Source organism: Euphorbia lathyris, chromosome 3 (genome assembly GCF_963576675.1).
Source record: "Euphorbia lathyris chromosome 3, ddEupLath1.1, whole genome shotgun sequence".
Lineage (NCBI taxonomy): Eukaryota > Viridiplantae > Streptophyta > Magnoliopsida > Malpighiales > Euphorbiaceae > Euphorbia > Euphorbia lathyris.
Window position 1 is genome coordinate 17793531 of NC_088912.1, and position 72089 is coordinate 17865619.

Consider the following 72089-nt stretch of genomic DNA (forward strand, 5'->3'; position numbering starts at 1 on the left):
TTTTTTATAAAAAACGTAAATTATAATGTTTCCGACTCGTAATCATCCATTTTCGGGATTATTGGGTTGTTACGCATCAAATATCCCTAACGTTTTGGGTCAGGTGCAATTTTACCCCTAACATCTAAAATGGTGCAATTTTACCCCTAATGTTTATAGCCAATAGCAATTTTATCCCCTAACGTTGATAAATTGGATCAATTTCAGACACTATTATAAAATACAGTCATTTTTTTCTTTATTTTGCACCAATTGCATATCAATTTTGTAATTTTGCACCAATTTTACCTCCAACGTTGATAAATTGGATCAATATCAGACACTATTATTCATGACCGAGAAGACAGTTTGATGAATTATTTCTCAAATTGATCCAATTTATCAACGTTAGGGGTAAAATTGCTCTTGGCTTCCAATATTAGGGATAAAATTGTACCATTGTAGACATTAAGGATAAAATTGCTCCTGGCCCAAAACATTAGAGGTATTTTTGCACTTTAACCCTTATTTTTGGATTTAATTTTTTTTTTTAATGGGATGAAGGGGGGGGGGGGGGGGCAAATGCCCCCTTTGACCCCTACATCCGCCCCTGTCCAAACCCTTCATTTCATAGTCAGAACCAAAGCTATAATATAATAAAAGTAAGTGTAAATTGTGCGACTCCCAATCACATTATGCAGGCTTATCATCTTCCTGAGCCTGTGCTTAAGGATCTTGATAAAATTAATCGTAGGTTCCTGTGGGGGGAAGCTGAGGAGGGAAGAAAGATCCACCTTGTTCCTTGGAATGAGGTTTGTCAACCAAAAGATAAGGGAGGTATGGGCATTAGGAAATCCAAAGATAATAATAAAGTCTTATTAATGAAGCTCCTGTGGCGAATGTGGCAGCTTCCTTCAGCTCTGTGGGTTCAGCTTTTATGTGGTAAATATCGGAAGGATAAGGTGTTTGGGGGTCCTAAGGACAGAGTGGTTAATTGTTCCTTTCTTTGGAAAGGCATTAGTGCGGTTTTTGCTGAATTCTGTTCAGGGATTGGGTGGAATGTGGGTAATGGTAGGTCCATCAGTTTCTGGAAGGATATTTGGATAGGTAAGAAGCCTTTATTGGAGGTTTGTACTTCTTTGCCTCCGTTGGACATTCAGGACTGGAGGATTGCAGATGTAGTAGATTCTGAGGGTGAGTAGATTTGGGCAAAATTTGATTCCGACCTCAGTCTGGAATCGCTCCTTACTATTAGAGGTGTTCAGATTAGTAGTCAAATTGAGGATAAAGATAGTTACTGTTGGTCTTTGACTAACAACGAGGCCTATTCTTGTAAATCTGCTTTTCAGGCTTTCTATCAGGATTTGGATTCTTCGTCCCCTGGGGTGTGGAAGACGATTTGGGCCTTAAAAGTTCCGCACCGTATTAGGAGTTTCCTTTGGCTTGGGGCTAGGAATAGGTTGCTTACTAATTCGGATAGGAAAAAGAGGCATCTTGTGGAGTCTGGAGCTTGTTGCAGATGCAGAGGGTATGAAGAGACTTTGTGCCATGCTCTCAGGGACTGTGAGAAAAGTAAAGAGGTTTGGAGGAATATTCTTCCTAGGGAGGTGTTCTCTTCTTTTTTAACCCACTCAGAGAATGATTGGTTTGTAGATGGGATTAAAAGGACTCTTCTGCCTAATCTGAATCAGGGTGTTCTTTTATTTGTGGTGGTTTGCCATCAGCTTTGGAGATGGAGGAATGAAGAGATTGTTAAAGGAAAAGTGGTTTCTCAGCCAAACGACTTAGATTTCTTCTCCAAAAAGATTAGTACTTTGGTTGAGAGCTTTGTTGAAGATCCCTTGGCTAGGGTGTCTCAAAGGAAGGAGGTCAAGCTTTTAGGCTGAAGTAGGCCAGGTGTAGGTATGGTTAAGCTCAACACTGATGGTTCTTGCCTTAGAGACGGCAGTTAAGCTCAACACTGATGGTTCTTGCCTTAGAGACGGCAGAATTGCCGTTGGAGGAGTTCTTAGAGATGATGGTGGCAGGTGGGTTGCTGGTTTCTCTCAGAATTTGGGTATGGGTTCGTCCTTTTCTGCAGAGCTTTGAGGGATTTTCTCCGGCCTGAAGTTAGCAAAGAATCTGGGAGTGAAGAAGCTTCTAGTAGAGTCAGATAACCTAGAAGCGATTAAAATGATTTCTGTGGGCAACGCTATTTGCCTAAATAGCCTTAACTTAATCAAAGGCATTAGAAGGATTGGCTCATCCTTTGATTCTATTAGCTTTGCTCATATTTATAGGGAGCAAAACCACGTTGCGGACCGTCTGGCGGTGGAAGGGCATTCTGGAATGTTGAGTCTTTCTATCCTTTCTTTTTCTCCGGTTTTCATCTCTTCTATGAACTTGGAGGATGTGGTGGGGATCAGTTTTTCTAGGCTGATCCCGGATTTAGCGTTTTTGTTTGTTTGTTTTTCTTTCCTATTTTACCCAAAAAAAAAAATAAGTGTAAAGTTCGAGGGTGACGAGTATAATTACCCATCAAAATTTTGTCCAATAGACAATTTTCTAGAAATAATTTTTCTCCATAATACCAAAAAAGAAATATGTTGTTGGATGGTTGGAATTGACTAATAATAATAGTCATAGAATATTAGGTCTTTTCTTTTGACTTGTGGGGCTAATTGTCAATAGACTAATGCTACAAGTTATGTCCTTGTACTATGTATATAATATTTTGATGATGGGCAGAATTATAAATCCTTTTAATTGATGATAAATTCAAATAAAAAATGTTTTGACAGATAGACCCTATAATTTAGGATTAAAATTTGTTAACATTTGAACCATGTGTATCCTAATTTGTGTCGTTGGACCTTATGGTATGATTTAGTAATGGCTTAATATCTCATTTGCCCTCCAAATTTGTAAAAAAATTTGATTGATCCTCTAAACTTTCAAAGTGTCCCGATATCTTATTAACTTACTTAAAATATAATCAATTAATCGCTCGATTGTAAGAAAAAAGAATAAAAATTGCATTTGGAAGATGCATCGCATGCATTTTGAAAAAGTAAAATGACCAATGTCGGAGTATGAAGTTCTAATATAAGAGGGAACAAGTTTTACAATTAAACAAGTAAAAATTTCAATTTTAATATGTTTTAACCTATTATGCGATTATGTAATAGTATTCAAAGGCGTGTGCAACACACCTTCCACATGCAGTTTACTTTTTTGCAATCGATTGATTAATTACATTTTAAGCAAGTTGATAAGCTATCGAGATATTTTAAACAAATTGAAAGTGTTATCAAAACACTTTGAAAATTCAAAAGGTCAATCAAATTTGTCAGAGAAATTGAAGAAACTAATGATGTATTAAGAGTTTAGTAATGGGTTAATACACATATTTGCCCCTGTGTTTTCTCGAAAAAACAGATTTGTCCTTAAATCAAATAAACCCACAAAACTATCCCTGAATTTTTCACAAACCTACAATTATACCTTAATCTAACAAAGCTGTTAAACGACGTTCACATCAAACCTGCTTGTCTCCAGAAAAACTTCAGAAAAGGACAACCAATCACAAACAGAAAAAAATATGCACATTCAATTTCGATTAAAAGCAAGTTAGAAGAACAGATTGGTCAAATTTCATTTTCATAAAAGCTCAATCAACCTAATAAAACGACGTCTAAACCTCCTAATTAATCCAAAAGCAATAGCAATAGAAAACAATAAGAAACCAAATGAATTTTGATTGTCGTCATCCAATTTTTTTGGAGACAAAAATGTTTGAGGTCATCGCCGTTTAGCAGCTCTGTTAGATTAGGGTATAATTGCAGGTTTATGAAAAATTCAGAGATAGTTTTGTGGGTTTATTTGATTTAAGGGCAAATCTGTTTTTCCGCAAAACACGGGCAAATATGTGTATTAACTCGTTTAGTAATATTTGCACATGAGGTATTATAATTTATAACATTTGACTCCTGTGGCCCATATCAGAAACATAAAATCTGTCATCTTTCTATCTATTCGAGAGACAAATAACACAAATTAAGATCAAATATTACCAAATCATAGCATAAGAGTCAAGTGTCACAGATTAAGATATCACATAGGCTAAATGTTACCGAATCATATCATATATGCTATGCCAATATTTTGGATACTATAGTTCTAATACTTTAATCCAATAATTTACTATACTAATGAATATGAAGTATTTCTAATTTAGTAGTATTTTACTATCCACTTGTTGATAATGTAGCAAAACTTCAACAACTGTTTTTGTCATCATTACTGAGGGCTGAGATTGGACAATAACCACTTGAACGACCAGCTTTTTTATATGACTGTAAACTAATGTACTTAAATATTAATAATTTTAGGGTTATAAATGATAGATTGAATTAATAATTTATTAATTTTAGATTGATCTGAATGACAATTTGATTGTTTTATATTAATTAGTGTTTATTATTTATCCTTGAGGTTAAAACAGCATTGTTTTGGGGTTTGGAAAAAAAAAAAAAAATCCCAGTCAAAATTTACACACCAACAAAGCATTCTTGTATTCGCCCTTGGCCATAGAGATAGGAGCTCACATATTTAGAGCTGTAAATGAATAGAACCGAAACATTCATAAGCGGCTTGTCATTCGACTCAATAAAAGTTGGTCTAATGCTTCCTTAGCCCCCTTAACTTGTCTAAATTGGTCATTTTACCCCCTCAATTCATCGAATGTCCTATTTACCCCATTAACTCCATAAAAGTGGTATTTCTCACCCCCTCAACTTGTCCATTTATCCCCTCAACTCATAGAATGTTCTATTTACCCATTTAACTCCATAAAAGTTGTATTTTTCACCCCCTTACAATCCGTTATCGAAGCCTAGATTGATAACTTTTTTTAAACGTTAAACCTATATTTATGCTATTTTGTAAATGGAACCTAAATTGATACTTCTCTAAAAATCATAGGCCTATTTTGATACATTATCTCTACATATAATGTATTTAACTTGTTTATATTAATGTTCTTGTTATTTGTATTTTTTATTCGTTCTTTCTCTTTTCAACTTTTTTGACTAATATAAATGGATAAGAAATACTATTTTTATGGAGTTAAAATGGTAAATATGATCATAAATGGTGAAAAATACCACTTTTATGGAGTTATGAGGGTAAATAGGATATTCGATAAGTTGAGAAGGGATAAAATGACAAATTTGGACAAGTTAAGAGGGTGAGAAATACCATTTTTATGGAGTTAAGGGGTAAATAGGACATTCGATGAGTTGGAGGGGTAAAATGACCAATTTGGACAAGTTAAGGGGCTGAAGAAGCATTAAGCCATAAAAGTTTATTCAACTCAAAAGCTCACGAAGTTATGGATTCATGAATAAGCTCATTAAAAAGCTCAATTTTAATGTTAATTAACAGGTATGTAAACAAGCAAGCTCAGTTCAATTATTTTTTAATAATAATATTTTTATTTTTCTATAAAGGAAGAAATGTAAAACTATGTAGTTTTATTCACGAGCTTTTTTGCTCGTGAGCTTGCTTATGAGCATAATTGATGAATTGTTCATAAGCAAAGTTCGTGAACAAAATTAACGAGATGTTTGCGAGCAAAGTTCGTGAACAAAATTAATGAGCTGTTTGCGAGCAAAGCTCGTGAACAAAATTAACGAGCTATTTGTGAGCAAAGCTCGTGAACAAAATAAACGAGTTGCTCGCGAGCAGTTCACGAACAGTTAATTTCCTTAACGAGCCGAGCTCAAAGCTCAATTCGAGCTCGTTATTTTTCTGCCAAACCGAGCATGAGCAGACAAAACTTAGCTCGATTCGATTTGATTACACCCTTATACATATTACACTATTTACGAAGATCCCAACAGTCACAGTGGAATCGAATCCAAATGAAGATGCTTCAAGAGTTTTAAATTGAGCACTCGTAGGCTACGAGATCAATTTGTTCATTGATCCATTTTCTTCCGTCTAAAAGAAGTTAATAAGTTCATAGAGAATGAATGCATTTGGAGAAATGGTGCTTTAATGGTGGATGGCAGTCTTATTGCTAATAGTGAGTGATTGCTCCACTATCAGTGAAGTTCATGCATTGCATTGATTCAACATCTACAATACATTTATTATGTCTCCCAATAATGCCTGCACTTATCTTAAATTTCAGACTCAAATCTAACACTAATTTCTCATCCATGGCAATTCATAAATGATGAAGCCGAAACAAAAACCGAAGGCTTCTCCACACAAAAACTGATGATAACACAACCTATAGTCCTTTCTTTCTCCATTTCTCTACCTCTAGATAGCTAGCTAGCTATCCTTTCATAGTGAGGAGAAAGGAGCATTCCACGGTCGAAGATAGGCAAGTAAGTGCTTTTAACAGGTAAAAATACAACGCCCCTCAACTTGGGTTACTAACATAATAGTCTCTAAACTTCAAAACCGGATCATTAACTTTGACATATACTAACATAGAAAGATCAAAATGATAGTTGACTAATGTAAATACCGGTTAATTACGTTAAATACCAGTAAATCACACACCTTAGAGGCCATCATGTTAGTAACCTCAAAATTTGAGAGGCCATCATGTTTGTGATTCACTAATGTTAGTATATTTCAAACTGTAAGGACTTTTATGTCCGGATTTGAAGCTTAGAGATCATCATGTTAGTGACACCAAAGTTGAGGGACCATGAATGTATTTTACCTGTGTTTTAACTGTAAAATCCTTCTTCTATTGCACCCCGCTCCACTTTGCCCAATCAATAAATTGCATACCGCCATATATATTGTTGGCGAATCGTACGCCAATGGTGAATGCCATAGCAACAGGGGGATTTTTCTTCGCCAAAGGCGATGCTTCGACTAGGCTTTCGAGTCCGTTGATGATTTGGTAACGAGTGTTGGATGATACTGCAAGGAAAACACCTGATCGACAAAGCAAACTGTAAGCGGAAGAAAAGGCATGGTGCGAAAGAAAGAAAACAAGAACCAAGTAGCATATGGTGATCTTTCAAAGGACCTTTCTTTCTCCAGTGTAATTATACTGTAATAATGCAATGTCACGTTTAGAAAAATCTGACCTACAATGCTTCTAACATTATAACCCCTAAACTTCATTTCTTGACATAAAAATCCATGAACTTTACATTCTGTAAAGTTAAAGTCCAAATCAGCAAAAATCCCGTAAGAATAAAACTAACAAAATGGACTGAACAAGTGTTAATTATAATGAAAAAAATTTATTGTCATATATCTATTTCACCCTCTATCATTTCGTTTAATTTTTATTGGCTTTTTGTTGATTTGGACTTTAATGTTACAAAACGTAAAGTTGAATGATTTTCATTTCAAGAAAGGAAGTTTAGGAGCCATGAATGTAATTTACTCAAAATCTTTATCCTAATATTTCATTTCAAGCCTGAACTAAATACGGACCCCCAAATTGCATGATGGCAATAATAACCATTGGAAATGAATGCAGAACAAAATTATAAATCAAAGCTGGGAGGTTTATACTGGACATAGGCATACCCCAAAGAACTGCACTTTGTACAAGAGGTGGCACTGGAATATCCTCTTCTGATTTCTTTATGCTCCTGAAGATGAGGGAAGAAAAATGTAATTATCAATGACCTACTTTCAACAAATTTCTAACATGACAAACAGCCTACAATAAAAAGAGTTCATTACAATAGAACTGTTTCAGTATCTAGCTATTAATTTCTCGATCTTTTCCATCGTTCTTACTGAAAATCATTGGACTTTTCAATTTGGCAGTCCAATGGTTTTCAGTAAGAACGGCACTGAGTATCTCACAAGTTCAGATGTAACAATCAACCAAAAAAAGAAAGAAAGAGCTATATCTAAATGGAATGGAATTGTACCGCTTGGCAGTCATGATCAGATTAGCAATTCCTTGGCCAATTAGTCCACACCCAAATCCAACTGAACCATACAATACACCCTGCATCCAATATGGTAAAATCAATTACATCAGAATTAGAAGTAACATAATACTAGAACTACCATCACAACCACAGCAGCTTAGGCTGAAAAGGTCAGGCAATAAGTATGAATCTTGCATATGGTTCAAAAGAATAACCACGATGGACTGATGCTTTCAGGATTCAGACGTGGAGCTGGATAACTATTATTAAACAAATAGAATATGCAGTACCTTATAGAAGTATGTGGCAACACGCTGCTTCACAGAGAACTTACATCCTGGCCTTTCAGCTTCAAAAACACTGCATGCAAATGAGTGATTCTTAGTTAAGCATGAAATGCAAAATAAAGTTCTCAGACAAGTCTTTTAGAAGAGAGAACAAATACATAAGGCACAGATAAGACATTGTTGGCACACTTGATCCTGCAACTTGAGTTTTGACACTGCATGCTCAAACCCTAAATAGAGAACTACTTGAATGTCAACATTCAAGTGAATTACGAGCGAGGCTGCCAGTGCTAGATGAACACCAATACCTGTTTACTTTCACTGGTAAAGGGCATCCCATTATTGGTCAAGGTGCATCTGGTTATGATGAAGAATACAAACTATAGGGAGAACCATGATATGATCCAAAAGATAGTGGCCTGGCTAGACTACAAAAGATAATCTCTAACTCTAAGTAACCATGAAAATAAGCAATCTTGTAATTCTTTTGAGGTTTAAATAATGAACACGTTCAGCTTCAGTTGATATAGAATTGAAAACTATTAGACATACTTGATGCAGTTAATCAAAATAATTGGTAAAAGAGGCATAATGTGACATGAAGGTAATAAGGTACCAATTTACCAATACAATTTTGCTAACTATTGCTGGATATTGAGGACTTCCCATCTCAAATAATATTGTTTTGAAAAATTAAATAAATAGTTTTTAGTGTAGCCAATTAATGAAGAAAACAATTTTTCTTTATTTCTACATTTATAATATATAATCAATGAATAATGTTGTTCTGCCACAGCCCTAGATCAGTTCTTAATAGAGGAAGAGCTAGACACAGTCCACAATATGTTTTAAGACCAGTTACGTTACGTTTTCTTTATCCCTACAATCTAAACTTAGTTGTTTCTGATCATCACATTTTATCATTTATATTTTTATTTGATTTCAATAATTTTGATTCTGCACAAGCATAATCAATCAGTAATCACAACACAAGGAAAAATACATGCTAATGAAACTCAAGGTATCCCCTATCTAAAGAAAAATACCACACGACACAAAAGCAATAAACCATCTGAGGAGAAGTATTACGTCAGATAATAGATAGTCGCTGGCACAAGATGACTACCTGCTGGGAAGAGCTGCACAAGCCTGTTGTATATTTCCAAATAAACCTTTTGATATAGATGGCTTTCCGATACGGGCATAGGGAGCTAACATACCAACCAAAGCAATGTCAACCACAATGCCGACTAAAAGATCAGCTGCATACAACTCAAACTCTGACCAAAAGTCCTTGCCCCTTTTCTGAACTTCAGCAAATGTTGCACAGCAAGAATCAATAACAATCTGCCATATCAACGAGCGAATTCGTAAGAAGCAATTCAGCTTCATTTGTAAAACAGAATTCTCCAATACAATCAAAACTTGTTAGAAACACTAGTGTCAGTATGGTTCTCCTTTCTGGAGCTCTCTCCCTTGATGTTTTACTCAACACAGTACATAAAAGGGTTTGTTTAGGATTGAGAAACAATTGACTATAGCTATTTTGGAAGGAAAATCAGCCAATATCTACCGGCAACAACAAAGAACTAATAACAACAGCAAACAATTTACAACAGCTGAACCAAACAGCCCCTAAGAAAGCAACTATGCAGTTTCCTTATATCAACAAACTATATTTCAACTTCAAATTCAAAAGCATGAAAACACATTAAAATGGAAGGAAATGACACAACCATTAGGATAGCTAATGGGATTAGGATTGAAAATCACATTAAATAAATTACCCTCAACAAACCTCTGTTCCAACTTTAAAAAGGAAAGAAGGATCAGCCAGCATTCGGTTGCGCAACATGGTACAATACTTCATTAAGAACCCAAGTGGCCAACCCGATCCCTGCAATTCAAATGTAGAAGAGAAAAAAGTTACAAACTACATACTAATTGCAAACAAAATGAATGGAAAAGATTACTAATCAAAACATCAAATTGCATTCCAATACTTAAATTCAATATACTATCAAAAGGTTCTGGGTTTTCACACTTATAAACCTGCAAATCCAGGTATCGATGGACAAACATTTCACGTATCCCGGTGGTTTTGGCAGCCTCTACCATATCCTCCGGAAGTTGAACTCCCCGCATTTCCGCTTCCTTCATCACTTCATCAAATTTCATTAAAGGTCCAAATTCCTTTTCTTCTCCGCTATCACCCTCATCTCCACCACCTCCTCCGCCTCGACCTCCACCAACTCCAGAATCACCACCATCACCGCCGCCATCAATTCTCAAGTCCAAATCACCATCCTGCCCCTCTCCGTTCGTTCTAACGCAGTGTAGTCTTGAAACAGAGTGGTTTTGAGGGTATTGGATGACAAAGTTTACCCGATTTGAAGCTTGAAACGAAGAAGAAAACTTAAACATACATTGGTCGATAGCAACGACAGTTGTAGCTTCACTGGAGAAGCAATTAGAAGGAGCGAGACTGAAAACAAGTGAAGAAGAAAGCGGCATTGTTGTTTATAATTAAAATTGATTGATTTCGGACTAAAATGAAAGAGAAAGAAGAAGAAATTTTGGAGAAGATGAGAAATCAGAGAGGAGAAATCTATGACTTATGTGTATTTTCGGCAGCTATGAAAGCTTCTGAGAAGAGAAAGAGAGAAGATGGTGGCTGGCTAGGTTTTCGAAAATGGAGCGAAAGAATTCAACAAAATCAAACAAAAAAACCGAATCAAAATATTCGTCGCCTGAGAGATTCGAACTCTCGCGGGGAAACCCCATGTACTTAGCAGGCACACGCCTTAACCACTCGGCCAAAGCGACGTTCATGTACATGCTTTAAGTTTATACTATTCACCCGCAATATGTCCCTGAACTTGTTTGAGACTTTGCTTCGCTAAACTTTCAAAGTGCCCCGATAGCCCTTCAACTTGCATAAAATGTTCAGTTACCCTTCTAAACTTACGTAAAATATAATCAATTGATTACTCGGTTGTAAAAAAGTAAGTTAAATACGGAAGATGCATTTCACGCAGCTTAGAATGGTATTACATAATTCAAAAATAGATTAAAAAAGAAGTTATTACTTGCTCAACTAAAACTTATTTTCTCTAATATTAAAATCGCATATCCCGATCTTGGTCGTTTTATTTTTTTAAGACTCATGCAATATATTTTCCGCATTTAACTTACTTTTTTGCAACTGAGTGATCAATTGATTACATTTTGCGCAAGTTCAATGGCTAACTGGATATTTTATGCAAGTTAAAGGGACTATGGACGCTTTAAAAATTCAGGGGGTCAATCAAACTTTTTGCACAAGTTTAGGGAACAAATGATATATTAAGCCTACTATTTAATATAATTATATGTATAATAATAATATAAATCAAAATCTATTTTTACCCTTAATATGATATTGCATTATAACAAATTTAGACTATAGGTATTCCTGAATGTAATTTTTGATGAATTAAGAAAATTGAGATAGACTGATATTTGGACATTTAATTAGTAAATGTACTACAAATTGAAAATTCTCTCTCTAAAATCATAAATCCAAATAACAATAATTGAAAATATGAAACTAATTAATGCGTGACAACCCGAGAACCTCGAAAATAGATGATTACCAGTCGGAGACATTAAAATTTACATTTTTTATCAAAGAAATTATGAAAATAATACATATTTTTTGTGACAATTTTGTATTTTTTTATCACAAAAAATTAGATAATTTTGCATTTTTCATCACAAAAAATTTGACGATTTTTCATAATGTTTTTTTTATGCCTAGGCGGATGAATCTCCGGCCTGGCCTATGGTCACATGGGATGAATATTCATCCCACCTGACCATAGGCCAAGCGGGAGATCCATCCGCCTAGGCATAAAACATGTGGATCCTCTCAAAAAAAAAAAAATTCAATTTTGAAATTTTTTGTGAAAAGGGCAAAATTGTCCAAATGGGGGCAGTGATAAATAATTTAGGAGCGGTAAATAGCAACACCCGTGGTTTTTCTGAGATTTTTTAAGCTTCCAATCTAACAAACAGAAAAGTTTCTCTGAGAATACACAAGTGAATTTTCTGAAATATTGCCATTCACAATCTTACAAAACAATTCACATATAAACAAGAGGCACAGCAAAAAGATGAAGACAAAGAAGAGAAGCTAAGCTTGAATTTGGTAAATACATTATCTTTTCCCTGTGATAAATACATATAGAGATGTATTGCAGATAGCTCCACTCGAAATCTGTGAGCCGCCTATGAGTCCAGATTTCGACAGGAGCATACTGCATTTTTCGACTTCCTGTTAAACCCCATCACCCCAGAATCTGAATTTCCCCCTTTCAGACTCTGCAATAAAACTTAGGAAAGAAGGATACTTTTTCATAATGGAATGACTCCAATAAATCCTCCCATTTATTTGGCTTGAACCCAGTTTTGCTTTAGACTATAGTGTGAGATCCTTGCTGTACTGCCTATAAAATTTATGCACACTTTTTGTACTCAATGCGTCTTTAGTTCCATTCGGTTAGCTCTTAGATCAAAGAGAATGACTTTCTGTGTCTTGAATGCCGGGAAAGGCGTGGTTGCTCAACTGATGATGCTCTTGGAGTGTCTATGGTAACCGGTTGGGCATTGGAGGATCGTGGAAGAAGCTTGCACCCGATTTTACGGTCAACCAGGCGAGGGGAACTCAGGGTGCTATGAGATTTACTCACCTTCTTCATTTCTTGCTTTATTTTAGTGAACTCTTCTTCGAGCTCTCTGACTCTAGACCTCATATTCTCCATATCTACCTTTAGAACGTGGTTCTCGCGTACAACCGTTACCCATCCATCTCTCTGTACAATCTGCCCTGCCATGTCGTTTGGGACAGTCGTTGGACCTGCAGGGGCAGAGGCAGGGACAGTTTCAGCATCCAAGACATGGAGACAGCCAGCAAGCGCAGTTCTCAACTGCATCTGCTCAAAAAACAGCACTTGAAGAACTACTCTAAGTGGCAACCTTTCGTTTTGGGAAGCATGGGCACAGGCATCGATCGAGAGCTTTTGGTAATCAATAACGTTGCATAGTTCCTCTTTCTCTCGCTCGGAGAGCCAAGGGTGTGCCTGCACGGCTGTTAGTAGTCACAAACCTGTAAAAAGCAATAAGAAATCTTTATTACAAGACAAGGTCCAGTAAACAAACCTTCAAATATACATCTATTCCTCTGTATAGCCCATCGTGATATGGTCTTGAAGATTCAGGAAGGGACTCTGCGAGAGAACGTATCTTCCTCGGCTTCAGATTTACATCAGAAGCTACCTCTGCAATATAATTATCCACTAATTTTGCAACCTTTCTTAATGGCTCAGAGGGTGATGCTTCTGGGTCCAATGATGATGGTGAGAATGATGTTATCCTTGATTCTGAAGTTGCATAGTGACGGATGATCCGCTCGGTACAGTCGGTATCATACAGAGTATCTGAATCTGAGTATGTAGGAATGAGAAGACCATCAAGGGTTGCCTTTTCCAACTGCAACCCTATTCTTCTCTCTAATGAGTCCTTGCAAGCTTGGCTAACACCCAATATCGACGCGACACGGAGAAGTCCAAGCAGAAAACGGCAGAAAGATTTCCCTTTCTTTTCGGGGAGGAGCTTTTCGATAGTTTCTAATAGAACACATTGATCGACAGCAGCAGCAGCAGCAGGCGTCAAGCTGAAACTGGCAACAGTTCTAGTTTTGCTGCTTTGTCCACTCTTCCACCGGCTGAGTCCCGGTAGGTACTTCCTGCCATAATGCATGATTGCACCAGCAAGATTTTCAGGCCTTATACCTCTTGATTCCATTGTATGAAACAGTTTCTCAAACAAACCAACACTGAGATAAGAGATGTCCTCAAACCACCAGTCGGATTCCGCGCTTCGGATTCTCGCTCCGGTGTTTATTCCGTTCCACAGGATGCTACCGCCCGGGCTCTGTAAGCTACCATACATCATCATAGGCCATCCGAACAGACTCGGATCTGTGCAGACCATCATAGATAAAGTATTCAAACATTTGCTTACTATCTGGAGTTTTTCAGCCTGTGGCATAACAGAATCACAACTCTGCAGAGCCAATATGCAGTCCTTCCAGTTCCGAAGAACATTCTTATGGAAAAAACTTTCTGATTTCGAAAGCAAGTTACTTTCGCCGTACTCTTCTGTCATTTCGAGGTAGTCTGCTGCACAACATACATGTACTATGTTTCTTGGTGTCAGATCGGCCCGCATGCTGTAGCAGAATTTTACTGCAATCAAGAAAGTGTCAGGGCTGGCGGGGAATTCTTGAAGAGCTGTCGTGAAATTCTTTCCGACAGATTCTTCACATATCCTTGCTATCTTCCCACATTTTGATACTAATGGAAACTGTATAGGGAAATGTTGTTACAAGCAGTTCAATTTCAATTCAAAAACAGTGTATCAATCAAATACTGAGACAAGTTCTACAATTTAAAAAAGAAAATTAAGTCGAGTACAAAAGAAAGACAGAATCAGGCGATGGAAGTTGATTGCAAGATATCATGTTCTTTTTAGGATAAACTACATTCATGGCCCCTGGACTACAAGCTATTAATATTTGTGGTTATTTGCTAAAGACATGAAGATTTTTTATTTTTTTTAAAAAAAATTGTGGTTATTTGCTAAAGTCGATTTCTTCATGGAAAATGTCTGATGGTAGTGAAAACATGTATCAATTTCCTGATCCCTACGTTGAGCCATTGCAGATGTTCTCAATAGTTAATCCCAACTATAAACACTAATATTCGTTCTAGCAGATAAGTAATAGAAGAAAGAAGATAGCTATCAAAGGCGCAAAGCGCACTAAGGCACAAGGGGGTTATGGAGCCTAGGTGCAAGGTGCAAGGCGCAAGCACGCAGTTGAGCGACACAGGCCGCACAAAGAAAAATTATATAAAATCATAAATAGTAAGAATCAACATTTCTAAAAGGCAACAACAATCAAATACTAAAGCATTTCCAATTATCTATAATCTTCACCATGACATGCATGAAATAAATTCCAAATTAACTACTAACTCTTCCATAATCATAGTTCATAATAAAAATCCTAAGACTAAAGTTCCACCAAATCCTAAATTAATTAAATAATAGTCTAATAACAACTTTTCATCAAGACTAAAGTCTCCATTTGCAATATTTCAACACTCTCAAAATGGAGCAATGTTTTTTTTGTGTTGTTCTTTGCAATAATTTTTAATCGTCCAAATCTTCTTTCCTTATTTATTTCTTTTTATTCTGATTCACTTTCAGCCGTAGATCATATGAATAGGAAACGGCTGAGGTTAAAACATCCTACTTTTAACCTGGAACCCTAAAAAACAATGTGTAGCTTCTAAATTTACGACTAGATGCCCCTCTGGCAAGGCGCTAGGCCCACTCCTGTTGAACAGAGTCCACCTTTTAGCTTCTCAGGCAACATACCTAGAGCCTGGCGCCTATGTTTCCATATAAATGGAACTTTAACGCATATGTTCCATTAAAAACGAATCTCACTCAAACTTTACGAAGCAAGACTACCAACAATAAAGGGAGCATAGTGAACCACACCTCAAAAAAAAAGCAGATGTTAGTAAACTCCACAGGCATATGCGATTCTTGAATATAAGATTTAAATCAGTTTCATGGACAATTTACATGTGAAAAGAAAAGAAAAAAGAATAATGAAATCTCAAACCATAGAAATTGGAATATTTACTCACCTTGTGGAGGTGGAAGTTTATGCCATCCACAGTGATAGTTATATCACTTGGCAATCCTGCATTGCAGAACCTGCAAAATTCACAATATTAGACATGCTCCTTTCTAATTCTTCAACAAGGAATTAACACTTTTCATCCATGGATCACCACCACCTAGCAGTGATGAATCTATGATTCATTGACACGAGTTCTCCAATGCCAATGGATACCTAATTAAAAAAAATTCAGGTGTCTTTACCATACAAAAATTAAAGCCCTATACACAGGTTCAATTAGGACAAATATAGACTCCAATTGAACAAAATAAGCTAATACCCTCACAAAAACCCAGAAGAAAGACACATAACAAAGAGATTAGAGAAATAAAAGTAGAACCCATACCAGTCATTGCCTTCTCTATAAAACCCAGTAACTTTCCCTGCAGGGGCCATAACCAGGCCAACAAGAAAGGAATACTAGTGCTTTATCCTTGACAAGGCAAAAACTCAAGTGGCATCATGAGAACAAAAAGAGTAAAATACCCACCACAACCCATTACTTCGCCATCAAAGAAAAGGGGAAGAAAGAGAATCCGAAACATTAAGAAGCAGAAAATGTTTAACAATGAAGGGTCTAAGGGAGTCAAAGACGGACAATAGTGGGCCTTCTTTACAGCTAAGAAAAACACAACAAACACAAGAGCAAGTAGTTAGTGTGTGCCCCCATCAAAACCCGAATTTCATCCCCAAACTGAAACCCCAAACGAGAAAACCACCAACCGCAAGCAACATTAGGACCGTAGAATAAATATAAAAAGAGAACCCCAAAAAGCAAACAGTTAAAAGAAGAAAGGAGTGCACAGAAGACGACACGGAGGAGACAAAAGTGGAAATTGAAAGCTGTGATGGGATTTTTCAATTTTTGAACAATTTGTTGGATGATCATTTTGAAGTGAAAGGAGGAGGGTATAATTTGAAAGGTAATGGCCGGCTGATTAACAAGGAGTAGAAATGGTAGGAAGCAGAAAGACAATTGAAATGATGAGAGAGATCGAAACAGGTAAAAAAGGAATTACGTTTGTCTCGCGCTTTTTGTCGAACACTTTGCCTGCAATCATCACTCGAAACGCGTGCGTTTAGGACAATTTGGTTGGAGTGCTCCTTGGGCAATGTGTTCCATTTTCGGACCCACGAATTGCCACAATCTTTGTGTTTCCTTTCCAGTTTAAAAATTAAAATAAGTCCCCGCTTGGTTGGTTCCGGTTCCGGTTACGATTAGGATGATATCGGATACATCACCCTAGGTGTTTGTTACTAGGGATATAGGAGGTAGGATAGGGATAAAAACACGAGATAAGTTATCTCGTGTTTGTTTGGGAGATAGAAGAGTGAGGCGGATGAGAGATAAACCTTTTATCCCTCAAATCATATACCTAGAAGGGGGTGGTATAAGAAGATGAGATAAGCTCATACGATTTTAATAGGATGGAAAAGTCCATCTTATCCTTCAAATTAATGTTATGTAGTTTAAATAAGGTTAAAATAGTAAAATGTATTATTTTATCTTCATCTCTATCCCACGTACCAAACATTGAATAATAATTCTCGACTATCATATTTTTATCCGTATCCCAACCATTTATCATTATCCCTATCTCAACCTTTATCCTTATTCCTATCCCAATAGAATACCAAACGTCCAGTAAAAGGTTTACGATGGATATTCTATCTAAAAAATTACTGTGACGATGAAAGTATTTAATATTCGCTATTTATTTGAATAAGTAAACTTTCAACTTGAAGATTAATGGAGGTGGACATTAAATAGAGAAAAAATAAAGATAATTGAGGTATCAAAATGAAATTTTTATTTTTATTTTTAGTATGTTTTAATTTTTTTATAATTTGAATGATTTATAATGTTTAATTTTAGAATGTTTGTGGTTTTAAAAAAATAGAATGTTAAATTTGTGGATGGTTTATTAAATATAAATTTTCTTATATTTTTAATTTATTTATTTTAGTGTTGATATTTAACGAGTAAGGGCATCCGTAATTTAAATGGAACGGATATGAGATTCAAGAAGTGTGCTTATTAGGTTAATGGGACGGGTATGAGTAATTTAAAAAATAAACGGGTAAGAATTTGAGATTGGATTACATGCGAGTACCCTACTCACTGTTATCTCTAACTGCAAGAGCTACTATTTTTAATTCCAAACAGTACCTAAAAATTATTTGATAAAATTTGAAACAACTGATTATAGCAAAATAATATATATTAGTTATGAGTAATTGCAAACAATAAACGACTGACAGCAACAATTGAACTAAATAAATTTTAATAAAGATAACTCCTAACTCAGTTGGCAATGCATGCTGAGTTTGTGAACAGGATCCCGAGTTAAAATATTTAATAATAAAATTTATATAACTTAAATAATAAAAGTAATTATATTAAAGTAAGTTTTTCCAAGTTGGGCTCGGGGAGAGTAATTTTGGTTAGAAAATTAGAAAAAAGAAATCGATTTATTTTGAAAATAGTGTTGTTCATCAGCAATTCATTTAAAAAATAAGCGTAACAATATTGTTCTATTTCATTTTATGCATCGTAATGTTATTTATGGTAATCAAATCACCATTTAATACAATTGAGTTGATTGATATATTCAAACAATAAGATTTTCTTAATTACTCATTGTATTTCCACAACTTTCTAAGTCTTATCCATGTACAAGTTAGAGGAAGTTTGATTTGTGTAGGGGTAACTGGATGGATTTTAGAAAGGAAAACAATAAGAAATGGGTGGAATGACGTGAATTCTCTTGTCTGTTTGTTTCGGTTCTAGAAATGAAATGATATACATTTGGTTCAAAAGAGATAATAAACCAGAGTTGTGGATTTTTTAACAATAATTTTTATACATACATATTTTGCATTAATTTTTTTTTTGGTAGAAACATATTTTGCATTAATAAATTAATCACATGTAAATATAGGAACTAAAATCAATTATTTCAACCATTAAAATCAAAAGATTGTAAAACGGAGAAAATTAAAATAAAATGAATCAAAGAAAATACATAAACTTTATATTTAAAAAAAACAATCATTTTAAAAGAATTAAAAATAAATACTAAAACTTAAATAATATGATAAAATAAAAAATTTAATCAAAATTATTTTTCAGGATACAAAAAGTAAAAATAAATAAGTATAAGAATTAAAAGTGAAATTATTTTAAGAATAAAAAATATAAATAAATAAGTATGAAGATCAAAATAAATAAATATAAATAAATAAATAAATAAGTATGAAGATCAAAGTGAAATTATCTTCCTAGACTGATCTCGGGTTAGGTTTTTGTTTATTTGTTTTTTTTTCTTTCCTTCTTACCAAAAAAAAAGAGTATGAAGATCAAAATAAAGATTTAAAAGTAAAATTCGGTGAAAAATATGTTTTGAGGAAAAAATTAAAAATATATAAGTAAAATGATCAAAATAAAATAATTCAAGAATAAAAATGTAAAAGTAATAAGTATACGGATAAAAAAATTAAAAAGTAAATAGAGATTAGAGTAGATTTTTATGAGGATGGTAGAGAAATGCAATGTAGTAAATAGGGTTGTAAATGAGTCGAGCCACTCATGATCGGTTCGGTGGTCGGCTCGATAAAAGTTTAGCTCGACTCGAGTTGATTTATAAACGAGTCGTTCGTGAGCATAATTTACTGACTCGATTAGTAAACGAGCGGAGTTTGAACAAGCCAAAGCTTGACTCGAAAGCTCGCGATCAAACTCGATTAGAACATTTATGAACAAATTTTCGTTTTGTATAAAACTATATAGTTTTGTGTTAGTTCACAAATATTTAAACTTAATATTATTTCATTTGTTATTAGATGAATTCGTTCACAAACATAATAAATGAGTAGTAGACGAACTATTTTTAAGGATTTTGTTTATTTATTCACGAACTTTGCTTGTGAGCTTGTTTATGTACACAATTAAAGAGCTATCTGCAAACAAACTTCATAAATATAATTAACGATTTACTCACATACAAGTTCAAAAAGGATTTTGGGCTCGAAGCTCGGCTCGAAGCTCATTTATTTTCTAATGAGCTGAACCGAGCTTGAGCAAGCTAAAGCTCGACTCGGACTCGAGCTCGAGCTCATTAATTTTATAACGAGCTGAGTTGGACAGACTAAAGCTCGACTCGACTCGATTACAACCTGAGTAGTAAATGAGGGAAAGGAATAAAAAAACTTAACCCAAAAAAAAAAAAATTAAAAATTAATAAAACAAACACTAATAAAATTAATAAAATTTCTTCTTTCCCTCCTGTTTTGTGAAACCTTCAAACAAATGTCCACCAATTAATCATTATTATGGACACTATATTCGATATATTTACCACTATTATTTTTACGATCGGTGCACTTGCCATAATACGTTTCTCTAACAAAGCACATGACATAATAAAAAAAAAAAAAACTTATATTTTATATTTATTTTTTTGACAACCAATGAAGCATATATTAAAAGGGTGTTTGTTTCAGTTTTTCGGAGGAGCGTTTAGCGTTTCACTCCAAACCGCAGAAAATATAGCGTTTGGTTAGGTTTATATAACCGCAACGTTTAACATTTTCTCTAGAAACTGCAGCGTTCTGGAGCGTTTCACGAAAAGCTCCTATTTGAAGCTTTTCATAAACAATTGTTTGTAGTTATATGTTATTGGCAAAATTATCCTTCTTATTTTCATAAAATATGTTTATTCTTTAACGTTATTTATATTTTTACAACATAATTACCGGAAGGACAAGGTTTTGCGGCGTTCAATAAATTTTTTATTTTTTATATGAATTATTTTTATTAATTTGCGTAACACATTTTTATTTTATAATAAGATAAAGTGCAAAAATACCCCTAACATTTATAGCTAGGAGCAATTTTACCCTTAACGTCTAAAATTGTGCAATTATACCCCTAATATTAGTAGACAAAAATAATTTTACCCCTAATATTGACAAGTTGGGTAATAATTTATCAAACTGTCTTTTTGGTTATGAATATTATCATCTGCACTTCACATGTGCACTATTTTATCATCGTTAGTAACAGATCACAAACATATGATTAGACATGAATATTTTTTTTAAGAAAATATAAAAATATATTGTTTTTGTACAAGTCGGACAAAAAATTGATATATTTCGCCAAATTTATAAATGTTAATTTTCAATTTTATTATTAAATCACAAAAAAAGATATAAAATCTCTTTTTTAGAACTACTGATACGTGCAATTGGTGTAAAATAAGAAATAAAATATCTATGTTTTCTAATAATATCTGAAATCGACCTAACTTGATAGTGTTAAGGGTAAAATTGCTTTTAGCTGCCAGTATTATGGGTAAAATTGCACCATTTTAGACGTTAAGAGTAAAATTATTCCTAGTTGTAAACGTTATGGGCATTTTCCATATTTTCCCTTTTATGATTTCATTGTTGATTAACTTAAAACATATCCATTTTAGACATTTTAAATCCGAACAACAACAGTTCAATATAATTTTACCAAACACTAATAATTAAACAGCTAATAACAAACAGCTAACAGCTTACTGCAACTGCAAACAGCTAACAGCAACCGCAACAGCTATTAGCTAACAGCTGAACCAAACAGACCCTAAGAATCAAGAAGAAGCATATTACAAATAAAATCAGGGGTACAGAAAACCACTCACTCTGATGTAAAGGTAAAATACTATTTCTAGCTAGCTAACAAATGAGCAACAGAATTTGCGGAATGATAGACAAATCGAATAGTTAATTCAATTGCTTGAAACTTCCATGTGAAATTTTAAAAATGTGTTTTTTTAGCTGTCATGTGTATATGTCTAGTAAATTCTTTTCAATATAGTTATCATGTTACTATTCTAATGACTTTTTCTGTTTGAATTGTTCGGAATGAGTTTATTAAAATAAAAAGAAAAGTTCAATAATTTTATTAAAACAAGATAAAATTCAATAACTTTTATAAAATTGGCAGTCAAAAGTTCTTAACAAAACTATATAATTTTATCTCTAACGTTGACAATAAAAAAAAATTTATCCTTTTTTTTAGGGAAAAGAAGGAAAAAACAAAACACCACAACAAGTTAGGCCGGTATTAGCCTAGGAAAGCTAACTCTCACATTATCTTCCGAAAGCAAAGACAAAAGGAAATCAGGGGGAGATGAGAAAATCGAAACGCCTAAAGCCCTCTCATGGCCTTCTGTAGCAAGTCGATCTGTCACCCGATTCTGCTCTCTGTAAACATGGCAAAAGTTGATACTATCGAAAGAGGAGCAAATCCTTCTAATTACCTTGACTAAATTTTGGCTCCCTAAGCACAGAACCCTTTTATCAGAAATTAAATTGACTGCTTCGAGATTGTCTGGCTCCACGAGCAGCTTCCTAATCCTCAAATCCTCTGTCATCTTAAGCGCAGAAAAGATACCCCAGAGCTCAGCAATAAATGAAGAGCTCAGCTTCCTAAATAATTTTATCCTTTACATTTACAAGAATAAAATACCTATTTTTTTTTAATTATATCTAAAATTGATTCAACTTGTAATATAAAAATAAAATTTCTTTTTTAAACATTAAAAATAAAATTACTCAACGTATTTTTCCACCTTGTACCTATCACAATTTAACCTAATAAATCTTTTATTACCTATATGTATCAATCAAATAAGTGGTTAGAAATTACTTTAGGACCATTACAAATCATGAGGTTAGAATTCAATTAAGAAATCACATGCATGTTTTACTTCATAATTAAGGTAGGTGAAGAGAATAATTAGTAAAAAGAGGCATTGGGATTAGGAGTGAGTGGTTGTTTAATAATTGATAGACATTTTACCTAAACTAATTAAACATAACCATATAGGACATAATAATTTTAACATTACATGAAATTAATAATGTTGCTTCAACCTACTTCCTTCAATTTAAAATATAAACCATGACAACAACATTAAACTTATACCAACTATTTTTTCTTAATTTTTTTTATTACAAAAACTTGACATATTTAGCTTTAATTAATTATAATCATACATGTTAAATTATTATTTCTTCAAAAAATTAGTTGTTAGTAGAAAACTTTATTAGACATGTACAGAGACGGCTCCAACATTTTAGAGATCATAAGCTTTAATTTGTATACTTTATTTTTCTGTAAATTAAAAGTTAATTAAAAATAACCCATAAATAAAATCCGATTTTACAAATTAACTACAAAAAAAAGTTGACTGAAAAATTGATTCACAAATCTTTAGCTCCAAATCGCACAAACCACAATCCTTGTTTGCAAGTTTTTAACCGCGTGATTATGTTTGTAAATTGGGTAAACCAAGTTTTTTTTATATGCTTTATTCTTGGTGTAAGAGAGTTGAGAAATAAATTTTGGAAGGCTCGTCTTTTGATATTTTTATTGAGAAGCAATTATTGAAATAAAAAAAATGGTGAGTGCTATTATTGTCGATTTTTTATTCTATTTTAATTGACTACTTTCTAATTTTCTATATATGATTACTATTAAATTCAACTGGGAATAGTAATTATTGATATACATAAACAATTGTGATCTAAATATTATAATTAAAATATAGGGAGAAGTACGAAAAAAAAATGCTTGTAGTTTGCCCAATTTGCAAACAGATGCATGTGGTATAAAAGTTCACAAAAGGTCTATGGTATGTTTTATTTACAAAACAAAGTATTACAATTACACATTTAAGTTCTAATTATAAACAAAGATATTTTTATCTTAACAAAAATTATACTTACATATCAACAAAACATAACCCCCGAAAAAAACAACTTTCTAAATCGAAACAATAAATAGTATGGTGGAATTTTACGTTTTTTTACTAATATGGCCGTTTATGAATTAAATTGATATTTAAGTTCATTTTACACAGTTGCAATTTGATTTTGGGATCTGTGTTTTGTTAATAAATAAATATAATTGAAAAAAAAATAAAAATGCTATTATTATCATCGATTACTTAAAAGTTTAATTCTAAATACCTTGTTTTGTAAAAAAAAGCATACCACATACCTCCATTTATAAACTTTTAAACCACGAACCTCTATTTTCAAATAAGGTAAACCACAAGCATTTTTTTCGTACTTTACCCTAAAATATATTTAGTATTGCATGCCTTTTATATCGGATGTTTCCATTGAAATATATTTCGGATTAAAGGCGTCCTAAAACCAGAGGCCTTGAGGGACGGGCTCTGAACATACGTTACTTATTTCGTATGCATTTCAAAGTCTATTGTTCTATCTTTAAAAAAAATCCATTATTCTAATTATAGAAACGAATAAAACAAGTCACACTCTTTTTTGAATTTAATATTCGTAGCTAATTATATTATAAACTATAAATTTATTATGCATGATATTTTATCAAAAAATTAATTTATCAAATTAAAATTTTAGAGGATTATAATATATTTGGTTCAAATGTTGTTATTATCAATGATAATTGACAAATGTTAGTTGATTTGTTTTTTCTAAAATAGTTATAAATAATTATCTCTTAATCTTAAGCAGGTACTCTATATTTATTATTTGAAGTAAATAAAAAAACTAAAAAAAAAACAAATTGTCAATTAATCAGTAAAAGTGAGAAGATTATAGGGTAGGAGATTGTTATTTTTTCCCAAACTCCATACATAATAAAAAGAATGATTCATTTCAGTAAATATATATATATAAAATTAATTATAATAATAATAATGGTATTTTAGGCACTATAAGTATTAGCTAAGATTGCATTTCAGTAAATGTATTTTTCCCAACTCAATCCATCATTATTACAAAACTACAAATTAATGACAACCATGCACCTTAATTAATTAATTAATTGGAAATGAATAAAATTGATTCTCTCAATTGTATATGCATATATTATAGGGGAAAAAGAATCTTCAAGTTTTTTTTTTATTTGTCTCAGATTTTTTCAATTTAATAGATTGAGCCTTCTATTAATATAATTAAACACATTGAGTTTCTGTATTCTTTTCAAATTAATAAGTTATGAATATATTCAGTTTTTTTTAAAATATTACTTATATATCTTTATCTGAAATTATATTTTTTATAGTTCCTATAATTTATCTATGGCTATGTTAAATATATAAAATTATTTTTGAACCATTAAAAATATAAATTCAAATTAAATAAATATCATTCTATATTAACAATGTTCAAAGTAACTTTGTGGTCCCAATAACTTAATATGCACAATTATTGATCCATATGTTTATTATTAATGTGTCAAATTAAACAATTGGGATTTAATCAAATAAAAAAATGTCAAAGTGATTTTTTCCATATTATATATATAAGGCTATTGATATTATTAGGGATAGTGTATAAAAATATTCTTTACATTAGCAGTAAAGAATAATTACATCTACAGTTTTTATAAATTGGTCAATTTTACCCGTAGTTTGAAAGTTTGTTCAATTTTCACTGTTATTAATAAAAACATTTCATATAATCATCAATCTTGTTATTTTCACTTCACATATGTGTCACATTATCACTTATGATTATGAGTAACAAATTAAAGAGACGTGTACAATAATAAAAATAAAAAATAAAATTTAAAAAAATTATCCTGTGTTTTGTATTATATCAAAGACAAATATACTCACGGCATATTTATTTTTACCTTTTTTTTATTTGTTACTAACAAGTGATAGTATATGCATATGTAGTGGATATAACGAGATTCATAACTGCATACACTATAGTTAAGAGTAAAATTAGTCGATTGCAAACATTAAAAATAGAGAGAAGTACTAAAATACCTTGAGGGTTTTTAAGGAAGAGTCAATTTAGTCCACATATATAAAACAATACAATTTCAGACCAAATGTTTGTGGAATGATACAATTAAAGTTCTGACTAGCAGAAATTAACACATCAGATGTCACAAAAGGTCCCACAAAAAAAGATATCACAAAATGTTTGCTGAAAGATGAAAGTGTCATGGGAATTAAAATATATGGTGTCTATTTTAGTTACACTGTAATGTAATATTTTATTTCTTAAAAATTGTATTGACCATTACATTTTATCACATGTTATTATTTTGGGTTAATTTAAATAAATGTTTTGTGGTTTTATGTTTTTGCCTATTGATATTTGTGAGTTTTTCGATTATAAACCGAACCATGTGGTTTGTAATATTTTCATTTTTTATTGACTTTGTCAAAATTTAACCAATAATGACCTTAAAATGAAATTTTTTAAGAATTAAAGTTTTTTAGAATCATATTTATTGTGGAATCACATTTTATATTTTTCAAAATCATCATTTTTGGATTTTTCTTTCTACAAACATTAACTTTCTCTCATAAAAAACAACACCTAAATGACTTGAAACTTAAAAAGTTGAAAAATTAAAGTTGCTTAAAATATCGTTTAATTCTTGAAAAATTTCATTCGATTTGGCAAATTCAATTAAAAATGAAAATTTTACAAACTACAGTAAAACCTCTATATAGGAATACACTTGGGATCGGACTATTTGTATAACAATTGAGAGGTTATTACTAAATAGAGTTTTATAATAAAAAAAGGCAAAAAGCATCCTGAGGCCCCTGATCTTTCATTGTTTGGTGCATTAAGCCCTCGATCTTTTATTTAGACACATTGAGCCCTTGATCTTTCACCATTTGGTGCATTAAGGCCTCGATCTTTCATTTAGACACATTGAGCCTTTGATCTTTCATATATGGGTGTATTAGGTCCTTCCATAAATCAATTAATATATAGGTTTATTAAGGGCATGTTTGGCGTGACAACAAATGATGTTCTAAAAATAACAAATTCTAAAATAAAAAATATATTATACAAATTAATAAAAATAATTTAAATAAAAAATAAAAAATTTATTGAACACAATAAAACCTTGTTTTTCGATAATTATGTTCTAAAAATAAAAATAATATTAAAATTGAAGCACATTTTGTGAAAATAAGAAGGGTAATTTTATCAATAACAAGTAACTACAAACAACTGTTCATGAAAAGAGCTTTTCGTGAAAAGCTCCAAAATATTGCAGTGTCCAGAGAAAATGCGAAACGTTGCAGTTATATAAACCTAACCAAACATGCCCTTAATAAACCTATATATTAATTGATTTATGGAAGGACCTAATACACCCATATATGAAAGATCAAGGACTCAATGTGTCTAAATGAAAGATCGAGGGCTTAATGCACCAAATGGACCAAATGGTAAAAGATCAGGGGCTCAATATGTCTAAATAAAAGATCGAGGGCTTAATGCACCAAACAATGAAAGATCAGGGGCCTCAGGATGCTTTTTGCCATAAAAAAATCATCACATAAAATTTTAAATTTTTGTTATAGGCATGCATGGTTTATATATAATGTATAATAATAGACATTAATGAAACAATTTAAATATTTAGAATTTCAATTTAGAGTTTAGGTTTTCAATATATAGATAATTGGAAGAGTTTTTTTTTTGGAGAAAATGTAAATATCAATGAGAATTCTAAATATTTATAATTTAAGTTGTAGTTTGTATTTCTAACTCATAGACAATTTCAATAGTTTTTTTAAATATTTTATAATTTAGTTTGCTTTCTTTATATATATATATATATAGATATATATAGAGGAGAGATCAGGTGTGACACATCTCTTATGGTGGGACAAGCCTTATTGTGTGACAATGACCAATTTTGTAACTAAAGGTGGCAAATTTGTAAATAAAAGGAAAGAGAAAATTGTTTTATTTTTTTTCTTTAAAATGCATTTTCCCGACTTTTCTAACCTCGTTTTTCAAAAAATTTTATACCGTTGGACTCGTCTTAATTGAACGGTCATTTTAAGATCCACGAAGCTCAAGTAAAAAAAATTCCGGTGAACGGAATCCGGGTGGGCATTTTCCGGCAAGCAAAAAATTGTCCAGAAAATTCTTAAAAAAATCCAGAACATGTAAAACATTATTCTAAGAAACTTTAATTCTTGGGTCGAAGCGAGATTTCTTACGTTTTAGTCTCAATTAAACTTTTTCCTTAATTTTATCCATTTTACATGCTTCAACAACTTGTTGGGTAAAAACTGTAAGGAATCTCTCTTTGAGCCAAGAATTAAAGTTTCTTAAAATAATGTTTTACATGTTTTGGAATTTTTTGATAATTTTCTGGACACGTTTTTTGTCCTACTTACGTTGTTCCAAATCAATGTAACATTTGTTCCAACAGAAAATTGTTTTATTTCTTTTCTTTAAAATACATTTTTCTGATATTTCTAATCTTGTTTTTCAAAAAAATTTATACTATTAGACTCGTCTAAATTAGACAGTTATTTTAAGATCCCTGAAGCTCAAGTAAAAAAAATTCCGGTGAACGGAATCCGAGTGGGCGTTTTCTGGCAAGAAAAAAAGTGCCCAAAAAATTCTAAAAAAATCCAAAAAATGTAAAACATTATTCTAAGAAACTTTAATTCTTGGGTCGAAGTGGGATTTCTTACGGTTTAGTGCCAATAAAACTTGTTCCTTAATTTTATCCATTTTACATGTTTCAACAATTTATTGGGTCAAAACTGTAAGGAATTTCGCTTTGAGCCAAGAATTAAAGTTTCTTAAAATGATGTTTTACATGTTTTCGAATTTTTTGATAATTTTCTGGGCACATTTTTTGTCCTACTTACATTGTTCCAAATCAGTGTACCATTTCTTCCAAATCAGTGTACCATTTGTTCCAACATAATACTTGCATTGTTCCAACAGAAAAATGTTTTATTTCTTTTCTTTAAAATACATTTTCCCGATATTTCTAACCTTATTTTTTGAAATTTTTTATACTATTAGACTCGTCTAAATTAGACGGTCATTTTAAGATCCCTGAAGCTCAAGTAAAAAAAATTCCGGTGAACGGAATCCGGGTGGACGTTTTCTGGCGAGAAACAAAGTGCCCAAAAAATTCTCAAAAAAATCCAGAAAATGTAAAACATTATTCTAAGAAACTTTAATTCTTGAGTCGAAGCGGGATTTCTTACGGTATAGTCCCAACAAATTGTTGAAGCATGTAAAATGGATAAAATTAAGGAAAAAGTTTTATTGGGACTAAACCGTAAGAAATCTTATTTCGACCCAAGAACTAAAGTTTCTTAGAATAATGTTTTATATTTTCTGAAAGTTTTTGAGAATTTTCTGGATATTTTTTTCTCGCCGGAAAACGTCCACCCGGATTTCGTCCACCGGAAATTTTTTTACTTGAACTTCAGGGATCTTAAAATGATCGTCTAATAGTATAAAAATTTTCGAAAAACGATGTTAGAGATGTCGGGAAAATGTATTTTAAAGAAAAGAAATAAAACAATTTTTTCTATCATCTCTTTCATTTTATTTACCAATTTGTCACCTTGTCCTTTTTAATTATCATCAAAACTACGTAGTTTTGTTATGTCACACAATAAGCTCATTGCCACAACTTAAGCCATTGTCACGCTGGATCTCACCTATATATATATATATATATATATATATATATATATATAGGCATAGTTTCTAAAGGTGAGACTTGAAAAGTGTATAACAAATAATGTTTGGGAGGTTATTCCTATTTATAACTGGCTCAAGTTGGAACCGAGTTTTTTTATAACAAAATAAAGGTTATTCCTATATAGAGTATTTCTATATATAGGTTTTACTGTATAAGGTTGGATAAAAAAAACAGAGATACCGATCTGCAAAAACGTGAAACCACAATGCATTTATTTAAAATTAACCCTATTATTTTTATATGAATTTCATTTCTTTATTATCAAGCATGAGTAGAAAATAAAAATTTGTCACTATAATTGGCTCCTAGTACACTTAAAAGCCTATGATGTAACCCAATTTATCATTTCTTTATGCAGTTTGAACTGGAAAGTAGACTTTTGATATGATTTCTATTAATAAGTTTTGCTCAACAAGCAAGCTAAGTTAAAATATCCGATTGATTCAAAAAAAAAGTTAAAATATCCGATAAATTACACTCATCCCTTTTTATCTTTGAATTTACTTTGTTTATGATTTTTAAACTTAATAGGCTTAATACATCATTTGCAGCCTGAACTTGTATAAAAAGCTTGATTGCCCCCTCAACTTTCAAAGTATCGCGATAACTCTCTCAACTTGCATAAAATATTCAGTTAGCCCCCTGAACTTGCGCAAAATGTAATCAATCGATCACTCGGTTGAAAAAAAAGTAAGTTAAATGCGGAAGATGTATTGCATGAGTCTTAAAAAAAGTAAAACGACCAAAATCGGAGTATACGGTTCTAATATTAGAAAAGACAAATTGTATAGTTGAGCAATCAATAACTTCATTTTTAATCTATTTTGAATTATGTAATAACATTCTAAGATGCATGGAATACATCTTCCGCATTTAACTTACTTTTTCGCGACCGAGTTATCAATTTATTATATTTTACGCAAGTTCAGGGGGCTAACTGAATATTTAATGTAAGTTGAGGGGGCTATCGGGATACTTTGAAAGTTCAAGGGGCCAATCAAGCTTTTTGGACAAGTTCAGGGGCGAATGATGCATTAAGCCAACTTAATATAAAAATTTCTCAATTCCACCATTTTCTAATAGGAATAAGGTATAAATTTAGCTGATTTTTGTAGAAGGAAAAATTAGCGTTTACATACTAAATAGTGCAATCTTAACTCAACATTTACTAGATAGTATAATTTAAAATCTCGTTAGCGAAAAATAGTTTCTTTTCATGTGCATTGCATATTCTAGTCACACTCCAACGTTCTAGCTACTTAATAAGGTTTGAAATTGTACAATATGATAAATATTAGGCTTAAAATTATATTGTTTTGCATGTAAATGCTAAATTTGCTCAGCTCAAAACATTTCTAATCATCTACTCTATTTTACCTATTCCAACTCTATTTTTTCTATTCTATCTTCGAATATACAGTTATTACTATAAAACTTCTTCAATCATCTATTTCATTTTTCAACTCCAAAAAGAATATTCTTTTTAATAAATATTATATTAATTTTTTCACGTACCATTTATATTTTTTATTATTAATCAAAATATGTTCAACGTGTTTTATAACTTAATATTTCTATTTCATTTTTAATCATTTAAATAATAATTTATTAAAAGTTGATAATAAATTTGTTGGCAGATTCTGCACTGATGAATTTCTACCGAAGAGAAACTCTAGTTTTAAGGTATTATCATGGTTTCTTGTTGCTCTTTGTGTGCAGTCGAGGTTAAGACTCTTTATCATTTTTTGTGTGAATCATACATTTACTAGGAGACTTTGGTAAGCTCCTTCGTCGATGTTTGAGAAATTTATTGAATGTAATAACTCGTTTAGAAATTTCTTTCATGGTTGCCTCATTAATAATTTCAGCACCCAAATTGGCGCACTTTTGATTGCTGGAATTGTTCACGTTCTTGGATTATTTTATGCTTCAAGAACTTAGCAATTTTTGAAGATATCACGTCTTAGGTTGCTAACACCCTTTGTCCCTTATGAGTTTCTATCTGAGAGGTTAGTCGATGCATTACGGGTTCGATGAAAATTTTAGTTTCTGAAGCTCGACTTCTCCGTCATCTTGACATTCCAATTAGGCATGTAGAGCTCCAATCATTGTTAGGGTGCGACAGAATCCTCCTCCTCTAGGTTGGATTAAGGTTAACGCAGATGGTTCTGCGTTAAGCTCCTCCGGGGCTAGATGTGCGAGTGGTATTTTTTGCACTCATAGGGTTTTCCCAAAGGTTGCTTTGCATTCTCGGTTGGCATTTTTATCCTTATTTCACTAAGATCATGGAAACAATTTTTGCTCTTCAATTAGCTTGGAAAAAGGGTTGGCTTCAACTTTAGATTGAGTGTGACTCTACCTATGTTGTGAATTTGATTAAGCAGCGTTCAACTATGGTCATATAGGCTCAAATGCATGATTGGTTAACATGTTTAGAGCATATTGATTCTATGCATGTTCTAGCGTCACACATTTACAAAGAAGGTAATCGAGCAACTAATGATCTTAATGATCTTACAAGATTTCGGGTGACAGTTAATAGTATCATTTCATGGAGTTATACTCCTTCATTTTGTAACTCTTTTGTTTTTTTTATAAGTATTGCTCTTTATAGAAGCTTGGATTTTGTTAGTTTGTTTCTCCTTTGTATTTTTTCTCTTTTGTTTTTAAATTAAATTTAGGTTCGCTTGGGTCCGTGTGGGGTACTAACCTAGTTAGGATTTCTCACATATGTTCTTCTTGCGTTTACCCAATTTCATTCAAAAACAAAAAAGTCATTAATTAACAACTCATTTTATTATTATTATTATTTAACAAAGTACTTTGAAGTATAAATTTTTAAAACTTGAACAAAAAAAAAATTATTGTACATAGTATTTATTTATTTCATTTTTGTATCTAAAACAACATATACATTAATATAACAAGGCAAGTGAGTTTTAATAAGAAACAAAACTCTTAATAATTAAAAATCAAACACATTACAATAACACAACCAAGGAAGCATATTATAAAAACTAAAACATTTCCATAACACTAATTAAAGTACATTCAAAAAATGAATTGAAAATTGGAGCTTCGAATGTATGGAAGATGAGAGTTTTAGGGGATGTGTGTCACGTCCGTGTCTATATTTCTAGAATTTATACCTTGATAGTAGTATATATTATAATTATTGGGTTTGTGCTTTTTATTAGGTGCTATAGGAAAAGTTTGGAGTTAATTTAATGGTTTTATGTGTAACCTTGTGATGCATTTTTCGACCAGATATAGGCCGAATCTGTCATGGAGTCTTAAATGAAAGTTCTTTATTTTGGTCTTACATTTCTAGGGGTTTTTGAATCGCCTTAATCGGACTCTGTATGAAGAAGTTAGGCTGAAAACGACATATGTTGGTCATTTTAGCTTTAAACCAGAATTTGGTTTTTGTTTTAATTTTTCTCCTTATTTGAGGGACACTGCTACTGGTTTATATAATAGGTCAGTGATAATGTCTAACGTCTTATCTAATCTTATTTTAGATCAGGTCTGACAGGGAGCTTGAGGAAAGAGAGAGAAATGAGGTGTAAGATAATGATCGTTTAGGTAAAAAAAAAATAAATATAAATTATAAAACTAACAAATCCTCTATATGATTTGATCGAATACTTACATTATCTATAGAGTGTTGTAATAGCTTGTATGATTATTGGAACTTTTTTCCGTTCAGTAAGATTAATTCTTCATTAAGTGATTAATCATTTAAAACATACAAACAATTCATCTGAAAAAAATTCTTTGCCAATTTTTTTTAGCTCCCTAAACTTCTGATTCAATTAGTTCGTCATATTTCTTAGTTTTCGAGTGATAATGCGACATAGAAGCTTATAGTTCAACTCAAACAGGTGTTGTATTCTTGAAGATGATTGTTGATTGCGATACAATTTGTCTTAAAAAGAATGATTTCATCAGGTCTCAAAATCCCCTTCTTCTGTTCATTCAATTCATCCGAAAAGTTTATTATATTTAGTTTACTATAATTTTATTATTTCTATTTTTTAATTTAATAAAATTATTATTCTGTTTTTATTATAGATTTTTTTGTGTGTGAATTGATATGCTAAAAGTAATGCTACTATTCATTGAAAGAAGAATCAAGTTTTAAAGATGATGAGATTAGAAGTTTTTGGCTTAATACATACGGAGCCCCCTGTACTTGACATTTTTTTTTCATTTTACCCCCTAAACTCAAGGGACAACCTATTGACCACCTAAACTCCCCAAAAGCCACCCAATTTACCCCCTCATCGCAGACGTGGCGCTGACATGGCAAATGTTTGGTTCTCAAACGCCAAAAGCGCGTGAGTCCTGGGATCCTATGCATTTCAACGGTAACATCTCCTTATTATCTTCTTCTTCTTCGCCATTTTCGTTTCTTATTCTTCCCCATCTTCTGCTCATCGATTTATCTTCTTCTTCTTCGCCATTTTCAGTTCTTCTTCTCCTCCATCTTCTGCTAATTGATTTCGTCTTCTTCGCTGCAAGTCCGAACGGTTCTGTCACGGCGATTCCACACGGCTAAAACACATTCTTGCTAAACGGCTCGTTCTTCTCTCCATCCGTGATTTCTTCTGGTTCGTTCTTCTCTCCATCTGTGGTTTCTTCTCGCTAAACGGTTTCATTTCTTCTGGGTTGTTCATCTGAAGTTTGGTTCCTTTGAAGTTGTGTGTCGAAATTGATTTTTCCTGGAAAAGGAAGGAAATTGAGTTGATGATGGGTCACGAGATATGTTTCTGTGGTGAACGTGTTGTACTGAAAGTGTCATGGAGACCTCGTAATCCAGGAAGACGTTTTTATGGATGTCGAAATTATGGGGTATGTGTTTTAGCTTCTTGATTACCTACAATTCATTGATAATTGGCTTGAGTTAAATGTAAATGTGGAATTGCAGGGACCCAAATATTGTGGATTTTTCAATTGGTATGATAGAGAAGAAGTGCATTGCCAAAGTAGAAAAGTAATCACAGGTCTGCTGAATAGGGTTAAACAAGAGGAAGATGGGAATGGCAGCATGCAATTGAACAAGATATCAGGCAATAGAAGTCAATGGAAGAGAATGGTAGTCATTTACATTGTAGGGTTTTTAACAGGGGTGTGGTTTATGAGTAGTTGAGTTGTTATGAATGCAACACTGAAGTGTAATTGAGACCATTGTTAAGTTGTCAAATGATTGAATTGCTTGAAATGTTAAGCTTGTAATTGTGAAGTTTGTAATGCTCATTTAACACTGTTATTTCATGTTTCAGACCTGTAATTGTTCTCTTTAGACAATTGAAATATAACCTAAAAGCTTATATCAGTAGACAATTGAAATATAAACTGAGAGCTTCTATCAGTACAAACAATTGAACTTCAAACCTGAAATTTGACATATACCTTGAAACTTGTTCATTACAGGCAATTTGACAAACAAAATGCCAAATGAAATTGGCCAAAAAGGGCAGAGTACAAAGCTGCTGCCAATCCTAACTGACTGACTCGATGTTTACAAGCCAAAATGGCCAAAATATCAACATGTCCAAAATAACAAAATGCCTATAATATCAAACATGTCCAAGATATCAATTGGCCACAAAATAAATCCAAAAAGGCCAAAAACACAAAGCTAAAATATTCAAGGCATCCATCTAACAGTTGTAGGTGCATTTGGTTGTGAATTTGCTTGCTGAGCGGCTGATCTTGTAAGACGAGGACCTCTTGCATTTGGTTGTGAAGCTGCTATTTGTTGTGAAACTGATCTTGTAACTCTAACTGGAGCTGTATTTCCGGGTGCTTTCGGTATAGGCTGAGCTTCACTTGTGGGTGCTTTAGGTACAGGCCGAGCTGCACTTGTTTGTGCTGAGTTTCTAGCCCTTGATACCCTTGCCTTTGACTGTGTTATTTTATCCAGTTTTGCTTGCTGTAATTGTGTGGCAGTCATGGCTTGTTTGCCTTTCCATTTCAATTTATCAGGTTGGAATCCAAGGTTGCATGTAACTTCAGATGAGTTCTTCAATATGCTTGGTCCAGTTGAAAGAACGGTCCTTTCACCAGCTAAATTCTACATACACCATACAAACATGTCAAGCAAACATCAGAAACTAAATTCCACACACACAGTACAAATCATTTACTATAAAAACCGAATAAAAACACAACGTACCTGAGCACAAGTCCACCCAGTTCGTTCAGATATGAACACACCTACCCCTGAAAATCTGGGCCTCTTGTATTGAGTCTGGGTAACAGGAGTAACAGGACTACCAGGCCTCTTTCTTCCATACACTACCAAGCTTTCTGAATCAAATAGTGTAGATCGTATCACTGACGAGGTTGAGCCCTGCATTCCACTTCCACAAGCAGATTGCATTCCAGTAGGGCCAGCACCCTGCATTCCACTTCCACAACCAGATTGCGTGCCACTAGCACCAACCTCTTTTGCTCTACTACAACCAGCTTCGGTATCTTTTGTTCCACTACACCCAGCTCCGACATCTTTTGTTCCACTCGAGCCAGCACCCTGCATTCCACCAAAATATTATTAAAGTTGTACAAAAAGACCAAACAATAAGACACTTTATTAAAGCTGTAATAAATGTACCTCTCTACCAGCTTTCTTTAATGCAGGACAACCCTTTCTGTTGTGCCCTTGGTTCTTGCAGTTTGTACAAGTCATTGTTGCTCCCCTCCTGCTTAGTTTGCCAATTTTCTTGATTTCATCTCTATCCTTCCTCCTATTCTTTTTAGGTCTTCCAGGCATTTTTCTGATCTCAGGTGGATGAATTGGAGGATTTGTGCTACTTGGCCACATTTTCATGTTCAACACAGGTTGAATGAAATGCCCATATGTCAAACCATATTTCTCCTTCCTATACCAATGACTAACAAAATTAATAGGATCCAAATTTTGTTTATGCAGGGCAGCAACTGCATGAGCACATGGTATTCCCTTCAAACCCCAAGCCCTGCATGTACAAGTCTCTTTCCTCAAGTCAACTACATGCATGTATTCCCCTTCTACTACTTCAAAACCTGCATCCCCATTCCACTCAATCCTACACCTCATAGAAGCACATGTATTGCGGGTTAGACACTTTAAAGCCATAGGAGATATGTCACTAATCCATTTATTCTCACAAAACGCCCTCATCTCAATGTGCTTGTGCATGCACTTGATCCTAATCTCTTCAAGCATTGATATGATAGTCTTGTGCCTAGCAGCTAGAATCCATCCATTAAACGTTTCACACATGTTGTTGTCCACCACATAGATCTTGTTATCCATACTAAAGTACACCCTACACCATCTCTCTAAATCATAATTCATCAAATCACTAACAATCTTTTTCCCACCCAAAGTGTTCAACTCCTGCAGACTATCCTTTAACTGCGCCTCAAATATGGACTTGCACACCTTCCAAAAACATTGGCTCCTCTCAACCCCCCTCCATTGCTTTCCCCAATTAGCCAAAACATGTCTAGCACACATCCTATGACAGACAGCAGGTAAGACTTCTTGAATAGCTGGAATCAAGCCTTGTATCAACATGTTAACACATTTTCAAGTCATTAAAGACCGCAATCACTAAAGACCACAAAAACAGGGCATTAAAGACCACAAAAAAGACCACAAAACAGGACATTAAAGACCATAATCACAAAAAGCTAAATAAACATTTCAACATTTTAATACAAAACAGGACATTAAAGATCACAATTTACCAAAAAACACAAAACAGGACATTTGTGATATACATACCTTTTGCATATCTGTGACTAAGGAGAATCCTGCTCCCTCTCCAAGTTCCAGGTCTTCTTGTACCAGCTTCAAGAACCACTTCCAAGTGTCTTTTGTCTCATGGTCTATCACTGCCCAAGCTATTGGATACATTTGTGAATTTCCATCTTTTGCTATTGTAGTCAGGAGCTGCCCTTTACATACGCCCTTTAAAACACAACCATCCATTCCTATGAGCTTTCTGCAACCTGCTTTGAATCCCTCTTTCATTGCCTTGAAACATATGTAAATTCCTCTAAAAATCTGCTTAGGAGGTAAATCTTTGGTGTCATAGTGGATGACACAGGTTGACCCAGGATTGGACCTTAGGATTTCATCCTTGTAATCATGTAGCCTTCTAAATTCCTCATTGTAATCACCCATAAACCTCTTCATAACTAGATGCTTGGCCCTGCACAGAATTGTCTTGCCCATATAAAGATCAAACTTTTCCTTCACAATTTCCTGTAATCTCCACAATCTTATGTTTGGTGTGTCCTGTATTGTCCCTTTGAAATGTTCAGCAATGAACTTAGAATCACATAATCTGTTCCTATTAGTCTTCTCGCAGTGATGTGTAGGTATGTAAGTCTTCATAATGAAATTGTTACTTTTACGATCCAAGCTAGCCAAAATCTGCTATTTACACCTTACTCCACGACATCTAGCCCTAACTCTATCCCAATCATTAGGTTTCTTCTTCAGTTTTGCACCCCGATTCACAGCATATTTCTACAAAGCTTCTCTAAATTAGTATACACTTTTGAATACCATGCCAAGCTGAAACATTGGTACTTCACTATCTGGGTCATAGTGAACTCTTTTGCATCTCCTCCTATGGGGTCCATCTTCATCTTCAGTGTCAGAGGCAAAACTGTCTACATCTGAGGAGCCAATGTACTCCTCATCACCACCAAGTAGTCCATCCCTAGGTTGTTGTTCTACTTCATCTTCTAGCCTTTTATCTATGCCTAAAGCTCCAAGTTGAACTTCAAAAGGTGGCACTGGCCTTTTCCTATTGGATCTATCTCTCTGTTGACTTACACGACTCTGCCTCACTTCAACTAGTTCTTCTGCACACTGAATTCCTTCAGATTTATAGTTGATGACCTCAACATCAACTTTGCCTACATATGAATCAGGCTCTAACTCAGTCTATGATTCCACTTCCCCATCTGCATATTCTTCGTCTGAAGATTCACCACTGTCTTCAACTTCTTCCCCTTCATTCGCTCCTTCTCTTTGTAGATCAGGTTGCACATTAACTCCCACAACTTCTTCTCCCTCATTCACTTCTTGTTCTTCATTCACTTTTTGCCCTTCTTCCCCTTCTTGTACTTCATTCACTTCTTCAACTTCTTCTCTTTGTAGATCTGGTTGCACATTAACTCCTACAACTTCGTCTCCTTCATTCACTTCTTCTCCTTCAATCAATCCTTCAACTACTTCTCTTACATTAACTCCTTATTTCTGTATATCTGTTTGCACATCCTCCTCATTTATGTCTTCTTCGTCCACCTTATTTAAAGGCTCCATGTGTGTAGGGACAGTGTTACTACTCATCCCAGCTATTACTTCCACTTTCACATTAGGATCCAGGGTCCCACAAGGCTGTGCATCTTCAGTTTTGTCCACATAAACTTCAGTAATATCCGTATTGCCCTTGTAGGTAAACATTTCCATTAGGGCCCTATCATTACCAAGTATCTTTAACTCACCACTCCTACCATCTTTGTAGTACAAAGACCCACATCTCTTGTATCCTAAATCCCACACAAACCAGAACAGATCAAGCACTGCTAACCTATCCATGTCAACCTGATTATACTCTTCAACAACACCACCCACATATTTGAAACCACTCTCACCTAGCACTGTCCTACCACCATGATGTAAAAATACACTTACATCCCCCATTTTGATAGCTGACAAATACAAAAAAAAAAGCAAAACTATAAGATTCTTTTACATAAAAAGACAAATCAATTGATAAAAAAGTACCCATCACAACAAAAGCAACTTAAAGTAGCCATATCAGTTGACAACTGAACCCACATGCATATATTCTTTTCTCCCTTTATCATTTGCCCTTAAAGTTCATAAAATATCACAATAAAAACCTACTGATAAAAGCTAATATCATCCAAGCAAAGTAATAGGAATATGATAAGGTAAAGTTCAACACTAACCTGTATGAAGGATTTAAGCTTCGTATCTGAATCCAATAAACCCTAACTCGCAAACGACATCAGTCCATGATCAATACCAGTTCACGAGGAAAACCAGTCCGCGTTCAAAACCAGTATGCGTTCTAGCCCAGAAATCCTAACTCGTGATCGGAAATAATGGAGCTTTAGAAGAATAGAGAAAGAAAGTGAAATGAAGAGAGAAATCGATGGACATTTGCTTCCATTATGTCTGATCGAAAATGAAAATAGCTCCAATGGAGAACTGAAGCGTCTACTCTTTCAGTGGAAGAAGGGCAAAAACGTCATTTCCGAAACATTGCTGACATGGCAAGTGTATTTTAAGTCGATAATGCCACGTGGATCAAAGTCAAGCGCGTGTAATTTACGAGGCAGAAAATTTTACGGTCAAATGTGATGAGGGGGTAAATTGGGTGGCTTTTGGGGAGTTTAGGTGGTCAATAGGTTGTCCCTTGAGTTTAGGGGGTAAAATGAAAAAAAATGTCAAGTATAGGGGGCTCCGTATGTATTAAGCTGAAGTTTTTACTCATAATTTTAATTTAAGATATTACAAGAATTTGAATTCTTTTGTTAGAGAGACTAGATTAAATATCCATCATCATATATCCGGATTGTTATAAGAGCATGTTTAATGGGTATGATTTGGTTGTTACAAACTCAAATTGGTAACAACCACCCATTAGACCACTTATAACTTATTTTAGTTTGTAACTTATTTTGATAACAACCAAAAACCCAACCAAGATTTACACATATACCCACAAGAAATTGAGCATCACCCAACCAATATTAAAAGATTGAACAACACCAAGGACGTGTATACTTGCTGAAAGCATAAACTTCTAGTTGTGATCTAGCATTAGAGATGCTCTTAGTTAAATAAGAAACAATAATTATATTGATATGTATGGAAAAAGATTAGAAAAAGGAAAGAGAGAAATCAAGTAGTGTTTTATCTTTCCAATATTTCATTTTAACTTTTTTATCTTCCCCATAAATCAAGTACTGTTTTATCTTCCCAATATTTCATTTTAACTCTATCTATTTAAAAAAGCCCTCACACATCCCTATCTTCATTATATTCCTTCCAGAAGCAGTCCGTCCAGCCCCAATCTACTATTATGGACAAGTTCGGGGAGCTGGTGATGTATTAGGCCTTAGAGCATGTCTAATGGGTGTGATTTGGTTGTTACCAAACTCAAATTGGTACCAACCACCCATTAGACCACTTATTTTAGTTTGTAACTTATTTTGCTAACAACCAAAACCCAACCAAGATTTACACATACCCACAAGAAATTGAGCATCACCCAACCAATATTAAAAGATTAAACAACACCAAGCGCGTGTATACCTGCTGAAAGCATGAACTTTTGCTTTTGCTTTTTTTTTATGTCAAATTACAATATTAATCCCCTATTATTAATTAATATTTTTTCTTACCTCATAAAATTCTAAAATAACAATGACTCCTAATGGATTGTAACTTTAGCTTTTAATCTATCCTATGTGGCACTTCTAAGTTGTGATCTAGCATTAGAGATGCTTTTAATTAAATAAAAAACAATAATTATATTGATATATATGGAAAAAGATTAGAAAAAGGAAAGAGAGAAATCAAGTAGTGTTTTATCTTCTCAATATTTCATTTTAACTTTTTATCGTCCTGATAAATCAAGTACTATTTTATCTTCCCAATATTTTATTTTAACTCTATCTATTTAAAAAAAACCTCACACATCCCTATCTTCATTATATTCCTTCCAGAAGCAGTCCGTCCAGTCCCAATCTACTATTATGGACAAGTTCAAGGAGCTGGTGATGTATTAGGCCTTAGAGCATGTCTAATGGGTGTGATTTGGTTGTTACCAAACTCAAATTGGTACCAACCACCCATTAGACCACTTATAACTTATTTTAGTTTGTAACTTATTTTGGTAACAACCAAAAACCCAACCAAGATTTACACATACCCACAAGAAATTGAGCATCACCCAACTAATATTAAAAGATTGAACAACACCAAGCGCGTGTATAGCTGCCGAAAGCATAAACTTTTGCTTTTGCTTTTTTTATGTCAAATTACAATATTAATCCCCTATTATTAATTAATATTTTTTTCTTACCTCATAAAATTCTAAAATAACAATGACTCCTAATAGATTGTAACTTTAGCTTGTAATTTATCCTATGTGGCACTTCTAGTTGTGATCTAGCATTAGAGATGCTCTTAATTAAATAAGAAACAATAATTATATTGATATATATGGAAAAAGATTAGAAAAAGAAATGAGAGAAATCAAGTAATGTTTTATCTTCCCATTATTTCATTTTAACTTTTTATCTTCCCCATAAATCAAATACTGTTTTATCTTCCAAATATTTCATTTTAACTCTATCTATTTAAAAAAGCCCTCACACATCCCTATCTTCATTATATTCCATCTAGAAGAATTCCTTCCAACCCCAATCTACTATTATGGATAAGTTCGGGGAGCTGGTGATGTATTAGGCCTTCGAGCATGTCTAATGGGTGTGTTTTGGTTGTAACCAAACTCAAATTGGTACCAACCACCCATTAGACCACTTATAACTTATTTTAGTTTGTAACTTATTTTGCTAACAACCAAAAACCCAACTAAGATTTATACATACCCACAAGAAATTGAACATCACCCAACCAATATTAAAAGATTGAACAACACCAAGTGCGTGTATACCTGCTGAAAGCATAAACTTTTGTTGTTTTTTTTTATGTCAAATTACAATATTAATCCCCTATTATTAATTAATATTTTTTTCTTAACTCATAAAATTCTAAAATAACAATGACTCCTAACGGATTGTATCTTTAGCTTGTAATCTATCCTATGTGGCACTTCTAATTTGTGATCTAGCATTAGAGATGCTCTAAGAACACCAAAGGATTAAACTGAACAAACGTCCTTAATATCGAGAATGGTTATATAACAATCAATAATCATTAAATGAGCGTTAAATGCGTGATTGTTTAGCTATTCTTCCATTAATGCCAAAAGGTTACAAAGATATGTATAAATACTCCAACTTCATAGAATCCAAGATACATGAACTAGTTTCTAAATACTTTTATGATTATTCTTATTATTTATAAATATTATACTAATTTTGGTATCGAAGTGCCCCCTGTCAATTCCAACGGCATCTCACAGGAAAAATATTTTGATCAAAGGTATAGTAATAAAAAAAATGAGTTTTTCTTATTAGCTGAAAATGTGTAATGAGATGGTGTAAAAAAATTGACAATTCTAATGTAGAATACTAAGGATGCTCAAACATGAGTTATAATAGAATTTTTATCTGACTCAAGTAAGGATATTAGTTGATGAGTTGGATGGATGAATTATAATTGGTTATGTATTTTGGATTTTTTTTTTTTTTTTTTTTTTTGAGAAACAGTTGGATTATTTTTTTTTAGATTGATTGGATGAGTTGAATTATATAGATAGAATGTCTTACCGGGATTGATACTTATTTTGTTTTCTTTACTATTTTTTTATTTTCTTTCTTTCTTTCTTCCTTTAATTTTATATATATATTCAAATTTAAGGATTAAATTGACATTATGTAATTTAAGCTATTCTTTTATTTCTTTTAATTTAATTTGTTCTTTTTTTGTGCAGTATCTTTTCCATTTTTATTTTTTCTCTCATTTTATCACACAGGATTAAAACAATTAAAGCAAAGTAAAAAAAAAAATATGTCTATGGTTTACCTTGTTTTCAAATAAAGATATGCAATATGCTTTTTTTAGAAATTAAAGTATTTAAAATTGCACCAACAATCAAGAGTATTTAAAAAAAATTAGATTTATATATTGACAAAACATAGATCCAAATGTCAAATTTTAACGGTGTAAAATGAACTTAAATATTAATTTAGCTCATAAATTGTCAAATTAGTAAAAAACGTAAAATATCCATCTTATGATTTATTATTTCGATTTAGAAAATTGTTCTTTGAGGGATTGTGTTTTGTCCATATATAAGAATAATTTTTTTAAGATAATTTTTTTTTTAGTTTAATCAGGTAATTGTAATACTTTCTTTTATAAATAAAACAATATCACATACATCTATCTCCAAACTTTTAAACGACAGACATTTTTTTATAATTTTTCAAAATTTAAACACCAATTTAATATTGTTGCATTTTTTTTTATTTCAAACACTTTGAACTTCTCATAGGAAAATGAACCGCCAATCTCAAATAATAATAATAATAATAATAAATTATAAAAATAATAGTTAAATTTAACTCTAAAAGTGTTGTCGTAGTGGACTCCTCTCCCTTCCTTAGCTAGGGACTCTTTTGCCTCTCTGGTCTATTCTATTGCCAATTTCCACTTCAATTTTGTTATCTTGCATTTTCATATAGTTTTTAATATATTTTAATTGTAGTAATCATACATTTTAAGATAGTTTTTAATATTTTATAATTGTTTTATGTTTAGTTTTGTGTTTTAAGAAATAATGTTTGTTCCATATGTTTTTAGGTATTATTTGAGGCAAAAATGCAATTATGGAATCATTACTGAAGTAAATAAAGTTGCCCAGTCAGAACTCCCTCTAGTCATGACCTCGTAGCAGTTCAAGAATGAAGAATCCATGATTCTTTAAATAAGTCTTTATTGTCATAAATTCCTCAATAACCATCCAATGAATGTTATGACTATTTGAAGAGTCTTTTGAATGCTCAAGAAGGAGTTACACTACTTAATGCTCTCTTTAATTCTATGAAAGTTAAAAAGTTACAAAGAAGAATTCAACTCTCCATTAATCTTCTTTTTAACTACATCAAAGTTAGGAAGTTAGAGCATTAAGAATTCAATCCTCCATTAATCTTCTCTTTAATGACATTAAAGTTGGAAGTTACAAGGAATGCATGAAGGCATGTGCAACTATAAATACCTACATTTGGAAGCATGAAGGCAGACCTAGAACAAACATGGAACAGGCCTCACCACATCTTTTTAGCTCTCTTTTAGACTTTTTGTAGTTTTCTTTTTGTTCATTTTCGTTCTACATTTGTAACTAATTCTAGTTTTATTTCAAAGTTTATTCTCCTTCATCTTTTCTTTTCTTTTATTTAATTATGTTTTCTAGTTTGTTTTCTATTAAATTTCTTGTTTTCTTTCCATCTACCATGAGCTAAGTCCTCCATAGCTAGAGCTATGGCGGATCCTAATCGAAGTAGATGATTTACTTGCAATCCAATTTCAAGTTCATAATTTATTAAATAGAGAATTAAACTATGGAGCTTAATTTCCTAGTTAGATATCTGATCAATATTTAGCTAAATTACAATTAATGATTTTGGTTGACCGACACTAAGATAATTAATGGAACTACATAGTTTAGACATGTGTCTATGCGGTGCGGTTTTTCAGGGTTTAGTTTCACGACTTAACTTTGGGGTTATTTCAGAGAACTTAATGCTTTCATTATACCTTTATTCTTGACTGGGCCAAAGCTAGGATAATTGTATGTGAAATAGGATTAATCTTGACTAGACCAAAGCTTGGTTAATTACTTTAGGAAATAATCACAGTCTCTAGATTAAAACTTAAGAACTTGGATAGGATTGAGTGTGGATTATATACATTAGGTTAGGTGAAGCCTTGCTCTAGTGATTTACATCATATTTAAATTCATTTTATTTCCCTTCTTTGTTTACTTTATTTAATTGTTTTAAATTTATTAGTTTAATATCACAACCAATTCAAGTTTTGATTGCTTAGATAATAGAAATTCACAAAAATCAATAGATATAAACACAATCCTCGAGGGAACGATACTCTACTTATTCTTTATTATTTGATCACGATGGGGTGCACTTGCTTGCACGATATACATTTCGAGCATCAAGTTTCTTAGTAGTAAAATTTTTGCAATTGTGCTGGTGGCGGAAGAATGGAAGGTCATATTGAAGATCTGCTGGCAAAAATTAAACTCACTAATACAGAACAAACAGTTACAGAACTGGGCAATATCCCTTGTGCTGAAGGGGAGCTGCAACCAAAAAATTGCCTTATTGGTAAGGTGTTGTCCCATAAGCCTTTAAACTTGAAAGGCATGGCTCAAGCATTCCAGGTAGGTTGGAGAACACAGGGGTTTCAACTAAAGGAGTTGGGAAATGGTCTGTTCCAATGTGATTTCGACATGAGCAGAGATAAGGAAAGGGTTCTGAATGAGGGTCCATGGCACTTTGAGCGTCAACTGGTCATTTTACGTGAAGTTCAAGGAGATGAACAGCTAACAGACCTCAATATGCTCCTTTGTGAGTTCTGGGTGCGCATTATCAATCTCCCTTTGAACCGCAGGGATGAAGCGTCGATAGCAATGGTTGCAGGTAGGATCGGAGGAGTGAGGAAAATTGATCATGAAAGCATAGGATCATGGGATAGTTATGTTCGAGCAAGAGTGTTGGTGGATATATCCAAACCACTACTAAGGGGAGCCAAGATCAAAACCGAGAAAGGAGCAGTGGTGTGGGTACCTTTCAAATACGAGAAGCTCCCTAACTTCTGCTACTAGTGTGGGAGAATTGGACATAGCCATCTGGACTGTAGCGAGATGCCCGAGGATTATCAAGGGGTGGAATGGCCTTATGAACAAACACTAAGGGCAACTCCGATCAAACTAAAGTCGGTTAAATTTGATCCTAAATCCATGAAAGTAGTTGATGCTTCCTCAACTAGTCTCACTCCAGTCAGAAGAAAACTTGCCCTAGACATTCCAACAGGAACAGAAAGCAAAGAAAGAAGAGAGTCCGAAAACGATGGCCGGGAAGAGTACACAGCCATGGAGATCTCTGAGGATAACTGTTCAAAGGGAAATGACCAAAAAGGTAATTTTCCAATTCCAATACATGAGACAAAAACTGCCTTACCATTAATTAGTGCTGCAAATTACGGCTCCCTAAACATGCTCCAACCCCAAAGTACGCATGATGTGGACATGATTGGGGAAGAAATGCAAATTGAAGCAGTCAATGAGAAAAGTCCCTCTGTCCAAAATCTTCTACCTGGCACAAGACATGAGAAAGAGCTATTAAATGATAATTCAGACTTAATGGCTCATGTGGGGCCAAGCACAACACCAAAAACCATTGTCCTAAATACCACTATGACCCATGAAAATATCCCATCCCATGCTAATCACTTGTTCGTACCCCACTCAACCAATACACCACCTTTTAGACACTTCTCTATTACTACAGATATATCAAAAGAAAAACTCCAAAAAAGACCCAGCCTAAAGAGAATGGCAAGAAATAAAGGGGAAGTTACCAAAGAGGAGGCTCTTGAGGTTCGAAGCCTCTTAGCAGATAAAGAGAATAAAAAACACAAGGCAACAGTAATTGAGCATGAGCTTGAAACTGTGAATATGGGGGATAGTAAACGGACAAGAGGTGACATAACGAACTTTGGTTCCAATTCTAAGGCGGAGGCTGCGGGGCAGCCCCGCCCACAACAATGAGGATCATTAGTTGGAACGTTCGAGGTTTGGGTAACCCCCGGACGGTCCGAGCACTTTCTCACCTTGTGAGGAATAATTACCCAGACTTTGTTTTCTTAATGGAGACCAAATTACGAAGGGAGGAAGTACATGGCATAAAGAATAAATTTAGAGGGTATGAAATATTCACTGTAGATGCTGTTGGTAGATCAGGGGGTTTGCTATTGATGTGGAAAATAGGATTGGAGGTACGAATACTTGGTTTCACACAACACTGCATTCATTTCGGGATGGAAGATGATAGTGGGAAGCTATTTTGGAGAGGAACAGGAATCTATGGATGGCCGGAAGCAAGACGAAAACATCTCACATGGGCACTTCTGTCAGAATTACATAACCGAGAACATTTACCGTGGATGTGCATTGGAGACTTCAATGAAATCATGTATCTAAGTGAAAAAGAGGGAGGTAATGAACCTGATTACAAAAATATGGAAGCCTTCAGGAACTTCTTAGATGTGTGTGACTTGTTTGACCTAAAATTTATGGGGGCTCCATTCACATGGACTAATGGGAGAAAGGGCTCGGGGCTAATCCGGGAGAGACTTGACAGAGCTGTCTGTCAGGTACAATGGGAACTCCTTTTTCCCAACACAACGGTAACGCACCTTGCACGCACGGCGTCCGACCACTCCCCGTTGTTACTGGATACACAAGGTCTCCAATCAAAGAAGACCAAACCTTTCCAGTTCGAGAATATGTGGGTAAGAGATCCTACTTGCAGGGAAGTAATAATGAATGCATGGAATGAAGACCTGATGCCAGAAGAGAATATAGTTGATGCAAAAATTAGAAACTGTAGAAGTAAATTGTGCAAATGGAACAAGGAGACCTTCGGACACGTGGGCAGAACCTTAAAAGAACTTGACAAGCAACTTTTAGAGGCTGAAAATTTACCTAGAGGGGATCGCAGGGAGGAGTTGGTTCGAAGTCTCACAAACCGGATTGAGCATTTACAAGATGCTGAGGAGGTCATGTGGAAACAAAGAGCCCGGGTTAGTTGGTTACGGGAAGGAGATCGAAATACTAAATTTTTCCATGCAAAAGCCAACGCTAGGAGAAAGATGAATCTCATCACCAAGCTTCAAGATGATATTGGTACATGGAAGGAGTCTGACAGTGAGGTGGAGGAGGTTATTGTGAAATATTTCCAGGATTTATTTTTTTCCTCAAACCCCATGAATTCTGCGGAGGTTACAAATTCTGTTGATAGGCGGTTTTCAGAGGACCAAGTTGCAAATCTCACCAGACCTTTTGATGCTAAAGACATTATATTGGCTCTGCGAAATACAGACAGCTCAAAAGCCCCGGGACCGGACGGGATGTCAGGTATGTTCTTCAAAACCTACTGGGATATTGTAGGAAGTGAGGTCACTAGATTAGCCCTTGACATTCTAAATGGTGCAAGACCCCTCCCACAGAAAATGAATCACACATATATCACCCTTATCCCCAAAACCAAAAACCCGAGCAACATGAAAGACCTGCGTCCAATGTTTTTCACCTGATGTGGCGAATGCAATAACTAGACTCCCCCTTAGTAGCTTGACAGGAGCAGATAGACTTTATTGGCGGGACACGAAATCGGGACAGTACTCAGTGAAAATAGGATATCAAATTGCAATCTCAGAGCTGCCGTTTTATACCGACCAATCATCTTCATCTGCTAAGTCCTCTAGTTTCTGGCAGACACTTTGGAATATTAATCTTCCACCAAAAATTGCTCATATGATATGGAGTGTGTGCAAAGAATTCATCCCTTGTAACTCAGTACTTCGTAAAAAAGGCCTAATTATTAATGATTTTTGTTGGCTCTATGGTTTACCGAGCGAATCGACGATCCATTTCAAGCTGTGCAGCGCTGCCAAGGAATTCTGGAAACAAGCTTCGCTTCCCCTCAAAGTGTATAAGGTTGAGGGCTCAACCTGCTTGGAATGGTTAATGAAATTTGGCTCATTTACAACAAAACTTGAATTTTCAACTGTTTGTGGAGTTATGTGGATGATTTGGCTAGAAAGAAATCGGGTGGCCCACCAATCAACTTCAATTGGTGCTACTCGAGGGATTATGATAGTCAACGAGATCATTCGGGGCAGTACGGATTTGAGTAGTAGGGGTGGGGAGGTACAGAAAGCAGATAACCATCTATGGCACCCCCTGAGATGTACACTCTCAAAATCAACACGGATGCCACCTTCATTCCTAACGGCAATAGAAGCGCTTTTGCCTTCATAGTCCAGAACCACAAAGGAGATGTTCTCATGTAGGGTGGTGGCCCGCTAGGTTCGTCGATTTTGGCAATTCACGCGGAATTGCAGCTATTCTGACTGGGCTACAATATTCAAGCACCGCAGGCTTCCAATCTATCATTCTGGCAACCGATTCGGTTGAAGCGGTAAAGCTCATCGAGAACAAGTTCATGGGTCCTAACTGGTTGGGGGCTTTGGTTGGTTGTATTTTGGATATCAGTAGCAGACTGCAGAAATTCAAGGTTGTTCATGAACCCAGAAATGCTAATACTGCAGCTCACAAACTTGCAGCTTGGGGACTTGCTGCTGCTGAACCGAAAGTCTTTGTAAAAGATTTTCCTCAATTTCTTTCTTCTTGTATCATGTTGCATAATTGTGCTTGATTGTTCTCCGTTATAACTGTACCTTTCATCAAAAAAAAAACTCTAAAAGTGCAAATTTTTTAATTGAAATGTTGGTTACCAAGGAGAGAAGCGAGAGCAACTAATCCCAACTAGGTTGGCACCAGCAGGCAGACGCAACCAAATATATTAAAATAAGAAGAAAAAAAAAGAGTTTACAAATAAAACAACCAAAAACGAAAAGGAATCAAAGTTTAACAGATTCTAAAGTATTCAGTTTTGTTGGCATCCTTATAGACAAAAGATGCACAAAAGTTCGGGAAAGAGGTCCACCAATAAGGCTCGGAAAGTGATAGCTGATAGGGGTCAAAAACCCTTATCTTTGGGTACGGTTTTAGGACGGGTTTTAGCGTTATTTAGTTAATAAGCGAGCAATTCTCACATTTAAATGCTTTTGTGTGAGTTAGTTAGAAATTGGAAATGTTTTATTTGCTTTTCGTTGTTTAGGCTCGTTTTATGATCAATTTGGGCAAATACGGCCAAAATGGCATGCATATTATAATTCTGTTACCTTTTAAAGCTAATTGATCCGTCAAAAGTCGCACCAAACGAAGCGTTTACTCAAATAAGCGATTGGCGGGTCAATTTAGCCTTTGGACTAATGTTATCTGGAGTTTTTGTGCATGCGCAGGTATAAGTTCGAGCGAAAAACACGTTATTGGCATTCGGCAACCGCGCGGGGGCGCATCGGGCTAGACTGCTCGACGAACTGGCCTATTTTAGGCCTGCTCGGGCGAGCTGGCGCAGCCAGCTCGCGGTGAGCTGGCCTTCGTAGGCCAGCTCACCGAGCAGGCTGTGCCTGCTCGCCGAGCAGCTCGCCCTACTCGGCGAGCAGACCTGCTGGAATTGGTCAAAAAGACCAATTCCGCCCCCACGACGCCACGATGGACCCCACGATTTCCTACCTGCATAAGGACACGAAATAGGTCAAGAAAAGGGCCCGAGCCACGCCTATAAATAGGATTTTTCCAATGTAATTAGGCATCTTTTATCTTTTGTAATTTTCTTAGCTTTTCATCTTGAGAAATCCTCTCCACCTCCTCCATATCCTTCAAACCTCCATTGAAGACACCTCCTAAGCTCCGCTCACCGAGGATTGTTCAAGCTCCATCCTTAAGTCCTAGGAAGACGCCTGCATTGGTAGACAGGTTCCCTGAAAGGGATTTTTCTTCTTTTATATTCTGTCTAGCCTCTGATACATGTTATGAATCCTAGGCTCATTGTAACTTCGTGACAATACTTTTCATCTTTGATATATATTATAGTTTTGTTTCTTCAATTGTTTTATTGCTTCAATCTTTGTCTTACGCTTTGTCTGATTGGTTTAACTCATTCGATAATCCCAAAATTAAGTTGGCACATATTGCGAGCTGAATCTGACCTAGTCAATGCCTATAGGATTGACGACCCTATAGAAGATTAAGCCCAAATTGTTGAGCCTTAGAGCTAGTTTCGGCCTTACAAGGAATCACGAACTAGGGACTTTAGGAGGATAGGTCGGGTTAATCGCCTCGGACACAAGTGACTTAGGTTTTAATTCAATTGCTTAAACAATCTATTTTCATTATCATCGTATCCCTTCATGTTCCTTCGGATAATTGCACTGGTAAAAGATCACTTAGGAGTAGTTTAACTTAATTAGGGGTAGAGTAACTTAATTAGGCGTAGAATAACTTAGTTAGAATCAGATAACTTAGCTAGGAGTAGTATAATTCAACCTAGGAGTAGATTAACTTAAGAAAAACCAACTCAAAACCCCCTAAGCCTAGATAACACCTGAAGCCAAGTAACTCGATACTTGCAGAAATAAATCTTGTGGACGATACCTCGACTTTCCAGAATTTTATTACTTGATAACGACGGGGTACACTTATCCCTTAGTGAGTCTTCTTTACGGAAGGGGCATCAATAGCGCATGTTTAGAAAGACATTCAGCAACTGTGTTTGCCTCCCTGTAAACATGAGAAATTTGTATGATTTGTTGATGGCAAAGCTGCAAACAATAAAGTCAATCCTTTCTAATTTCCAAATGCACATCAGTGATCGCGAAGCAAAAAGATTCACAACATAGACCGAATCGCATTCCACCCAAAGAGGAAACCAATTACAAATTGCTGCTTTTTTAATTGCAAAAATCACTCCCTTCAATTCTGAAAACCAAGCTTCTTTATTTCCAAGAGGAATAGCAAAACAAGCTCTAGGGAAGCCTCTACATGTTCGAAACACACCACCACAGCCAGCCACAGTTGAACTAGCGGCACCATCGGTGTTAACCTTGGTCCAGGAGGTCGGCGGGGACTGCCAAAAAAATGAAATTACTCTGCTCAATGGGCGAGGAATTCAAGAAATGTTGAATTTTCCTAAGATCTCCCTGTCCGAAAAAGAACTTCCAATGCTACCTTTCCGAAAAAAATCGATTTTTTTAATAGACTTCCAAACCAATCGGAGAGCCATGGAAATATTAGGGTTAAAGCTATTAAAAATTGCATCATTCCTAATACGCCAAATAATCCAAATTGCGCTAACAATTGCACCACACCAAAGATTTGCAATCTGAGAACTAAAAAGAACAGACATTGCTTTTAAAATTAAATTATGAACATTGGAAGAGCAGTCCAACCTTGCACCAAAGATCCTCCCAATATGATCATGAGTCTTAGCATCGTTTTTGCAGAGAAAGCAATATGAAACCAGACTGAGCCCGTGATGCTGCAAATTTCCCGCAGTGGCAAGCTTGCCATGAATAGCCTTCCAAACCGTCAAAGATCTTGAAGGCGGTAAAAACTCTTTCCAAATGAAAGAATGCCAATCCACTTTATTTTTCTTTCAACAAATCCAATGAAAAGCAGATTTGACAGTAAAAATACCATTATTTGAGCGTACCCAGCAGTAAATATCCACCTCAGTGTCAGCGACAGTAACGCGCCGAACAGTCGCTTCCATTATCGCTGGTAATAATGGTAAAATATTCCAGCCACTTTCGTTTTGAAAATCGCTGATAGTGGACCTGCGACGCCGTTGTTTAGCCACCGAGAGGCCGAGCTGATCAGATAAAGAAGGACGTTACCAGTTATCACATCAGAAATTCAATTGTGACTGTGACCCGAAAAGCCAGAAACTGTTTTCATGAATTTGGGCCAATGAACGTTTCACCGAATGCCAAATTACAGAAGAAAAATGAGAGCCGCGAATCACCCTCCCTATTTTACAGAATCTATTTCGTAACAGTGAAGGAATATAATCATGAGATTGATAGATGAACCAGCCTTGCTTAAGAAGCATAGCAGCATTTAAAGTCTCCAAATTTTTTATGCCCAGACCCCCTTCTTTTGTTGGTAAACAACAAGTATCCCATGAAACAGAAACTAGCTTTTTGGAGTGGATGTTACCAGTCCAAAGAAAGTTTCTCATTGCTCTATGAAGTTTAGCAATAAGAGAAAAAGGCTACCGATAAACCGCGAAAGAATGGATCAGAGAATGGATCAGAGAACTGCTAATTACAGAATTAATTAAAGTCAAACGCCCGCCATTGACAATGAGCTACCTTTCCAATAACTAAATTTGTTGATAATTTTATCCGCAAGTGGTTGCAAATGTGCTTGTCGGGGAGCACCAATAAACAAAGGGACCCCCAGATAATTGAATGGAAGATGATCGTGACTCATTTCCAGAAGATTCATGAGCTTAGAAACCCTTCGAGCAGGCGTGGCAGGATTAAGAAAGAAATTCGATTTTTGCAGATTAACCATCTGACCCGATAAAGTCCCATATAAATCCAAAAATTCTTCTAATTTCCCTAATATTGTTTTTTGTAGCACGGAGGAAAAGTAAGACGTCATCAACATACAGAAATTGAATTGGAAAATCCACCCATTTAAAGTAGTAACAAGGTTGCAACCGGCCCGCCATCAAATGATTAGAATTCACCCGGCTAAGGAAGTCTTCCGCAATACAAAACAACAAAGGGGATAAAGGGTCACCCTCCCTAACTCCACGGGAGCTAGAGAAATAGCCTCTATCATGCTCATTAATATTAATTTGAATCCGAGTAGAAGAGAAAAGAGCAAGGATCCAATCTTGAAATTTGATAGAAAATCCAAAAGCAGTGAGTACCTCAAGTAAGAAGTTCCAATCCATGGTATCAAAAGCTTTCCGAATATCCACTTCGATAGCCATATTAGCCCCGTGTTGATTTCTATTCAAAAGATTAACTCCCTCTGACGTGCCAGAAATACAGTCTGAGATTCGTCTACCTTGAACAAAACCGAACTGCTATTTTGAAATAATTTTATTAGCAACTGGAGCGAGACGCGCTGCTAAAATCTTTGTAATAATCTTTAAGCAGAAATTGCTTAACACAATCGGTCGAAATTGGTCAATCGAAATTGCATCTTTAGTTTTGGGTATCAAAACCATAGTGCTTGAGTTCCACCCCGTAGACACGGAGCCCAAAGAAAAGAAGCTTTTCACTGCAAGGAAGATATCAGTCCGAATAATGGTCCAGAAACTTTTAAAAATATTACCTGTGAATCCATCAGGACCAGGAGCACTACTTCCATTCATGTGTAAAACCGTCATGCGAATCTCATCGTCAGTAGGAACAGCAATTAATAAATCATTATCATCAATATTCACCAAGCTAGGGATGATATTATGCACCTCATGCAAATCAACAGGAACACTATTGTTTGCAGCAAAAGAGTTGTAAAATAATTAATTATATGCGTCTCAATTTGAGGGAGGTCCATGACAAGCTGCCCCCCAATGATCAGCTCCTTTATGCCAAATTTAGATTTCTGTCTAGTGAGTTGTTGATGGAAGAAACTAGAATTCCTATCACCTGCCGCAAGCCACTTGTTTCTGCATTTCTCTTTAAGATGGATTTCGTTTTGTGTTAAAGCAAGATCCAGATTCGAGTGCGCCTCTAATTCTTCCTGATGAAGAGCATCAGAAAACCATCATTACTAATACGTTGCTGGATGATGTCAAAGGTCGTAGAAGCTTGATTAATTCTGGCCTGAAGCCAACCAAAGGTATCCACATTCCATCGTTTAAGCACTAATTTCAATCTGCGCAGCTTGTGACTGAAATGTTGCATGGGAGTAAGGTTTGGCGTTGGTATACACTAAGAGTTTTCAACAATTCCGAAGCCCTTGGTGAGTCAGCCACATGGATTGAAATCTAAATCTTGCCGGAGCCGGAGAAGCAACCGAAGCATTGAGCAGCAAAGGGGAATGATCAGAAGCGTGACGTGGGAGGGCAACACAACTAATAGAATTCCAAGATTGAAAGAAAATAAAATTTCCCATAGCCCTATCCAACTTACACTCCACTCTATTAAGTCCTCTTCTGCCATTGGTCCAGGTGTAACTATCCCCTCGGGTGTTAATATCAGATAAATCCCCAGAATCAATAAAATTATTAAATTCACGACAAGAAATATTGCTTGGAGGGGACCCAGTCTTCTCATGAGCTCCTCTCATTGCATTAAAATCCCCGATCAAACACCAAGGGCCAGCAAAATTACTAGAAACATTCAAAAGAGTAGACCAGAGATTACGTCGCTCAATGTAGGAGACACTGCCATAGATAAAGCTATAGCGATGAGACATAAAACTGAGGAGAATTTCCACCGTTGTTTGATGATTCTGAATATCAATTGTAGTCATAATCAAATTCGAGTTAACAAGGAGCCAAATAGTTGGCAACAATTGCGAGTTAGTGCAAACAAGAGTTAAATTTATCCGTCTCCAAAAAGAGTCAGGAATGTTTTGAAAGTGCACCATCGGTTCAGAAAGACATAACATATCAGGTCTATGAGTCAGACAGAAATTAGATAACCTTCTTTGGGTAGAGGCGTTACCAATTCCTCTGCAGTTCCAATAAAGAACTAACATTGGAAACGTGGTGGAAGCTGAGGTGTCCTTTGTGACACCCTAATCGGACCCTCAGGAGATTTTTTCCTATTTCATTTCTTCATCTTGGAAGTGACCGAAGTCCATTCCCCATCCTCATCTTTCTTATCTTCCTTAATATTTTTCTTATAAGTTTCAGCACCAACATGGGCTTCAATATTCTCATGTTGCTCATAATTTTCTTCTTCATCACATTCATCTGCCCAAGAGATTCTGCTAGGCGAAATAACATTGGAATTAGCCTCAATAATCGAAAAGGGGGATATAATATCAGTAGTTTTCTTCCTGTCATAAACTATCAATCGTCTATCATTAATCTCTGCTTGGCAAGTTTCTTCAACCTCTCTTCCACTAACATCCATTTCCACAATAGCATTTGATGTGTTTACTTTTATCTTGATGTTTTCCTTCTGTCCCAAGTTATTCTTTTCTTTTTCAATAAGAGTGGCAGCGGATTTCGATGTATCCATACCATCAGTGCGCTGCTGCCAAAACTGTTTTGGAGGCAGAACTGCTTTGTCAGAATTCTTCCCTTTCTCAATAGGATTATTCACTGTCTTTTCAGATTGACCTTTCTCCGGTTTATTTCTGCGACAATTCGCAGTGATGTGCCCTACTGATTTACAATCGCAGCAAAACCATGGCAGGTTCTCGTAAAACAAGGTTACCCAAACCATTAGGTCATCGGTGTCCACTCTAGTTTCTGTTTGTAATTTTTTAGAAAGATCCAAGTCCACTAAAATACGAGCATAGTGACCAAATTCTCCCTCAAGTGTATTTCGATCAAAGCGTAGGGGAATTCCAACAATTCTAGCGATGTCAGCAATAATCGATCGGTCCCAAAACTCCCATGAAAGGTTGTACAATCGAACCCACACCTGAGTAGTGGTTGTTTTATGATTTGATGGATCAAACCCCGGAGTCCAGGAAGATAAACGAAGGATACCAGGTTTTAGGGCCAGCGATCCCCGACTCCAAACAGAATTTAGGTTTTCTTCAGTTGAAAGAATAATGTGAAAGAACCCCTTTCCCAACGATATTAGTTTCCAGCTCGTATTGATTCCCCATATTAAGCTTAGTTTGGCCTTCAGATCTGGGTGTTTCCAAGGTAATTCGCCCTTCGCCAGTGTAATTCGACCAATAACGGAATATTTGCATGCTGTGACTCTGTTGTTGTAAACCTGTTGGGATATTTTGATGGCCTTTAGGCCTCCAATGTCCTAAATCAACGGTGGTGAAGAGCTAGGGTTTACCAATTCGCAATTAGGTTTAATGGTATTCACCACAGAGTCTGCATAGGATTTTTGTATAATCGGAACAGACGCAGACAATGTTTTTTTGGCGCAGCGAAAGAGAAGAGATCGGCGTGACCAACGGGGTCGTCCATCCCTCCCCTCTTTGAGTTGATTTAGCCCTCTGATTTTCTTAAAAAAAAAATTAATATAATGAGTTGATTTAGCCCTCTGATTTTCTTAAAAAAAAAAATTTAATACAGTGAGTTGATTTAGCCCTCTGATTTTCTAAAATTATTAATTGTATGTGTATCAGTAAGCCAAAAAGATTTAGACAATAAAGCCAAACGAACACCGGCGGCAGACGGCAGCGAGCGGACGGCGGCGAAGCAGCCGCGCACCACGACAAAACCGAACCGCGGCGTCTAAACGATCGCCGAAATCGAGCAGACGCCTCACACAGCCGAACGACAACGGAAGGCGTGGACGACCGACGCAGCAAACGGACGGAAGATCTGCAAAAACAACCATGATTTCCAAGATCCAATTTAGGAGATCCGACCCAGCGGCGGGGAGAGGAAAACGCGACGGCGGGGAGAGAAGAGCGGCGGCAGAGAGAGGGATAGCAGCGACAAAAAATCCAATAGAGATGAAGCGGCGGAAACCCAAGTAGAGCTCTTCACGCGATATCGCCTAGGTCATCCTCTTTGTCTCCTCTGTCTCCTCGCCTAGGTCATCCTCTCTGTCTCCTCTCGGCGGAATAATTTTCATAAATGATTCCTGGGTTTAATCCCTCTAAAAGTGCAAATTGACACTAACATATAAATTTATCTTTTATATTTTCAAATAATATCAATTTTACTTTTATATTATCAAAAAAATTAAAAATATTAATTAAACTGTTATTTAAGTTTCATATCGAACCTTCTAACTTTAATTATATAATCATCCAAAAAATATACATATTAAAATTCTAATAACTAAATCAGCCACATATAAATTAATCACAAAAAATTTGTCTTGCAAAGATTCTATCAAAAAAATGAAAAAAATTATTTCAATTTATCGATAAATTTATTTAAAGCACCATTTTGACAGTCAAATAACTGATAAATTAGGTCACTCAAATTTGTCAAATTTACCTGTTCCGAAAAACGTTAGAATTAAATTTAACAATTATTCTTAAATCATATTATATCATGTTGCATTTTTTACATTTTGTATTTGTTTTTTATTGTATTATTTTTATTATTTTCATTTTTGTTTTGGTTTGCTTTTTTTGTTTCTATTTGCTTTAGTTTTGTTTTCTCAGGTTTTTTCTAGTTTTTTTCATTCTACACGAATTTTCAATTTTCCATTTCTGAATTTTCTAATTTTGAAACAAAGTGAGGATATTAAAAAAGTAAATGAATTGAATAAATTAGATGAGTTTTTTTAATTGGAAGCTCGCAATCAGGGAGTGCAGATTACAAACATCCCAGCTATGCTGACCTCCTGCTCTCAACACCCAATCCCTAAACCAATTTTATTAAAGAGAACAAAAAAAACAGCAACAAACCAGTTCAGAAAAGGATTTAAGCAAATCTATAATTTTGCCATCCTCCTAAGTTACAAAGGAAAGCAGAGGTACAAAAATGAGGAATATTTGACCACCAAGTCATATCCGGATGGATTCTGCCGTAATTAGTCAGGAGATCAGCAACTTGGTTGCCTTCGCGAAAGACGTGAGAGAACACAACCGTCATTGAATCTAAGTTGTCCAAGCATTGCAGCCAATCTTGCCTGAGAGGCCAGGGAACTACTTTGCTTTTCCTTCGCAACAAATTTACAACGAACATCGAATCACTTTCAACCCATCTAACTCATTTCAACTCATAGACGCTAGACACAATGTTAGGTTTCCTTTTAATATTACAATTAAATTAGTTAATTTTTTTTCTTTATCAAATAACCTATAAAATATTTTGCTTTTGTCAAACTCAACGGTTATGATAATAAAATACTCTAAATTAAATATTAGATAGTTAAGGATTATGATAATAAAATACTCTAAATTAAATATTAGATAGTTAAAGGATTTTTCTTCCTCTTTAATATACCTTCTTCTGTAAATCAGTATCTTTTTATTTCTTCTTCTTTCTCTCAATTTCCTTCTTCCTCAATTTATTTTCTTTCATGCTCTCATTTTTTTCCCATTCTTTTCTCTCCTTATTTTAGCCTTTCCTAATTTCCACATTTTCTTAGTTTTATAATTATTTCTGTTTGTAATATTTTCTATTAATTCACTTAATAGATTTTCTCATTCCTTTTTTCTTTTCGTTGTTCTATTTTTTGTAATAGAAAATGAAACGAAAAGAAAAGTGTAAAGCAAAATAACACATAAAAAAAATGTTACAATTCAAATCCATTTGAATAATCTGAAACCTTCACAAATGGATTAGTGAAGAACACTTTAATTTAATTTAGATTTTAAATTAGATCTGTTAATTTTGAAAACCATCTGCATGCTTTTGGTGGTATAATATATTTAACAATCAGATTGATATTCAGACAGGTTGAAGACTAGAAACTTCTATTATAAATAAAATTCTCAAATCCATTCGAATCTATGCCGAAGGTTTACATATTAATGAATGAATCTAAACCAAGAGATCAACCACAAAGAAGAGAAATGTTACTGGAAGTGTTTTTAATATTTATCTAAAATTTATTAATAGATTGCTCTCACCCCTAATTCTTAGGAACGTGGGATTGTGTGATGTTATCCTTGACATTTTGAATATTAAGAGTGTTTGACAAGATGAGGATTAATTTCATTGGTATGAGATAAAGATATTTATTTAAAACTATTGTGAGTTATATGTAATTAGCTCTAAACACTACCTTGCATGAGATAGATGGGTTAAAATTTATCATGGGTTATAATAACCCACCAAATTTTCATCTGAAATAGTACAACCAATTTTCATCAAAAAGCTTTTGAATTAAATTTAATATCTTACAGCCAAATATCTCATTAACTATAGATGTAATGACTCAATATAATACTACTAACGGAGGGAGAATCTAACAAAAATGCAATTTCCAACACAACTATAAAATAAAAAAAATAAAAAAAAAAGTAGAACAGGCATCAACTATCAAAAAAAAAGGTAGGAACACGCATAACTTGATTGAGCTGTAAAATTGAAAATGCAATTCCAGAAAATGCAATTCCAAACACAACTGAAATGCATCACCCCTTCTAATTTAATTGAGATTGACAACTCAATGCAACAAATTAAAATATTTGAAGCTTAACGCATAAAAATCATTGAAAAATGTAATGTAAAGCTCAATGCAAAGATCATAGACCTCAGCACGCTTCTTTTTTTCTTCCAAATAATTACCAGTAAAAGCCTCTACAACAAATTCTGCCATAATATTTCATCCCTACAACAAAGCTACACCCGGCACAAGGATATGCCAAAGTACGCAACACACTACAATCTAGCACAATCCTCACATGTTCATATTATTCCAAGAAAGAAAAGAACTTCCTCACATGTTCATATTATTCCAAGAAAGAAAAGAACTTCATTTAGTAAAAAAACAATAAAACGACCATCAAAATCTTTTTGGGAAAAGATATATTATCATACCAAGCTTACAAGCTTGGAATTAATAAATAATAAATTAATAAAGAACAAGGACCAGCCTGAGAGGGTCAACAAATTAAATACAACACATTCCCTGGAGAAACAAAACAGAGGTTTGGACTGGGATGTAATTCAATTCAAACCTCTAACTAGAGCAACATAGTAAGTAAAACTTTTCTGTAAAGTAAAGCCCCCAATTTTTATGGTAAGACAAACTCAAGCGACAAATTACAGCAACAAGATGTAGTTACCTATAATAACCCCTATTATCTTCTTGACAATAATAATTCAAAAAGATCGGCGAGTGTATATTGGAACCAACCACTTACTTAAAGAGAGATTCAAAGATCTTCCTTCAACAAAGAATTTTAACTCATGCTTAACAAACAGCCTACCCCAAGATTTTCCTTTTCTGAAGTATTGTTTTTTGTTTTGTTTTTCACAAACATTTTATCCTCAGCTAGATGTAGGCTTAGCAGTCACCTTCTTAATAGCCTCAGCATATGTCCTGTGTTGATAAGTGAGGGTTGATTCCAGTAAATCCCATAATGATGTCTTTGGGTTCCAACCTGAAATATACATAACCAACCAGTGTCAAATATGGAGCCTTGGTTCATGGTGAGTATAAGCAAAACAGGAAAAGAAAAGGCTTAACACAGTGTCCAGCCCACCAACTCGCACACTAATGCCTAATGACCACATAAACTTTCAAAACGGCCTTTTCGCCTCATCTTGCTTAACTTGCCATAACTAAGCCCTTATTTCCACGCAGCGGTACCACACCCTCATGGAATTTTGACAGTTTAAGCAAATTGAGATGACAAAAATGTCTTTCTAAAGAAGTTGAGGTGTAGAAGTGGTAATTCAAGTTATCGTGTCGTCATCGGGTCATGTAATCTACATATCCTATAAGATAATATATGATATAAAAGCAACAAAAATTACTATTGTGTCAATTTAGTCGTATTGTCTCTGTAAATAATAGTCTCAGAAATTGACATCCCTGCTGAGGTGGCAGAAGGCTCTTTTTAAGCAAGTTAAGGAAGGTGGTGGAAAAATAGTTTCAAGCAAGTTGAGATGGAAAAAAGATCATTTTGAAAGTTAGGGGGACATCATTAGGCTTTTGAGGCAAGTTGTCTATTGATTAAGACCAAAAAAAAGGGACTTAACCACAGCATACGAAGATGTTTATTGATTATAATCAGCCTTGATTAATGGGAAGTATAAGAAAAGCAGGAAAGAAAAAAGAATTAAAACGTCATACCAAGTTGTCTATTGATTATGGTCATGTCCGGAATTCTCTTATCACTATCGTCGTACCCTTCACCATAAAATTCCTTGGAGGAAACATCAACTGTTGGCGACTCTAGAGCAGGTTCATTGCTTACTTTAGAGTACACCTGTTGAGAGAAAAGACATTATCCAGGTTCAGAAGCAAGTAATTCATAACAAGGACGATATATGTGTCCTCAGAAAATGCATACCTCTGCCATCATTTCAGCAAGCTGCCTAACTGTAACTTCATTGTGAGGGTTTCCAACATTAAAAATGTGACCATTAGCCCTGGCAGGATTTTCCTACATGGATGATAACATTATTTAGCTATTCCTTGTGTCTTGAAGGGGGGTAGAGAAAATGGAAAATAAGAACAGACCAAAAAAAAAAATTAACACATACAATCATCAAGAGAACAGCATCAATGGCATCCTTGATGTAAACGAATGTTCTCTGGGATTCGCCACCATCTACGAGCTTGAGTGGCTCACGGCGTAAGAGAGCCTGGTGTGCATGAAAAGGTACATCAAAATCAATACACACAAAAGAATAGAAAACGTGATCAAACACCACAAAATCAAAATACATTTGGGAAGAAAAATTAGACTCACATTACTAAAGCAGGCCAGAACCCTGGGCACACCCTCACTTGGTCCATCAATTCCAGGAATAAAATCCATCCTGGGTCCAATCCAGTTAAAAGGTCTCACAATTGTGAACTCAAGCCCATTCTCTGCACCTTCAGCTGTGTTCACAAATAAGAAAGTTAGAAAATAAAAAATGCAGCTAAGTGTCCAAAAATCCAAAAATAGCCAGTGAAGTCAACAAGACATTACCATATATCAGCCTTTCAATCAATTGCTTTGCACATGCATACGACCACCTCTGCTTCTCAATGGAACCAAAAATGCAGGGAGATGTATCTTCTTTAAGAATGTAGTATGCGGGATCCTACAAAAAGATACCAAAATGAACACCTCATGCTTATTGCCAAGGACAAGTCTCAAATAAGATCAAACACATCAACCCCAAGCAACTCCAAAGTTCACTTCAATTGGAAAGAACAAGATATATAATGCAAATGCAGATTATTGGTTATCTTAAAATTCAAAGGTTAAAAAGAAGTACGTCTTTGCAAAAACAAGAACAGTCTAAATCGCAATACAGTAAAATATTAGACTAGAATGCTTGATGGTATAATATCCTATGTAGCAAATAAGAATGCGAGAACAAAACAGATAAATAGTACAATAACTGCATACAACTCCTAATAAAAACCAACAGCCAGATATTCAGGTCTATGCTACGTACCGAACTTATCATACATTCTAATTCACCAGTGTAAAATTTTACCATTGAAAATCTACTTAAGTAAACAAACGCCAAAAAAACACTTCAACAAACACATTGAACAAGCAAGAGTGCTGCAAAAATTGTATCCTGGGACCTAGAAGTTTTAACAGTAACCAATAGCTGGACTACCCAATAGCACAAATTAGAAACCTTAACCTATGTAACCAAAAAAAAAAAAAACAGAAACCTTAACCTATTTTAGATAGTTTCTTCAAAGCAAATCAGCAACATAATTATGAAAAGGCACAATAATGGATACATCTATAAGAATTATTCAGTGAGGAACCTATCCAAGCTTCAATAAATACTAAGAACATCCTAAAACATCAATTATAGTTTACAAGGTCATTTCATTACAGAGCATCTAAACAAATCTGGGAATTTTCGGACTTCATAGGTGATTTGAAGCTTCAAAATGTGTAATTTTAATCCCATTAAGCTCTTCTTTTGTCACTAAAAGTAACAGTTTTACTAGAATTTGAATTTATGTCACAGTCATGAACCATTGAATATCCCAATGCCATGCGATTAGTAAGTAAGGAAATCACTTGACATGCATCAATCAAACCAGATACATCTCTTTCCTGCTTTGAAGATTTCATTCAAATAACTGAACCCCTCATCCTATACAGGTCCAAAATCAATCTGTGGACATCAAGAAACAGAAGCACCACCAGCACAAGGAAATATAGATTTTAGATTCATCTCGGGATCTTGCAAGAGGCCTGACAACTAAAGAGCCTTGCATGTACATCTAAAAATGACAAAGCAGCAGGAATTATACAACCACCAAAAAACTAGAAACTTAGCTGGTAGAAGAGATCTTTCCTAAACGGACTGATTTATCTAACTAAGTACACATATTTAGAAACTGAAGGAAGTTCATATCGATATTATTACATAATTTAAGTAGTTTTTACTTCACAACAATTTTAGATCGACAAACATTCTCTCCGTATAATCACAAAAGGCTAGACAGATATAGCTAACAAAGAAGACTTATTCACAAAGTGTCGGTAAGCACCACATCTAGAATGTAAAATACAAAATAAATGAAAAGGCAGAAAGAGAAAGCTCACCTGACGAAGAGGACTATCTTTAGGAAGAAAGCTTCCAATTGTTTTACCATACACCTCACAAGTGGAGAAGTGAATTAGGCGCTTGCTATTCTCGGAACAGTACTTCACCTACACACACATCAAAATCACACATCAATTTCAACTAAAAGTTCAAATCCAAATTTTTTTAACTACTTTGCCATTTCAGCTTGATCTAGAAAATAACAGCAGCAACATAGAAATGTTGATTAAAAGAATAGTGGAAGTAAAATTTGACAAAAATGCATGCAATAATTTTGTAGAAAAAATAATTGATAAGTACCACAGGGAGCGCATCAATAAAATTGCTGTAAATCGTGTCCAATGGACGCGTATTGTAATCCGCTGGTGTACAGATCGCCGCCAGATTTATCGTCTAAAAGGACAAAAATACACCGCATTAGCGCCAAAGCAAGAAGCAATAAACAAAGTCACATGAAATGCACAAGTGAAACTAATTAGGTTCAGAAGATAAACAGAGAAACGGAAATATTACCAGATCCGACATCTTGATGAGACCTTCAAGACGAGAATCATGCTTGATGTTAATGCGGTGGAACTGGATCCGGTCACCCCAAGTAGCGCAGTCCGGCTCAAGAAGGTGCTTGATCTTGTCGTTGTAGACATCAAGAGCCAAAATCTTGTGTGGCGTCTCCGACAATATCTTCTCACAAAGGTGCGAACCAATGAAACCTCCAGCACCAATCATACAAATAGTCATCGGCTTTATCGGCCTCCCGTCCAGATCCAGTTTATTGCCCGTTGCCATTTCAGCAAAAAAAAAAAAAACACTCAAATCACCAAGAAACCCGAAGCAAAACCTCTCGAGCAAATGAAACAGGAGAACACCTTGACACCAACTCTCTATTTAATGAAGCAGCGGCGGTGCGGTGGTGGAGATTAATGTGCGCCGGGGGTTAGAGAGAGAAAGGAAGAAATGAGTGATGATGATTTTGTGATGAAGAAAGAAATGGGAAAGGAAGAGAGTATGTATAGACAGAGAGGGAGGGAAAATGACCGAGACCGAGAGGTCTACATTGATCTACATGATGAGATTATATCATACTCGCAACGTGTGAGATTGGCTTATACTCGCTGTGTATGAGAGACACGTGTGAGATGATAACTGTGGTAGTGTGGCTCGTGGAGTAGTGGATTACTACATGGATTTGGAAATGAGATTGGATCGGGGGACGGTAATGAAAATTCCTTCAGTGTCTCCTACTCTGTTGCCAGCTATAAAAAAATTTAGAGGAGGTGATCTAATTGGCATTGTTTCTTCTTAATTTATTTACGGGACTTTTGGTTTGGGGTCTTTAGGAATAGGAATGGGAGGGTTTCAGTCCTTTTTGTTCTTGTTTGTTTACAAAAAAAAAACTCATTCCCTTTATTCACTTTAGGTTAAACCATTACCCCATGCCCTCTAGGGAATTGGATTCTCTTTACCCCATTCCATTTTCTAAACATATCCAAACACATAGGGGAATTAATGGTTATTCCTTTGCTTTACTTTAGTTTCCCTTTCTTGATTCTTTTTCCCTTATCCCTTATGAACCAAACGTCCCCTTATATAATTAGAAATGTTATTAAACTATTTAGTTTTATGATTGTGCAATCTATCTATTGAATTTTCAATTTAACACAACAATTAGGATTGTCAATTAGTTGGGATTCCCCATCCCCGTTGGAGACCCGGTCCATTGGGGATGGAGAATATCCGTTTGTGATCCTCATGGAGTGGGGATGGTTTTTATTTTGTTCCCGATAATCGGAGACGGAGCGGGTATGGTTATAAGTGTTCCATTCCCATCTCCGTCCCCGAATGTCCCCAATGGGGATCCCCGACTAAATACCCGAATATCAAAAAAATAAGCTAAAAAAATATATATGTGGTTTAGATAAACTAAAAAGATTGAATTGTAACCTGGTTGCAATGTGGTTGCTTTAAAACGGAATATATTCTAAAAATAAATTAAGATATATTAAATAAGAGCTCTAATTAGGTTGGTTTAAAATTAAAACAGAACCTATGCAATTAGGAGTAGAAATTTTAAAATAAAAAAAAATTAAAAGCTAATAAGTAATGCATGTACCGGGAATAGGGATTCTCCGTAAGGATGGATAATCAAAACTTTGGAAACCTTAAAAAAAAGTAAAGAAATTAAAAAGTTAAACGGGGATGGGGATTTCTCGCGGGGCGAAGATGGTAGCCAAAATTTTCCACATATATTATTCAGGTGGGGACGGAAAATCCCCGATAAACCAGTGGTCGATGATGGTTAATGCAATCTCCACTCCGATCCATCCCGTTTACAGCCCTAAGAACAATGAAAACTTATAAATTTTGATAATCCAACATAATAATTAATACAAATAAGGATAAAAATACTTCAAACGTTATTGGTCAAAAGCAATTTTATTTTTAATGTCTAAAATTATATAATTTTATTCTAATATTGGTAATTAAAGTCAATTTTACTCTTAATATTCACAAATTGAATCAATTTCAAACATCGTTAAAAAACACGGATATTTTATTTTCTTATTATAGTTAATTGCTTATTTACCTCTCCAAATGGAAGTGTAACATAATAAATAACATTTATTTTCTTTATCTTTTCCTTTGATTTTAATTTATCAACTAAAAAATAAATATAATGGAATAAGAAGTGTATTAAGTAAATTTAACCAACTACAGTAAAACCTCTATAAATTAATAATGTTGGGACCATGAAATTTTATTAATTTATAGAGTTATTAATTAATCGATAAATTAATAATTATTAATTTATAGAGTGATTTTAAATTACTAATTTAAATAAAGTTTTTATCTAAAATCAATGAACAAATAAAATTAAATGTGCATTATATAAGTTAATTGAACTTGGAAGTTTATTGGATTTATGTTAAAAATATTCAATGTACCATAGTTAATGAATTACTATATAAATTTATATGGAGTGTTGTTTCAAATCATATCAAAAATAAGGATGAAGCGGAGGATAATTCGGTACTTTTGAAATCAGTCAAAGGAAAGAAAGCAATTATAGCATCATCCATTCTTTACAATTTTTTGTTACAATTTGACCAGAATACACCGGAACTTTTGAATGAACTGAGAATAGTTAGAGATGAAATTCAACTAGATTTAAATTTCAAGAAAAAACAAAATACTATAGAGGTAATAATACAATGTATTTGAGAAATTCAACTATATTTTGCATATGTATTTGAGAAATTATTAATTTATAGAGGTAATAATACAATGTATTTATAAAGGGTTGTTCCGGAAAATTATTATCTTATTAATTTATTAAAATTGATCATTTTTTGAACTGGCTCAAGTCGGGACCAGAAGAAATTATTATTTTAAAGAGTTTATTAATTTATCGAGTATTAATTTACAGAGGTTTTACTGTACATGAAATAAATCGTACCACTTGCCAATAATTTATAGAAGTTCCAAATGGAGAAAATGAAATTAAATTTTGAGATATAGGATTTAAGTAGTTGTTGTTTTTTAATGTTAATTTGAACTCTTTTTAATTTCGTTATTTCCTTCAAAATTCAAATCCATTCCAAAACAAAGTTGTTCCTTTATTGTTTGGCTTTGCACTTCAATGAAAATTAGCCAAAAATAATAAGCTTGGTTTAATGTTGATTGCATGTGACATCCACCAAACATATATTCTACATAGTTAGTATTGGGGCAAATTATTAGAAGCACCAGGTTCTTTATCTCAAATGGAGGACCTTCCATATATATTTTGACATGTATAACATGGATCCACACATTTTATAAGAAGCTCCAGTATTTTAATTATTACGTGGGTCACAATACACGTGTCCAAATATGAATTGGGGGGTCCTTTGAGTGACATGGAAGATCAGATGCTTAATATAAGAATTCTAGTATTGGACATTAACCATCCCATCACGATTTGAATTCTGAAGATGGAAATACAATTGTGATTAAAACATTTGGTGCTAGAGCTTTATTTTCTGAGAGGGATTTACCATATTCGAATCTGAATTAGTCTGAACTATCGACCTAAGATATCATATAGTTACACCGAAAAGTAAAATTTTCATATATATAGGCACAGAGGTAAAGATGTTTGGCGTTGTTACATCCCAATTGCTGAATAACACTTTGAGAAAGGTGATTTCAGACTGTAACAAAAGTGGTTGATATTATAGTTGTACTTTAAATTTTGAAAATAAGGAGATAACTAATTTGTATAAGTTGTGCTTAATAATAGAGTCGGGACCTTCGAAAATTTCCACTGTGTATAGAAAAAAAAGACTAAATACTACTTAAATATATTTATAAAAATAAAATAAACAATGTAAAAATATAAATTATATCATAAAATGCTAGTACATGGTATTTCTTTACCTATAGTATTCAGACAATTAATTTTTGTTGGCATTCAACTTACTCGAAAAAAATAATGTCTAACCAGTGGCAATTCATCCATTCGAGATGTCATATTATAAAAATGTTACACAATCACTTTATTTCCGATGCCAACAAAAATCTCTTCCATACAATCTCTGAGAAAGTCATACTCATCTTTGTTGTGCAATAACAAACTAAGACTGTTGAATATTAGTTTGTTTTTTTAGGAAGATAAATATCATTAAACCCTAAAATTCAATTACATTAACAAGCAATAAAGAAAGAACAAAAGCAGGACTTTAAGACCAATATAAGGGCCTATCATAAGATAGTCGTCGGAGCTAGGCAATTTGTAACACAATTAGCTTGTCAATGAACAAAAAATAATAGTAAAATGATTAATCAAGCTATAGCAATAGAGTGACAATCTTTAGTGAACGTCAGAATAATGATGTTAAGTAAATGAAGGTTAGAATATATGATTAAGCCCTTAAACTTTTAAGATTTTAATTATTAAGCTTTTGATTTTTAATTTTTATACCCATTAAGTTCTCAATGTGTGTCAAAATTAAAATTCAAGGGTTTAATTTGAAAATTAAATGATCCTTACTCCAGCTTTTAAAATTTTAAAAGTTTGATAGCCTAATTATATATTTAGTCAAAATATATAGGACGAAAATACATGACTATAATTGCACATGCATTATCCATTTAAAAATTGATTAATTGTAAATTGTAATAGTTTAATTAATATTGCAATGATTGATATGATTAAGCAGAGACTAACAAACTAGTCAACTTTCCAGTTACTCCCACATGGCCATGCTCACTATTCCTCCTATTGTTTTTTTGGAAAATTATATAAAAAATAAATAAATGTTGTGTTTGATAGTTTATAAAGACAGTTTATATGATTTAAAAATTTACAAATAATAATTTGTATTTTATGATATATTTTTCAATCAAATAATAAAATAGATTATGTATTTTGATAATTTATAAATTTATTAAATCACTTTTTTTAAGTAAGAGAATGACTGAATTTATAATCCGTAAAAACACAAATTGACATTTACAAATAAACCATAAAAATTGTTCTTACAGTCAAACTTCAAAAATTGTTTTTTTTTTTTTTGTTAATTAATGTACATCCGTACTTATTTCAAAGATATTTATTTATGATATTTTCTTTTTATATTCAACTTAAAATTTAAGTAAATTTATAAACTTAACCCCCATGTATGAAAATATATTACTATTATATAAGAAATTGCATTTTAAAACATCTAAAAATTTTTCTCAAACAAAAATCTAAATCCTTACTTTTTTACACATAAACTTCATGATTAATCATTTTAATATTTTAAATATTAGATCAATTTTTTTTTTTAATCCAAAAATGTAGGTAAGTGTAAGCCTAGAATAAAACATGGATTAAAAGTGAAATTTACAGATTACTTATTACAAAACTGTAGATAGTGGTGTGCTAGAGTCCCTCTACACATGTCCAAAAATTATTTCGGTTAGGGAAGGTGAAACTATTGGTATTCTTAGATGGATCAAACTCAAGGGTTTGAGTGGTGTGGAGGTGGGGTCAGATGCGCTGTCATTCGTGGAGCATATTTATCAAACATACTTTTGTTCTTCTTATGGTTCAATTATATACGATTATAAAAGTCTTATTTCTAGTATCAATGACATTTTTGTCATATTTATAGGTCATTCTGCGAAAGGAGTGGCCCATGCTTTAGCTATGCCTTCTCATTCCTTGTCAGAACTTGTGGAGTGAGGCACCGTCCCTCCAGATTTTATTTTACATTCCTTGTTGTTGATTTCATTTAATGAAACTTATTTTTCTTAAAAAATAATATAGATATTAGTTTAAATCGAAAAAAAATGTAATGAGATTCATTTTTATCATTTCACTATATTAAGTACGTATGTAATTTAAACATTGATACATTCGAAATTGACCAATTCATTCATTTCTTTTTATATTTTTTTAATATAAAAACTATTAAATATTAAGGGTTGGGTAAAAGTTTAGCACAAAGTCCTAAAAAGTTTAGGACGAACCTGATTTATTAATAAGGACTAAATTTTAATGAGGTGGTTATCTAACCTCAAACCTAACAATTGGAGATTTAATTCCTTACTACTTGTACCAACCCACATTAGCAATTCTGATATTTGTTAATTCTGTATGAATAATTCCAATGCAATTTTATAATATGATAAGCCAGTCATCTCCATTTGAGTACAAGTGAAGTATTATTCTAAATATAGGGACTAAAGTAGAAATTTGTAAAAAAAATGTCTAACTAGAACACGCTTATTTGCTTTTTTGAATTCAATAATATAGTTAGCTAAATTGTAGGTATTATCTTTCTATAAATTATGAGAAGTTTAGAAGGAAATACACATTTTTCTCAAGTTTAGGCAGCTCTCTCTCTCAATTCTCTTCCTAGCTACTCATAGGCAGTGGATTGGTTAAAAGAACCCACTGGAGCCGTAGTGAAAGCAAGTCTCCAAAACCCTATGAACGTCGCCTCCCATGTTTCTCTTTTCTTCTTCCTTTCTCTCTTACAAACCCTAACTCATTTGGAGATTTGAAGCCTAACTAGGAACAAAAGTAACTAGATATATTCAGAGGATGGAGAAGGAAGATTCTTCATTCTCCCTCCTCCCATCTATTTTTCTATGCATGGTTTTTTAGTATTTTTTTCTTTGTCAATGCTTTCGTTTTTTTCAATTGAAATCCATACATTTTATCTTTATTTTTCCATCGGATTTGCATTTGTCAACAGTAATTCTTTCATTTACACTTTTTCGGGTTTAACAAGAGCAAAACTGTTTATTTTATACGTAAATCCATAAATATACGAGGTTGCACTAGTAGAAAGGACTCAGATCCGATTGGCCAGAAAAAAAACTAAATGATAACGATCGGTTTGCAACTACTTTCATGCGGATTTAAATCATAAACACTGTCTTTATAAATCGGTTAAACCATAAGATTTATTTTTATACTTTTCTCTTAATTTAATATGGAAAATTAGTCCATGAAATAATATAATCAATTTTTATGTTCCACTGTATTAAAATAATTGAAGTCTTTACAACTTAAAATATTGGTTAAAACGCCTTTGATATTGCTTTCTTAAACACTAGAGAAGAGGCGGATCAAGCCTAGAGCCCGGGGGGCCGAAGCCCCCCGGCCATCGGCTCCGTCCTTGAGTACGGTTATTTTTATCCCGTGTAGCCCCCTCCCCCCAAATATTAGTATATATTTAATCTATGTAGTATTATCATAAAAGTTTAAAGTAGTTGAGTTGGTTAAGAGTCTTGTTTTAAGGTGAGAGGTCATGGGTTCAAACTGGGGGTGTTCAAAAACCGAACCGAATCGAAATAACCGACCAAACCGATGAATTTAGGTTTTTTCAGTT

The 72089-nt window shown here is 34.1% G+C and overlaps 3 protein-coding genes and 1 non-coding gene across 5 annotated transcripts; all 4 read right to left on the bottom strand.

Annotated features, from left to right (window-relative positions):
• Nucleotides 1-6051: 6051 nt before the first annotated feature.
• On the bottom strand, nt 6052-10920 carry LOC136224297 (protein RETICULATA-RELATED 1, chloroplastic). Its single transcript, XM_066012589.1, has 7 exons — nt 10223-10920; nt 9969-10067; nt 9297-9517; nt 8174-8243; nt 7881-7960; nt 7528-7592; nt 6052-6921 (listed from the first exon to the last, which is right to left on the bottom strand). The coding sequence occupies exons 1-7, from the start codon at nt 10682-10684 to the stop codon at nt 6728-6730; spliced, it is 1191 nt and encodes a 396-aa protein (XP_065868661.1). The 5' UTR covers nt 10685-10920; the 3' UTR covers nt 6052-6727.
• Nucleotides 10915-10996, bottom strand: TRNAS-GCU (transfer RNA serine (anticodon GCU)). Its single transcript has one exon. It is a non-coding gene; the product is annotated as a tRNA-Ser (tRNA).
• A 1235-nt stretch (nt 10997-12231) lies between these two features.
• Nucleotides 12232-17100, bottom strand: LOC136223009 (BTB/POZ domain-containing protein At3g44820). 2 transcript variants are annotated; one of them, XM_066010775.1, is made up of 4 exons: nt 16312-17100; nt 15931-16000; nt 13370-14575; nt 12232-13290 (listed from the first exon to the last, which is right to left on the bottom strand). In XM_066010775.1, the coding sequence occupies exons 1-4, from the start codon at nt 16359-16361 to the stop codon at nt 12718-12720; spliced, it is 1899 nt and encodes a 632-aa protein (XP_065866847.1). In that variant the 5' UTR covers nt 16362-17100; the 3' UTR covers nt 12232-12717. The 2 variants fall into 2 exon arrangements, with proteins under 2 accessions (XP_065866847.1, XP_065866848.1); XM_066010776.1 differs by having other exon boundaries at nt 13370-14457; nt 16312-16326.
• A 43378-nt stretch (nt 17101-60478) lies between these two features.
• Nucleotides 60479-65217, bottom strand: LOC136223003 (UDP-D-apiose/UDP-D-xylose synthase 2). The gene is made up of 9 exons (XM_066010755.1): nt 64738-65217; nt 64525-64617; nt 64224-64331; nt 62628-62742; nt 62403-62536; nt 62194-62295; nt 62001-62093; nt 61781-61916; nt 60479-61085 (listed from the first exon to the last, which is right to left on the bottom strand). The coding sequence occupies exons 1-9, from the start codon at nt 65008-65010 to the stop codon at nt 60973-60975; spliced, it is 1167 nt and encodes a 388-aa protein (XP_065866827.1). The 5' UTR covers nt 65011-65217; the 3' UTR covers nt 60479-60972.
• Between the last annotated feature and the right edge of the window lie 6872 nt (nt 65218-72089).

Excerpts from the sequence above, each read along its gene's own strand:
- LOC136224297 (XM_066012589.1), bottom strand. The coding sequence starts at position 10,684 with ATGCCGCTTTCTTCTTCACTTGTTTTCAGTCTCGCTCCTTCTAATTGC. Across the intron at positions 9,518-9,968 it reads TTTTTAAAGTTGGAACAGAG|ATTGTTATTGATTCTTGCTG; the intron begins GTTTGTTGAGGG and ends TTGATATGGCAG. Across the intron at positions 7,593-7,880 it reads CTGATCATGACTGCCAAGCG|GAGCATAAAGAAATCAGAAG; the intron begins GTACAATTCCAT and ends CCTCATCTTCAG.
- LOC136223009 (XM_066010775.1), bottom strand. The coding sequence starts at position 16,361 with ATGGCCCCTGCAGGGAAAGTTACTGGGTTTTATAGAGAAGGCAATGAC. Across the intron at positions 14,576-15,930 it reads TAAACTTCCACCTCCACAAG|TTTCCATTAGTATCAAAATG; the intron begins GTGAGTAAATAT and ends TTCCCTATACAG. Across the intron at positions 13,291-13,369 it reads GAATAGATGTATATTTGAAG|GCACACCCTTGGCTCTCCGA; the intron begins GTTTGTTTACTG and ends ACAGCCGTGCAG.
- LOC136223003 (XM_066010755.1), bottom strand. The coding sequence starts at position 65,010 with ATGGCAACGGGCAATAAACTGGATCTGGACGGGAGGCCGATAAAGCCG. Across the intron at positions 64,332-64,524 it reads TTATTGATGCGCTCCCTGTG|GTGAAGTACTGTTCCGAGAA; the intron begins GTACTTATCAAT and ends ATGTGTGTGTAG. Across the intron at positions 62,537-62,627 it reads GATTGAAAGGCTGATATATG|CTGAAGGTGCAGAGAATGGG; the intron begins GTAATGTCTTGT and ends TTGTGAACACAG.